The following is a 71602-nucleotide window of genomic DNA, read 5'->3' on the forward strand; positions in this document are numbered from 1 at the left end:
TCTATCACGCTTGCTTCTATTCTAAGATATTCATTCGCACTTCAACCTGATGAATGTGATGATCCGTGACAATCATCATCATTCTCACCTATGAACGCGTGCCTGACAACCACCTCCGTTCTACATGCAATCAAGCTTGAATGTGTATCTCCTGGGTTTCTAATCTAAGATTGGAACCTTCGTGGTATAGGCTAGAATTACTGGTGGCCATTCCTAAGATCCGAAAAGTCTAAACCTTGTCTGTGGCATTCTGAGTAGGATCTGGGAAGGGATGACCGTGACGAGCTTCAAACTCGCGAGTGTTGGGCGTGTGATAGACGCAAAAGGATCAATGGATCCTATTCCAACATGATCGAGAACCAACAGCTAATTAGCCGTGCGGTGACAGCGCATTTGGAACATTTTCACTGAGAGGACGGGAAGTAGCCATTGACAACGGTGATGCCCAACATAAAGCTTGCCATGGAAGGAGACTTGCGTGCATGAAGAAGAAGACAGTAGGAAAGCAGAGATTCAGAAGACAAAGCATCTCCAAAACCTCAACATATTCTAATTACTGCATAACAAGTATTTATTTCATGTTCTTTTACTTTTTACCATTAAAACTAAGAATCATTACTGATATCCTGACTAAGAATTACAAGATAACCATAGCTTGCTTCAAGCCGACAATCTCCGTAGGATCGACCCTTACTCACGTAAGGTATTACTTGGACGACCCAGTGCACTTGCTGGTTAGTTGTGCGGAGTTGCAAAAGTGTGATTGTAATTTCGTGCACCAAGTTTTTGGCGCCATTGCTGGGGATTGTTCGAGTTTGGACAACTGACGGTTTATTTTGTTGCTTAGATTAGGAATAATTTATTTTTATTGGTTTAGAGTCACTAAATTTGAGTCTTTTATTTGAGTTAGTTTCATATTTTAAGTTTGGTTTCAATTGCATGCTTTTATTTTCTTTTAATTTTTCGAATTTGCATGTTCTTAGTTTTTTCTTGATCTTTAAAAATTCTAAGTTTGGTGTCTTCTTTGTGTTTTCCCTTTAAATTTTTGAAAATTTGTGTTTGATTTTTTAAAAATTTTAAGTTTGGTGTTTTTGTGCTTTTATTTACTTAAAAATTTTTCAAAAATTTGTTCTTGGTGTTCATCTTGATCTTCAAAGTGTTCTTGGTGTTCATCTTGACATTCAAAGTTTTCTTGTTTGTTCTCTTTGTTTTGATCTAAAATTTCTAAGTTTGGTGTCATTTTGTTGTTTTTCTCTTTCCTCATTAAAATTCAAAAATCAAAAAAAAATATCTTTTCCTTATTTTACTCATAAATTTCAAAATTTTGCATTAAATTAGTCAAAGATTTTCAAAATCATATCTTTTTTTTAGTCAAGTCAAAATTCTAATTTCAAAAATTGATCTTTTCAAATCTTTTTCAAAAATCAAATCTTTTTAATTTCTTCAATCATATCTTCTCAATCATATCTTTTTCAAAATAATTTTCAATCATATCTTTTTTTTAATAAATTACAATCATATCTTCTAAATCATATCTTTTTCAAAATAATTTTCAATCATATCTTTCTGATTGCTAATTCCAAAATCTTTTTAATTAATTAATTAATTTAGTTTTCAATTTGCTTTTATTTTATTTTCTTCTAATTTTCGAAAGTTTTATTTTATCTCCCATTTATTTTGTTTTATTTTCGGTTACTTTTAATTAAATAGAATAAAAAAATATTTAAAAATATAATTTATTTGCAATTCATATCAATTCCCTTTTCTCCATCATGGACATAAGCGGAAATGAACAGTCTAGAAGGACTCTGGGGTCATATGCTAACCCCATTACAGCTGCATATGGGAGTAGCATCTGTATACCTCCCATTAAAGCAAGCAGTTTTGAGCTAAACCCTCAGCTCATTATCATGGTGCAGCAAAATTGTCAGAATTCCGGTCTTCCACAAGAAGAACCTACTAAGTTTCTAGCACAGTTCTTACAAATTGCTGACACAGTACGTGATAAAGAAGTGGATCAGGATGTCTACAGATTATTACTATTTCCATTTGCTGTAAAAGATCAAGCTAAGAGGTGGTTAAATAACCAACCCGCAGCAAGCATAAAAACATGGAGACAGTTATCAGACAAATTCCTGAATCAATTTTACCCTCCAAAAAGGATGACACAGCTAAGGCTGGACATCCATGGCTTTAGACAAGAGGATAATGAATCCCTTTATAATGCCTGGGAGAGGTACAGAGGGATGCTGAGAAAATGCCCCTCTGAAATGTTTTCAGAGTGGGTACAGTTAGACATCTTCTACTATGGGCTTACAGAAAAAGCTCAGATGTCTCTAGACCACTCAGCTGGTGGATCTATACACCTGAGAAAGACGATTGAAGAAGCTCAAGAACTTATAGATACGGTTGCTAGAAATCAACACTTGTACTCTAGCAGTGAGTCCTCCATAAAGGAAGAAGCTAGGGCAGTAACAACTGACCCTAATCCTCAAGAACAGATTATTGAGCTTAATCAACAATTGCTCTTTATGACAAACTAATTAGCAGAATTTAAAGAGATGCTCCAAGACACTAAAAATGCTAACAAGAATATGGAAGCACAATTGAATCAGACAAGACAGCAGCTATCTAAACAGATAACAGAAGAATGCCAAGCTATCCAATTAAGGAGCGGGAAGACATTGAATAAATTAGCTCAAAGTAACAGAAAGCCAAGAAAGGAATAACTGACAGAGGATGACCAAACCACTGCCCAAAATCCCTCTGAGGACAGCAAGAGCCCAGAGAGGAATAATTCTGGCATTCAAATGCCAGAAAAAGGTGAAAGATTGGCGTTAAACGCCCAGTGGATGCCCACTTCTGGCGTTCAAACGCCAGAAAAGGGTGGGAAGCTAGCGTTAAACGCCCATCCAGCATCCTATCCTAGCGTTCAAACGCCAATGAGGGATCAGACACCTGCAAGTGCTGATCATAACCCCTCTAAAAAGGCTTCTCCAACCACCTCTGTAGGGAATAAACCTACAGCAACTAAGGTTGAAGAATATAAAACCAAGATGCCTGATCCTCAGAAACTCCGCCAAGCGAAGCAGGATAAACAATTTTCCCGCTTTGCAGACTATCTCAGGACTCGTGAGATAAAGATCCCATTTGCAGAGGCACTTGAGCAAATACCCTCTTATGCTAAGTTCATGAAAGAGATCTTAAGGCATAAGAAGGATTGGAGAGAAACTGAAAAAGTGTTTCTCACTGAAGAATGCAGTGCAGTCAATCTGAAAAGCTTACCAGAGAAGCTTCAAGATCCAAGAAGCTTTATAATACCATGCGCATTAGAGGGTGCTTGTACCAAGACAGCTCTATGTGACCTTGGAGCAAGTATCAACCTAATACCTGCATCCACTATTAGAAAGCTTGGCTTGACTGAAGAAGTCAAACTAACCCAGATATGTCTTCAACTTGCTGATGGCTCCATTAAATATCCATCAGGTATAATTGAGGACATGATTGTCAAGGTTGGGCCATTTGCCTTTCCCACTGACTTTGTAGTGCTGGAAATAGAGGAGCACAAGAGTGCAACTCTCATTCTAGGAGACCTTTTCTAGCAACTGGACGAACTCTTATTGATGTACAAAAAGGGGAAGTGACCCTGAGAGTCAATGAGGATGAGTTCAAGTTAAATGCTGTCAAAGCTATGCAGCATCCAGACACATCAAATGACTGCATGAGCGCTGATATCATTGACTCTTTGGTGGAAGAGATCAATATGACTGAAAGTCTCGAATCAGAGCTAGAGGACATCTTTAAAGATGTTCAGCCTGATCTGGAGGAATCAGAGGAAATAAAAGAACCTCTGAAAATCCCTCAGGAAGAGAAGAAACCTCCTAAACCCGAGCTCAAACCACTACCACCATCCCTGAAATATGCATTTCTGGGAGAAGGTGACACTTTTCCAGTGATCATAAGCTCTGCTTTAAATCCACAAGAAGAGAAAGCACTAATTCAAGTGCTAAGGACACACAAGACAGCTCTTGGGTGGTCCATAAGTGATCTTAAGGGCATTAGCCCAGTAAGATGCATGCACAAGATCCTATTGGAGGATGATGCTAAGCCAGTGGTTCAACCACAAAGGCGGCTAAATCCAGCCATGAAGGAGGTGGTGCAAAAAGAGGTCACTAAGTTACTAGAGGCTGGGATTATTTATCCTATTTCTTATAGCCCCTGGGTGAGTCATGTCCACGTTGTCCCCAATAAGGGAGGCATGACAGTGGTTCATAATGAAAAGAATGAACTGGTTCCTACAAGAACAGTTACAGGGTGGCGTATGTGTATTGACTACAGAAGGCTCAATACAGCCACCAGAAATGATCATTTTCCTTTACCATTCATAGACCAGATGCTAGAGAGACTAGCAGGCCATGAATACTACTGCTTTTTGGATGGCTATTCACGCTACAACCAAATTACAGTGGATCCTCAAGACCAAGAGAAAACAGCATTCACATGTCCATCTAGAGTATTTGCTTACAGAAGAATGCCTTTTGGTCTGTGCAATGCACCTGCAACCTTTCAGAGGTGCATGCTCTCTATCTTCTCTGATATGGTAGAGAAGTTCCTGGAAGTCTTCATGGATGACTTCTCAGTATTTGGAGACTCATTCAGCTCCTGTCTTGATCATCTATCACTTGTCCTGAAAAGGTGCTAAGAGACTAACCTGGTCTTAAACTAGGAAAAATGTCACTTTATGGTGACTGAAGGAATTGTCCTTGGGCACAAAATTTCAAGCAAGGGAATAGAGATGGATCAAGCCAAGGTAGAGGTGATTGAAAAATTACCACCACCTGCCAATGTTAAGGCAATCAGAAGCTTTTTGGGGCATGCAGGATTCTATAGGAGGTTCATAAAGGATTTTTCAAAAATTGCAAAACCTCTAAGCAACCTGCTAGCTGCTGACACAATATTTGTGTTTGACACAGAGTGTTTGCAAGCGTTTGAAACCCTGAAAGCTAAGCTGGTCACAATACCAGTCATCTCTGCTCCAGACTGGACATTACCATTCGAACTAATGTGTGATGCCAGTGACCATGCCATTGGTGCAGTGTTGGGACAGAGGCATAACAAGCTTCTGCACGTCATTTACTATGCCATTCATGTTCTAAATGACACACGGAAGAATTACACAACCACAGAAAAAGAGCTGCTAGCAGTGGTTTATGCCATTGACAAGTTTAGATCCTATTTAGTAGGATCAAAAGTAATTGTGTACACTGACCATGCTGCTCTTAAATATTTACTCATAAAGTAGGATTCAAAACCCAGGCTCATAAGATGGGTGTTGCTTCTGCAAGAGTTTGATATAGAAATAAGAGACAGAAAAGGGACAAAGAACCAGGTAGCTGATCACCTGTCCCGGATAGAACCAGTAGTTGGGGCGTCCCTCCCTTCTACTGAGATCTCTGAGACCTTTCCAGATGAGCAACTCTTTGCCATTCAGGAAGCACCATAGTTTGCAGATATTGCAAATTATAAAGTTGTGAGGTTCATACCCCAGGAGTACAGCAGGGTGCAAAAGAAAAAACTAATTTCTGATGCAAAGTACTACTTGTGGGATGAACCATATCTCTTTAAGAGATGTGCAGACGGAATGATCCGTAGATGCATCCCTAGAGAAGAGGCACAGAAGATCCTGTGGCATTGCCATGGATCACAGTATGGAGGACATTTCGGAAGTGAGCGCACAGCCACTAAAGTTCTCCAATGTGGCTTCTACTGGCCTACTCTCTATAGAGATGTCCGAGAGTTTGTGCGTAACTGTGACAGTTGCCAAAGAGCTGGCAACTTACCTCATGGTTACGCCATGCCTCAACAAGGGCTCTTAGAGATTGAGTTGTTTGATGTATGGGGTATTGACTTCATGGGTCCTTTCCCACCATCATACTCAAACACTTACATTCTAGTGGCAGTAGACTACGTATCTAAATGGGTGGAGTTAATTGCCACACCCACTAATAATACCAAGACTGTGATGAAGTTCCTTCAAAAACATATTTTCAGCAGATTTGGTGTTCCCAGAGTACTAATTAGTGATGGGGGCACCCATTTCTGCAATAAACAGCTTTACTCTGCTATGGTCCGATATGGAATTAGTCACAAAGTAGCAACTCCGTAGCATCCACGGACAAATGGGCAGGCTGAAGTCTCTAATAGAGAGCAATAAAGAATCCTGGAACGGACTATAATTATCCGTAGAAAGGATTGGGCAAAGAGCTTGGATGATGCTCTGTGAGCATACAGAACAGCATTCAAGACTCCTATAGGAACCTCTCCATACCAGCTTGTGTATGGCAAGGCCTGTCATCTGCCCGTGGAACTGGAACATAAAGCCTACTGGGCAACTAGATTCCTAAACCTGGATGCTAAGTTAGCTGGTGAGAAAAGATTGCTCCAGCTAAATGAGCTAGAGGAGTTCAGACTCAATGCTTTTGAAAATGCAAAAATTTATAAGGAAAAAGAAAAAAAGTGGCATGACAAGAAACTGTCATCTAGAGTCTTTGAACCAAGACAGAAGGTTCTGCTATTTAACTCTAGGCTCAGACTATTTTCCGGGAAATTGAAATCCCGGTGGAGGGGACCATATGTGATTACAAGTGTATCACCATATGGATATGTTGAGCTTCAGGATATTGACTCTGACAAAAAGTTCATTGTTAATGGACAGAGAATCAAACATTATCTTGAAAGCAATTTTGAGCAAGAATGCTCAAAACTGAGACTAGAATAAAGCTCAGTCAAGGTCCAGCTAAAGACAATAAAGAAGCGGTTATTGGGAGGCAACCCAATGTTCTTTAATCATATATATTTATTTTCCATTGTTATTTTATATTTTTCTTTAGCTTGGTGATCATGTGGAGTCACAAAAATAAATGAAAAAGCAAAAACAGAATGAAAAACAGCATTAAAAATAACACACCCTGGAGGAGGAGCTTACTGGCGTTCAAACGCCAGTAAGGGCAGCAGAATGGGCGTTAAACGCCCAGTCTGGCACCATTTTGGGCGTTTAACGCCAGAAATGGGCACCAGACTGGCGTTAAACGCCAGGATTGGCAGCAAAGGGCGTTTTGCAAGCCTAATTGGTGCAGGGATGAGAAATCCTTGACACCTCAGGATCTGTTGACCCCACAGGATCCCCACCAATCTCAACTCACTCTCTCTCTTCTTCACACCTTTTCATAATACTCTTCCCCAAATACCCTTCACCAATCCATATCCATCCATCATAAACCCCACCTACCTCACCATTCAAATTTAAACCAATTTCCCTCCCAAACTTCTCCCCCTTGGCCGAAACACTAACCCCCCTCCATCTCCTCTATTTTTTCTTCCTCTATCCTCTTCCTTCTTCTTTTGCTCGAGGACGAGCAAACCTTCTAAGTTTGGTGTGGTAAAAGTGTTGCTTTTTATTTTTCTATAACCATTTATGGCACCTAAGGCCGGAGAAACCTCTAGAAAGAGGAAAGGGAAGGCAAAAGCTTCCACCTCCGAGTCATGGGAGATGGAGAGATTCATCTCAAGGGATGCATTTTCCTCCACAAAATTATTGGGAGCAAATTAACACCTCTCTAGGAGAATTAAGTTCCAATATGGGATAACTAAGGGTGAAACACCAAGAGCATTTTATCCTCCTCCATGAAATTAGAGAAGATCAAAGAATCATGAGAGAGGAGCAACAAAGGCAAGGAAGAGACATTGAGGAGCTCAAGCACTCCATAAGATCTTCAAGAGGAAGAACTAGCCGCCATCACTAAGGTGGACCCGTTCTTTAATTTCCTTGTTCTTTATTTTCTGTTTTCAAATTTTTATGCTTTATGTTTATCTATGTTTGTGTCTTTATTACATGATCATTAGTGTCTTAGTGTCTATGCCTTAAAGCTATGAATGTCCTATGAATCCATCATCTTTCTTAAATAAAAAGTGTTTTAATTGCAGAAAGAAAAAGAAGTACATGAATTTCGAATTTTAAAACAGATTAATTATTTTGATGTGGTGGCAGTATTATTTGTTTTCTGAATGAATGCTTGAACAGTGCATATTTTTTGAATTTGTTGTTCATGAATGTTAAAATTGTTGGCTCTTGAAAGAATAATGGAAAAGGAGAAATGTTTTTGATAATCTAAAAAATCATAAAAATGATTCTTGAAGCAAGAAAAAGCAGTGAATAGCTTGCAGAAAAAAAATGGCAAAAAAAAAAGAAGAAAAAAAAAAGAAAAAGAAAAAAAAAGAAAAAGCAACCAGAAAAAGCCAATAGCCCTTTAAACCAAAAGGCAAGGGTAAAATAAAAAAGGATCCAAGGCTTTGAGCATCAGTGGATAGGAGGGCCCACAGGAATAAAATCCTAGCCTAAGCGGCTAAACCAAGCTGTCCCTAACCATGTGCTTGTGGCGTGAAGGTGTCAAGTGAAAACTTGAGACTGAGCGGTTAAAGTCGTGGTCCAAAAGTAAAAAGAGTGTGCTTAAGAGCTCTGGACACCTCTAATTGGGGACTCTAACAAAGCTGAGTCACAATCTGAAAAGGTTCACCCAGTTATGTGTCTGTGGCATTTATGTATCCGGTGGTAATACCGGAAAACAAAATGCTTAGGGTCACGGCCAAGACTCAAAAAGCAGCTGTGTTCAAGAATCAACATACTGAACTAGGAGAATCAATAACACTATCTGAATTCTGAGTTCCTATAGATGCCAATCATTCTGAACTTCAAAGGATAAAGTGAGATGCCAAAACTGTTCAGAAGCAAAAAGCTAAAAGCCCCGCTCATCTAATTAATACTGATCTTCATAGATGTTTTTGGAATTCATTGTATATTCTCTTCTTTTTATCCTATTTGACTTTTAGTTGCTTGGGGACAAGCAACAATTTAAGTTTGGTGTTGTGATGAGCGGATAATTTATACGCTTTTTGGCATTGTTTTTAGTATGTTTTTAGTATATTTTAGTTAGTTTTTATTATGTTTTTATTAGTTTTTATTCAAAAATCATATTTCTAGACTTTACTATGAGTTTGTGTATTTTTCTGTGATTTCAGGTATTTTCTGGCTGAAATTGAGGGACCTGAGCAAAAATTTGATTCAGAGGCTGAAAAAGGGCTGCAGATGTTGTTGGATTCTGACCTCCCTGCATTCGAAGTAGATTTTCTGGAGCTACAGATACTCAATTTGCGCGCTCTCAATTGCGTTGGAAAGTAGACATCCTGGGCTTTCCAGCAATATATAATAGTCTATACTTTTTCTGAGATTTGATGGCCCAAACTGGCGTTCCAAGTCAGCATAGAAATTCTGGCTTCAAAACGCCAGAACTGGCATAAAAGCTGGCGTTTAACTCCAAGAAAAGTCTCTACACATGAAAGCTTCAATGCTCATCCCAAGCACACACCAAGTGGGCCCCGAGAGTGGATTTTTACACTAAACACCCGAGCTTACTCATTTTCTATAACCCTAGGTCACTAGTTGATTATAAAAACCACTTTTAGTGATTCATTTTGTACTTCATGACATTCTACACGTTTCATATTGTATTTTCTACGGCATGAGTATCTAAACCCCATTGTTGGGGGTGAGGAGCTCTGCTGTTCTTCATGAATTAATGCAATTACTACTGTTTTCCATTCTATCATGCTTGCTTCTATTCTAAGATATTCATTCGCACTTCAACCTGATGAATGTGATGATCCATGACAATCATCATCATTCTCACCTATGAACGCGTGCCTGACAACCACCTCTGTTCTACATGCAATCAAGCTTGAATGTGTATCTCTTGGGTTTCTAATCTAAGATTGGAACCTTCGTGGTATAGGCTAGAATTACTGGTGGCCATTCCTAAGATCCAGAAAGTCTAAACCTTGTCTGTGGCATTCTGAGTAGGATCTGGGAAGGGATGACCATGACGAGCTTCAAACTCGCGAGTGTTGGGCGTGTGACAGACGCAAAAGGATCAATGGATCCTATTCCAACATGATCAAGAACCAACAGCTGATTAGCCGTGCGGTGACAGCGCATTTGGAACATTTTCACTAAGAGGACGGGAAGTAGCCATTGACAACGGTGATGCCCAACATAAAGCTTGCCATGGAAGGAGCCTTATGTGCATGAAGAAGAAGACAGTAGGAAAGCAGAGATTCAGAAGATAAAGCATCTCCAAAACCACAACATGTTCTTCATTACTGCATAACAAGTATTTATTTCATGTTCTTTTACTTTTTACCATTAAAACTAAGAATCATTACTGATATCCTGACTAAGAATTACAATATAACCATAGCTTGCTTCAAGCCGACAATCTCCGTGGGATCGACCCTTACTCACGTAAGGTATTACTTGGACGACCCAGTGCACTTGCTAGTTAGTTGTGCGGAGTTGCAAAAGTGTGATTGTAATTTCATGCACCAATTAGCCAAAAAGTTTTTTTACTTTTCTAAGCATTCAAATATGTATATATTGAAAGCTGATTTTGCAGGTTTTGTTTATACATATAATCAGTCTTTCGTGTCTTTAGTCAACTCAAAGCACATTGCACAAAAGTGTGCAAGGAGGAGCATAGTTACTAACCACTATATGTAGTTTTTTGGAGACTACTGATAAACCTCAATTTTATGGTTTATCTTATGCTTAATTTAGGGGATTTTATCAACTTTTCTCACATTTATTTAATGAAATAGCATGGTTTTGTAATTCTCCCTAAATTTGTGCTTGAGTGTGAAAACATGCTTTTTAGGCCTTAAAATCACTAAATTTAATTCACTTTAATTCCATTTGATGCATTGATATATTTTTTAAGTGATTTCAGGTTTAGAAGGCAAAGATTGGAAGTGAGGAGAAAAGCATGCAAAGTGGGAGAACTCATGAAGAAATGAAGGAACCGCAAAGCTGTCAAGCATGACCTCTTCGCACTCAATTGACCATAACTTGAGCTACAGAGATCCAAATGAGGCGGTTCTAGTTGTGTTGGAAAGCTAACATTCAGGGCTTCAAAATGATATAAAATTTGTTATAGTTGCCTGACGTATAGGGATGCATACATGCACTGTACCCGTACACGCTGATGGATCAGCATGATTCACTAAAGTGAAATTGTGGCCAGCGATTTGTAGCTCATTTTGGGCCCAATCCAACTCATTTCTGATGCTATTGAACCCAAGGACTATGGGGGAATAAACCAAGTAGTCATAGTAGAGTTTTCATCATGTTTTAAGTTAGAATTCTAGAGAGAGAAGCTCTTCCTTCTCTCTAGAATTTAGGGTAGTTTAGGTTTAATTTTCTCAAATCTAATTTTCAATTCTTGTCTTGATTTAGTTTTCCTTCTTAATTTCTTGTATTACATCTTTGCTCTTCTAGTTTTACTTGTTCATTTCCCTTATTTGTTACTTTTATGTTGATGAACCATTGTTGGATCTAATTTCCTTTTAATGTAATTTCATGTTTCTATGTTTCTTTTATGTTGATCTTGATTGTTATTGTTAAATTCTTGCTTATATTAGTCATGGATTTCTTTAATTCTTGCATTTTGTGATGTTTACTTTTCTTGCACACTAGGTGTTTGATAAAATGCTTTCATTAGTTTTTGAGTAGTTTTCTTTACTCTTGGCTTAGGCTAAGGGAATTGAGTGACCTTGAGTCATTGGGTCTCATTGAATTGGTGATTTGAGAACCCTTGGTGATCAATTTAATACCCATTGTCACTAACCCACTACTAATCTAATTAGTAGATAGGTTGGGACTTATGGGTTGATGTGATCAAAGCCATTTGACGTACTTCAAGTCTAGGAGTAGATATTACGTACTTAAGGCTTTTGGAAGTAGACTTAATGAGCTTGGTTCCTCATAATTATCAATATTTGGTTTGTAGACAAGGATGGTGATCTCAATTACCTATGTCTAGCCAAGAGTTCTTTTCCCTTATTTTATTAGTTCTTGTTATTTTACTTTCTTATCATTTAATTTTTTTTCAAAAATATAAAAATCAAACCCCTTTGTTCCTTCATAGCCAATAATCATTCATTTCATTGCAATTCCTTGTGAGACGACCTGGAGTTTAAATACTTCGGTTAATTCTTATTTGGGGTTTGTTATTTGTGACAATCAAATTTTTTATTGGGAGGATTGTTTGTTGGTGTAAAACTATACTTACAATGAAGTTCTTATTTCTATAAGAGAAATTCTATACCATCAAAGAATTCGCTCATCAACTACACATATGGTCTATTAAACAATTATTTTTATAGCTTTATAGGTTAAAAGTGACAATTAATAATTAAGAAAAAAAGTCACAGCTATATAGGGAGAATTAGCAAATGGCAATGTGTATATGGTCTTGGTTAAATGTGCAAACCAGGTGTTATATCACATCACTTAACCTATTTCATGTTTTAGGTTAACAAACATATAAACAAAGCTGCGAAAGATTATAACAAAAGCAAAGCCATGGGTATTTGAAAATCACCGTATAGATGTGATGCAAGTATCGATGCATGTAAATGCTCATTGTTATTATAGACCAATCAACTACAATGTAAATAAAAAAAGGAATATATGTATTATGAAGTAGTATAAACCCTTCAAATTAGATCTAGGATTGCATGAAATACACCTCCTATCATTCTATATATAAACGGCATTCAATCTAATGGACACAAGCACAAAACATAAACACTCCTCTCTACTTAGAAACTTCACTAAGAAATTTACAAGCTGCATTTCACAAATGAGTGACATTTCTCCAAAAAAAATCGTTATCATATCTTGGTGATGACTTAGTGTGGAAGATCTTAACTAAGGCTGATCTTAAAACGGTTGGCAGATGCAGGACACTCAACAAGTCTTGAAATTTCAGGCTTAACACACCATACTTTGTGAAGTAGAACTAGACTGAACAAAGGGGCCAAAATATCAATGTCATTGTTGGTGTTGGGAACCCTCCAGTAGACGAAAATTCTCAATGGTTCATTCGTGCTGATGTAAATGATGGAGTGCACTTGCAGCTCAACCTCCCAATTGTGATCAACCAACTTGGTTTTTACTCACTTATTGGCTCAGACCATGGAGTTTTTTGTATAAAATTATCTCAAGGAGGACTTAAGGCTTCTCATATGGAATTCACTCACTGGAAAGATGAAATATGTATTTGATGAGTCCAAAAAACACTACCGTCATGCTGTTTCAATTTATGCATTTGGGTATTTGTATAATTCCATGGAGTATCGAATTGTGCATGTCTTTAAGCGCCATTACATACATAGGACCTTGGATTACAAAATATGTGTTTTTAAGCGCCATTACATACTTTAAATGGTCCCATTACAAAATATATTTTTTAAGTTTTTTAATAACTGCTAAATAGTCCATATGTAATTTTAATTACAAATTAATCTTTTATATATTATTTAATTATAAAATCTATTTTTTATTTCATAAATTATTATTTTATCATTTATCTATCATGTTCATTAATAATCAAAAACAAAAACAATAATAAATTAGATCTTTCATTAATCGTAATAATCTTTTTGGCGATCCTAATTGATTAAAATTTTATCTTTGATTTGTTACATCCGTATACGGTTGTGAAATCGTGTTTCTTAGAAAATCAATCGATTGGATTCACAAAATAATCGATTGAATTTCAGGTTTCCCATAATTCAATCGATTGGAATTGATACACAATCGATTGATTTTTGCAAGACATGTGTGCTTTTTCTTATTCAATCAATTGAAGTCTTCAAAGCAACGTGAGGTCTCACAATTCAATCGATTGGTTGTGTTACCCAATCGATTGACTTACGCTATTAGAATGATATATCAAAATTTAATTGATTGGTATGATAATATAATCGACCGAAGTTTTTACGTGATTAATGGTGTTTTCAAATTCAATCGATTGGTCTGATAATACAATCGATTAAAATGTGTCGGTTTTCTTCTGCATTCAATCGATTGGTATCCCTCCTTTTTTAAATATAACTCCATTTCTGCATAACCTCTCTTCTCTCTCTAAATTTAGAAAATTTCTCTCTTTATCTTCTCCAATCTCATCAACACCCACTCCAAACTACATATATATTAATCCTTATCCAAATCTCTACAAAACCCACCAAACTAATATCCCAAAATAGCCAGAACTAAAAACGCAAAGAGAGCTAGAGTTGAAGGTGAAAGTTCTGCATCCACCAGACTAGTTTCTTCATCCCATTACATGGCAAGGTGGATGTTGTCTCCAAAGGCATTGAACAACCATGTGGAGAAGTTCAAGTCAAGGGCGATTGTTCTTCCCAGGTATATAACAGCCAATTTCATTCATGGTAGACATTATAATTTGTTCTGGAATGCTTTGTAAACACAACACTTGACTTATTTTGTACAAACTAAGGATGAATATTATCCTCACTTGGTTAGGGCTGTTTATAGTACTTTAAATTATGTTGTTCCTGAAAGTGATGAAGAGAATGAGGAAGTAATAATGTCGCTGATTGAGTTTGATTTAGGGTCACGACATTATAGAGTTACTTTGGAACAATTAGCTGAACAATGGAATTTAGTTTATCACAGGGAAAATTTTACTGGAGGTATTCCGACAGATGAGGAATGGGGTGAATATGAAAGATTGATTAGTTTGCAGAGTCCGCAGTATGAGGATCCACACATGGATGCTAGAGGTAATATAAGTTGTAGTGGTTTGGGTAATAAGCATCGTATATTGATGTATTTGTTTTTATACGTGTTGATTCCAAGAAAACATAATCATGGAATCTTGTTTAACGAAGATATTCTAGTGCTTTGGGCTATGATGACCGGAAAGGAGATAAAATGGCCTTATTTTATGGTTCATCATATGTTTGAAATAAAGAGAGAAAAATCAAGTGTTGGTTTATATGCTTGCCAATGGACCAAGATTTTCAAATGGCTTGGAATTGACTTGAGTGAAGAGAAAAGTATCGTCTTGAGTAATGTAGCCAAGATTGATGACAGCACTCTAAGACAGATGGGAAGAGATCCGACTGCCCAAGAACCTTAGGTACAAGGACAAGCACAAGACCCTGAGGTGCAAGCACAATCCCAAGAATCCCCACCACCACCGCCTCCTTTGCCAACAATGCGAGATTTGATGGATGAATTGCGAAGCATAAAATTATACATTGAGGGATAATTTGCTGAGATAAGACAGCGTCAAGACAGACAAATTTTGGTAATGAAATAGATAGATATGACTTTTAAGTTTAAACCAAAGGGTAATAATAAGGTGAGCAGCTAAAATAAATCTCTAATATTTATACTCCATTTTGTGGTACTAATTTGTAATAATTAAATTGCAGCTTGAGGATCATGATATTCGCATGATAACCGCTGTGCATTTATTCAAGAGTTAGATCAACTAGAAGAAGTCACAAATTATAGCGGCAGCCAATGAATTTTAGAATATGTACACAAATCATGAGATGTAAAGATAATATTAGTAATATAGATATATTATAATACTTTAGTTATTGAGTATTTATTTGTTAGGTTTGATGGATGTACTTCTTTAGTTATTTTTCAATGACTTCTTAAATAGATATTTTCTACTTTGTGGCTTTACAATTTTTCTCTAATTCTATGCACTATATAAATATCTTAGTTTAAAAGAACTCATATTTTTATGATAAAGTAATGTCATTTTCATTTATTATTTCAACAACAATGTCATACAAATATTATGTCTTATAAATTATATTTTATTTTATACAATTAATGTTTTAGAAAAAAGATTTTTTTTTATTTTTTTATTTGTTTGCATTCTATTTATATATTTCCATGTATTTAAGATTTAAACTAGTTTGATAAAGGATCTTTCAGAGAAATAATTTTTTTTTCTTAAATCCTCTTATTTATATTTGTAAGACGTATTTTAAACTTATTAAGGTCCAAAATCAGAAGAGATTTCAACTAATAGTGATTAAACGAAATCTATTTGCCGTAGCTATAATATTCTTGCTGTAAATATGACTGAAATTGTCAAATGCAAACTAACACTACTAGAAAACTAGTTATTACAGACGGATATTTCCGATGGATTTTATCCCACGGAAATACAGACGGAATTTCAGAGAGATTTTTTGTCGGAAAATAAAAAAAATGAATTAGCATAAATTACAGACGGAAAACAGAATCTGTCGATAATTTTGTCGGTAAAATTAATTTTTTTTTTGTAGAAAATGATTACAGACGGAAAATCTGTCTGTAATTAAATAGACAAAACACTACATTTTATTAAATTATTACAGACAAAAAATCCGTCTGTAATTTAAAATATTCCGTCAGAAATATCAAAATAAAGATTTGATCAAATGAGCTCTTCCTCATTTCCCGTGTCTCTTCCCCGTAGCACCTCCACGCCCATCCCCTCCAAATGCTCTATCGTTAGTGCGTCTCAGCCTTGCACCGCCGTCTTACCTTGTGCCGCCATCGCACCGAACCTCCATTGCACTGAACTTCCATCGCCGCGAAACTCTGTCACACCCCTTCCCGGCTCTTCTCTGTGTGTTGCTGATTCCCCTTCGAACCCTAATATGCATTTCTCCGCCACCGTCTTTGTCGCCTCCGTCCTCGTCCTCTTCACCTTCTCCTGCGTTCACTCTTTCTACCTTCCCGGTGTCGCCCCTTGAGATTTTCAAACCGTACGTCTTCCATTTTTCTATCTCTTTCTGAGATTCGCATTCTCCTTTCTCTTATTCGAATTTATGCGCTACTTGTTTCATTAATTTCTTGATCAAAGCTATTCTCACAGAAATCACAAGTGCATTTCTCGCTCGTGTGTTGCTCAGTTGATGTGTTTTTCTCTTCGATCTCGCCTCAGCCGTGCAGGTAACCCTAATCAGAAGGAGGTGCTGTGAGGTTTTTGTTGTATTTTGTTGATGTATTTTGTTGTTGTTATGAGGTTTTTTCTAATTTTCATACAATATGGATAACATTGTAGTAAAGAGTACTACTACTTTGGGTTTTATATATAATAATGCTTTTCCTGTCATTGAAACATGAAATAGTAGCAGCAGGAGATAACAATTACAATTATCCATACTTTTGTTTGAATTTTGAAGAAATTTGATGGTGCATGCAGTAGCTGGGATTGATAAACCCTAGGATTGTGATTTAATTGGAGGTCAGTTTTTTCTTCTTCAAGCTCTTAATGATTTACAATCATAGTTATTATTTGTTTATTTATTTATTGTTTGATTATTTCTGGATTTTTTTTTTAGAATTTTAAGATTTAGTAATTAATTCTTTTACTTCTTGTTCATTGTGGGTATGGGTGCAGTAGAGATGAGATGTTGCTTTCGCGGGCTATGAGGTCGCAATATAAAAGGATGTTTCTGCTGAAAAGATGATATTTGGTGTGGCTGGGATTGATCCTGAAAGAAGAGCAGAGCTAATCAAGGTTGGATGAATATTTTTTATGTCACTTAAGCCTAACCTAACACTTTCACATGCTCTTAATTTATGTCTGAACATGCTTTTCATGAATATTTTTGTTGATGGTAGATGAGTTCATTGATAATAAGGTACTTATGTCTTTAACATACAGAATGAGTTATTTTCCTATGAAGACTTTGAAAATATAGATCAATTTGATACATTGAGTTAAGATTTTTTATGTCAACCTTGGGGTTAAGGACATTTTCTTTTCTGGCATGCTAGTTATAAACTTATAATTAATAATAAATAAAATATTCTTTGAATGCTTTTCTGTTTTATATAGCTTTTTTCTTGCAGATGTTGTAAGGGACTAAATTAGATGGTAAATACTCAATGTTGCTAATTAATAATGCAAGTTGAATGTTTACATTTATTTCCCATTTATTATCTGCAGCTTGCATCATCTCTTGGTCCGCGCTTCTATTCTAACATTTTCAAATGCAAGCAAATATCAGAAACGGGCGCTCAACAAGCACTGGCCGCTTTTTTTAATTGGTTTTTATTTCCTTTTGGTTACATCAAGAGTAAAGTTAAAGCATATTTTTGATAGGTTTGTAAATGTAAGATGGCTTTTATTCTCAACAATTTTGAACATTTTTATCTAGAGTACAGGATACATAAAGGAGTTTGAAACTTTTTTTTTCTGTGGAACACTTGAAACCTTATAAAAACGAGCTAACAAAGTGATACTTTTGCAGATGCTACTGGATACACAAGTTGTTAAGACAATCCTTCTTGAAATTCCTTCCCTTGGTAGACAGGTGATCTAACTTCTGCAAATACTTTTTAGTCATCTTTCCTTCCCTTGGAGCTTAAATCTAGGGAATCTGACCTCCACATTTTAAGAGTTGGTGAATTTACTACGCTGCTGTTCCTTTTACCAATAGCATTTAATTTTCTTTTCAGCTATAGTTTTATATAGAAGATATTGATAATGAAATTTTCAAGTGAAAATTTTCACCATTTTTCATCCTTAAACATAATTAGAATGTTGCATCAATATTGATCTTCAGCCAGTCGTTTGGTGGCACTCTCCATCTCACTGATAAGCTATTTTTCCTTTTAGGTTCTATTAACTGGTGGTTCTTTTTCTCATATATGTTGTTATAGTCAGATTCTAATTGTCAGTTAGTGGAGTTAGTAAGTCAGTAAGTATAGAAACTTCAGTTATAGTATGGGTGCTTCCAATCTCCAGCTCAAGCTTATCAGTTATTACTTCACTTGAGTTCTTACTTCTCAGATTGGGAGATAAAAGGAGAAAAATTGAAGAAGATGGGGTTGGGAGTTCCTGCTCTTCCATTTACCTTTGTGGCTCACCTTCTAGCGGTGGCTGCTATTGTCATGGTCTTGCTTTGGAACATACACTTCAGAGGTGGCTTAGCTTGGGAAGCTACCAACAAAAATCTCATATTCAATGTATGTTTCTTGTTTCATCTTGCTCTTTACTCTCTATTTGCTATTATTTTTGGGACTATGATGCATTGATATATGGCTCTTCTTGATTCTTACTCTATTTCATTTGGTCCTCTGTTGAATGAACCTTAACCATGGAACTGATATATCTTGGTTGATAAACATAGTTGTGTTGTTGCTGCTTTATTTTATTTTCTTTTTTTATTAAAAATGCGTTAAAGTAAGTTGTTATTTGTTAGTTCCAAGGGTGCATTCTAAGCACTACGGAAATGTAGATATTGTTTTAGAGTGAAAATAAGTAATTTGGGTATGTACATGCCTAGAATACTTATTAATATGTAATTTGGCCATATATACATATGCAAGTGCGATATATATATAAAAAAAAAAGTGTATATAAGAAGTGATATAAATAAAACAAGAGGCTCTTATAGGAAGGACAATAATTCTAAATTTGGAAATGAAGAAATGATCAAAAGCAGAGGAGATATAAGATAGCGTTGCCATTTGGAAGGAGGCAAGCTCAAATTGATATGTGTATGCTATGTTATTTTTTTAGCATGTTTATGTTGTTTATAATTTTTTTTCATATAGCAATGTTTGCAAATTCCTATTTTTTATATGAAAACTTGTCAATATCAGCCTCATGGCATTCAAGTTGAACGAAATAAATTAAATAAGTATGATCATTCTCTATTGGGATGTATTATATATTAAACCAAAATTAAGTTATCCACAAAAAATTACGGTAGAGCATAGCAGTTTAAAAATATCTTTGAGGTGGACTTAATTTTACTGAAAATGAGGTGTACATCATATATATATCAGTTCCATGGTTAAGGTTCATATATCTTGCCTTTAGTTTGAGTTCCATGGTTTCAGTGATTGATTGATTACCTTAAAGTTATTAGAGACTAATATTGTATATTTTGTGGACAGTTTACAATTTACACTTTACATATTTACCACCATATTGGTTTCTCAGTTTCTTGCTTAGTATTTCATACTAGTATTTACTTCAATCTTGTAAAGTTTCACATATTTTTTTTGTTTACTTTAACTATTTTAAAAAAGCTCTTTAAGTTTTATTTTTTTCTTTCTATATTTTCTATTTATTATCGGGCCCCAACCCTCATAAACAAGGGGTCCCAACAATTCATTGCTTGCAGGCTCCACATGCTTATCCTTCGATTCTTCGGTGTGAATTTCATATACTAATACATTCATGTGGTTTCAAATCAAATAATAAATGAGGCAAAGGGTACTCCTTAGTCCTTAAAGGCTTAAACTACTTTATTTAGATGCTTTTGTTATTTTTTTCTCCTACCATTACGTTGATGAATTAGTAACTAAACTGATTTGGGACTGGGTTTAGTTTTTAATACGATATATAATATTACAGAAGTTGAAGTTACTAATCTATATTAAGCCCTTATATATTGACTATTATTATATATAAATGTCAATATATAACTGAATTTTCTATACTTACTGATAAGTTTCTATACTTGCGGTTTTTCTCTTTTAGTTAGTGGAGTTCCACCCAATGCATTCTGTGAAACTGGTCAGCTGTGAAGCAGATTTGATCTTAATCCCAGGATAAATATTTTGCCATAAATTTACTAGTTGAACTTTTTGTTGTTGTTGAAGTTATGTGGCAATTTTAACAACCATTCCCCATGACTATGTTATTTTTGTTCCTCTTCTCTTTCCATAACTCTTTAACCACCTATGACAATATCCTGATTGATTCTTTTTATAAACCTTTTTAAGAAAATTTCCCCATCTTCTCCATCGTAATATTGTAATAATTGCTAACATGTCATAGTACATTGTAAGGCCTCCTTTCTCATTTGGGTCTCTGATTTCTTATTTTTTAAAATTTTCATATTTTAATGAGAAGTCCTTTGTATGATTGGAATGCCATGGAAAAAGAAGGATACTCGTGGTGGATACGCCGCATACGCCATGCACAGAATTTATATGATGAATTTAGAATCGATCACTTATAAACCTTGTTCGCCTAGATTTTCACATTTTAAACTTTGGAGCTATTGAAATAAACTGGGAATTTCAACCAGTAACTCTGAAGTTGGAAATCAGGGACAAGAATGGCCATCCTGTGTTATTGATCTAATCTGATTTCGTTTGGTTATATTTGCAGCTCTGATTCCTTTGACGGAGTTTAGAGAGCAAGTGATTATGAAAAGGTTAATATAATGGAAGAGTGTAAAAACAATTATTTGTTCTTATTGAAGATTTTTTTGAGTCTACCAAAAAAAATTTTCCTTCTTTAACGGCACCATTGAAGTTGCCGAGGCCGGTGGCTTTCTTAGCATGGAATCTGTCTTCCTTGTTACTCTTGGAATTGCCCTCTTCGTCCTCCTGGGGCTATGGATCCATGGTCAAATACAACACCTATCTAAGGTATTAACAATCTCTCTATTTTTTCAAAAGTAATCCAATATTAAATGGATTGGTAACTTTAAGTTGATGATATGATAATAAGTTATCCTCCTTCACTTTTTCTTAATCCTATAAAACATTGCTAGGCTTCTAAAATCTGTCCATGTCCTGTTTTTTGACACCAGGAACTGCACATGCTCAGTCCAATGCAAACAAATCAAAGAAGAAGAAGTAGATGAACAAATACTCTCAAGTTTCAGCCACACAAGAGTCTACCATGGAGTGAAGAATCATGTAACTCAGATTAGATTGGAGAGTTTAAACTTTAAAGAGAGCATGAGGAAATAGTTTTAAAATTTAGGCTGAAAGTCCTGCTCTTCTCTGTTGTAGTTTAAAAGAAATTTTGGGGTATCTTTTTATTGAGAAAGTGAGATATTGGATAATGGTGTTGAAAAATAACATCCAATTTTATAGGTATCATGTAATGAATATTATGTTTATCTATGTGATTTTTGGCTTTCTTTTTTTCAATTTTCAGTGTGTTTTATGGAGTAAATTTAGAAAACAAATCTAAAATATTTATTTTGTAATTAGAAAAATAAAAAAAATCTATTTTACTTTACTGACTACAGATGGATTTTCTGTCTGTAATTAGAGTGTGAGATGATTTTCCAAAGTTTAAATTACAGACAGAAAATCCGTCGAAAAATCCGTCTATAATTACAGACGGAAAATCCATCTGAAAATCCGTCTGTAATTACAGACGGAAAATCCGTCTAAAAATCTGTTTGTAATTACAGACGGAAAATCTGTCGGAAAGTTCGTCACTTTCGGGATATGGATGGAGAATTTACAGAGGGAAAATCCATCGGTAACTAGTAAAAATCCGTCGGTAATTTTCCGACGGAAAAAAATCCGTCGGTAAATAATTTCCGACGAGGCTTTTATAGAGGGACAAAATCCGTCGGTAATTTCGTCGGTAACCAAAAATCCGTCTGTAATAAAGACTAAATATGTCTGTACTAATCCATTTTCTAGTTGTGTAGCAAATTAAAATCTAGAATTTATTACAATGGTTTATGTTAAATGTTCAAACATCAAAAATAGTTGCAGATTTTAAGTTTATTAAGACAAATAAATTTAATCATCACATTCAAACAATTTTTCTCCTCAAATCCTAACATTATTAGTACGTATTCCTTGATATTTTAATTATCCGTTATAATAAAAATCAGAAGTGAAAATAGGAGAACAATCAGAAAATTGAATGAGAGAAAAATGAGAAATATTTTATTTAACATAACAAACTTTGTATTTCTTTCATTTCCATCTATGAACTCCATCGATCTCCTCTTTTGTATTTTTGTAGCTTCATCATCAGCTTCTTCAAGTTGAGCAGTCCTCTTCATTAATAAATAATAAAAAAAATTAAAATAAATATTATAAATTAAATGGCTAGACATACAAAATTATTATTTTTAATGAACTCGTAAAATCACTTTCAAATACTAAATAAAACTTCGTATAATTAGTGTTTTTCCTTTGTTCTCATCATTGACACTAATCTACACTACATAACCATCTTGCTGCATTTGGTGACACTAATTAAGATTTAACCATTAAGTTCCACAAAATTCAAAAGTTGAGAGAAAGCCCAAAACAGTCATTTAATAACAATATACATACTAGTACATTTTTTTATTCTAAAAGAAAATTAAAAAAATAAAAAATGTTGAAAATTTGCTGCTATTTTTTATTTTTTATTTTTAAGAAGCACAAATAAACGTATCTAATGAAAGTTTTTGAATTGCTAGAGTTGATAGTTAAATATTTAATATTTAAAATATTATTATTTTGAGTAATATTTAATAATTTTTTTCTCAAAGGTGAGTACCCGTTATATAATTCGTATCTAGTTGCTTCGATTTAGATATTTAATAAAATGCTAATTGATTCGATTTGCTATGACGCTCAACCTATTCCATAAATTGAATTCATCTAATTCAATTTACCATGGAATATAAATTTCATTATAGTGGGACTCAATGAAAAAACAAAAATATAAGTTATATAAACTCTTTTAGTATAATTATCTAATAATACATTTTAAGTCCATACTTTTAAATATTGCAAGCTAATTAATAATAAAAAAATAAAATTTATTTACTTTTTAGTATTTCTCAAAGTCCGTGAATTACTAAAAGATAAAAAAATATTTTTTCATTACACAATCAATTTTACGAATAAAGAATCGAAACAAAAAATTGCAAAATTAGAGATTCTATTCACTGACCTCGATTTTGTAATCAAAACAGTGGATTATTTTCTAAACACTACAATGAAAAAATGGGTTGGATCTTTGCTGATTGCTGCAACTGTGATTATCAATTAATGATGAATAAATATTGGATATTAAAGAGATGGATGAAAAATGAAGAAAAATTGGATATTAAGTAGATAGATAACTGGAACAAAAACAATGAAAATTTTGATAATCAAGGAGATTGATAAACGATTCTAATTATAGGATTGAGTAATTGATAATAGATTATTCACAAATTTATAATCTTAATATTAAAGAAAAGATAAGATTAGAGTATCTAAATCAAAATAAAAACTTAAAAATTGAAGATAGAATTTTAAAGATAAGATAAATGAATAATAAAATAATAATTTATAAACACGAGTAAAAAAATTGAGAACGGCGTAACATATAACGTAGATTGGATAACAAAACTAATCGATTGAATTGTGAAAATCCATATTGCTTTGAAGACTTAAATCGATTAGTTAACACAGCCAATCAATTAAATTGTGGGATCTCATATTACTTTGAAGCCTTCAATCAATTGGGTAACATGAACAATCGATTGAAATAGAAAAAACCCACATTCTAAGCATCGTTCAATGGATTGTGTAAAAGTTACAATCGATTGATATTTAGAAAAACCACACTATCGTCCAACATTCAATCGATTGTTTTATGGAAACCTGAATTCCAATCGATTGAATTATGGAAAACCTAAAATTTAATCGATTGTTTTGTGAATCCAATCGATTCTAATTTGTTATTATTTATCCAAATCTCTACAACACCCACCGAACCAATATTCCAAAATGGCCAGAACTAAAAACGCAAAGAGAGCTAGAGTTGAAGGTCAAAGTTCTTCATCCGCCAGACTAGTTGCTTCATCCCATTACATGGCAAGGTGGATGTTGTCTCCAAAGGCATTGAACAACCATGTGGAGAAGTTCAAGTCAAGGGCGATTGTTCTTCCCATGTATATAACAGCCAATTTCATTCATGGTAGACATTATAATTTGTTCTGGAATACTTTGCAAACATAACACTTGACTGATTTTGTACAAACTAAGGATGAATATTATCCTCACTTGGTTAGGGCTGTTTATAGTACTTTAAATTATGTTGTTCCTGAAAGTGATGAAGAGAATGAGGAAGTAATAATGTCGCTGATTGAGTTTGATTTAGGGTCATGGCATTATAAAGTTACTTTAGAACAATTAGCTGAACAATGGAATTTAGTTTATCACGGGGGGAAATTTACTGGAGGTATTCCAACAGATGAAGAATGGGGTGAATATGAAAGATTGATTAGTTTGCAAAGTCTGCAGTATGAGGATCCACACATGGATGCTAGAGGTAATATAAGTTGTAGTGGTTTGGGTAATAAGCAGCGTATATTGATGTATTTGCTTTCATACGTATTGATTCCAAGAAAACATAATCATGGAATCTTGTTTAACGAATATTCTAGTGCTTTTGGCTATGGTGACTGGAAAGGAGATAAACTGGCCTTATTTTATGGTTCATCATATGTTTGAAATAAAGAGAGAAAAAACAAGTGTTGGTTTAGGATATGCTTGCTAATGGACCAAGATTTTCAAATGGCTTGGAATTGACTTGAGTGAAGAGAAAAGTATCGTCTTGAGTAATGTAGCCAAGATTGATGACAGTACTCTAAGACAGATAGAAAAAGATCTGAATGCCCAAGAACCTCAGGTACAAGGACAAGCACAAGACCCTGAGGTGCAAGCACAATCCCAGGAATCCCCACCACCACCGCCTCCTTCGCCAACAATGCGAGATTTGATGGATGAATTGCGAAACATAAGATTATACATTGAGGGACAATTTGCTGAGATAAGACAGCATCAAGACAGACAAATTTTGGTTATGAAGTAGTTAGATATGACTTTTAATTTTAAACCAAAGGGTAATAATAAGGTGAGCAGCTAAAATAAATCTCTAATATTTATACTCCATTTTGTGGTACTAATTTGTAATAATTAAATTGCAGCTTGAGGATCATGATATTCGCATGATAACCGCTGTGCATTTATTCAAGAGTTAGATCAACTAGAAGAAATCACAAATTATAGCGTCAGCCAATGAATTTTGGAATATGCATACAAATCATAAGATGCAAAGATAATATTAGTAATCTAGATAAATATAATACTTTAGTTATTGAGTATTTATTTGTTAGGTTTGACGGATGTACTTCTTTAATTATTTTTGAATGACTTCTTAAATAGATATTTTCTACTTTGTGGCTTTACAATTTTTCTCTAATTCTATGCACTATATAAATATCTTAGTTTAAAAGAACTCATATTTTTATGATAAAGTAATGTCATTTTCATTTATTATTTCAACAATAATGTCATACAAATATTATGTCTTGTAAATTATATTTTATTTTATACAATTAATGTTTTAGAAAAAAGATTTTTTTCATTTTTTTTATTTGTTTGCATTCTATTTATATGTTTCCATGTATTTAAGATTTGAACTAGTTTGATAAAGGATCTTTCGAGCAATAAATTTTTTTCTTAAATCCTCTTATTTATATTTGTAAGGCGTATTTTAAACTTATTAAGGTCCAAAATCAGAAGAGATTTCAACTAATAGAGATTAAACGAAATCTTTTTACCGTAACTATAATATTCTTGCTGCAAATATGACTGAAATTGTCAAATGCAAACTAGCAAATTAAAATATAGTATTTATTACAGTGGTTTATGTTAAATGTTCAAACATAAAAAATAGTTGCAGATTTCAAGTTTACTAAGACAAATGAATTTAATCATCACATTCAAACAATTTTTCTCCTCAAATCCTAACATTATTAGTATGTATTCCTTGATTTTTTTATTATCTGTTATAATAAAAATCAGAAGTGAAAATAGGAGAAGAATAAGAAAATTGAATGAGAGAAAAATGAGAAATATTTTATTTAACATAACAAACTTTGTATTTCTTTCATTTCCATCTAAGAACTCCACCGATCTCCTCTTTTGCATTTTTGTAGCTTCATCCTCAACTTCTTCAAGTTGAGCAGTCCTCTTCATTAATAAATAATAAAAAATTAAACTAAATATTATAAATTAAATGGCTAGACATACAAAATTATTATTTTTAATGAACTCGCAAAATCACTTTCAAATACTAAATAAAACTTTGTATAATTAGTGTTTTTTCCTTTGTTCTCATCATTGACACTAATCTACACTACATAATCATCTTGCTGCATTTGGTGACACTAATTAAGATTTAAACATTAAGTTCTACAATCTTCAAAAATTGAGAAAAAGTACAAAACAGTCATTTAATAACAATCTACATACTAGTATATTTTTTTATTCTAAAAGAAAATTAAAAATATAAAAAAACGTTAAAAAATTGCTGCTATTTTTTTTTTCTAAAAAGCACAAAAAAACGTATCCAACGAAAGTGTTTGAATTGCTAGACTTGGTAGTTAAATATTTAATGTTTAAAATATTATTATTTTGAGTAATATTTAATATTTTTTTTCTCAAAGCTGAGTACCTGTTATATAATTCGTAGCTAGTTGCTTCGATTTAGATATTTAATAAAGTGCTAATTGAGTCGATTTGTTATGACGCTCAACCTATTCCATAAATTAAATTCATCTAATTCGATTTACCATGGAATATAAGTTTTATTATAGTGGGACTCACAATGAAAAAACAAAAATATAAGTTATATAAATTCTTTTAGTATAATTATCCAATAATACATTTTAAGTTCATGCTTTTAAATATTGCTAGCTAATTAATAATAAAAAAATAAAATTTAATTACTTTTTAGTATTCCTCAATATCCGTGAATTACTAAAAGATAAAAAAAATTATTTTTTCATTACACAATCAATTTTACGAATAAAGAATCGAAATGGAAAATTGCAAAATTAGAGATTCTGACCTCGATTTTGTAATCAAAACAGTGGATTGTTTTTCTGAACACTATAATGAAAAAATTGGTTGGATCTTTGTTGATTGCTGCAACTGTGATTATCAATTAATGATGAACAAATATTGGATATACAGATGGATAAAAAATAAAGAAAAATTGGATATTAAGTAGATGGATAACTGGAACAAAAACAATGAAAATTTTGATAATTAAGAAGATTGATAAGCGATTCCAATTATAGGATTGAGTAATTGATGATAGATTATTCACCAATTTATAATCTTAATATTAAAGAAAAGATAAGATTAGAGTATCTAAATCAAAATAAAAACTTAAAAATTGAAGATAGAATTTTAAAGATAAGATAAATGAATAATAAAATAATAATTTATAAATACCAGTAAAAAATTGAGAACGGCGTAACATATAACGTAGTGCACAATATAATCGATTGGATAACAAAACTAATCGATTGAATTGTGAAAATCCATATTGTTTTGAAGACTTAAATCGATTGGTTAACACAACCAATCAATTAAATTGTGGGGTCTCATATTACTTTGAAGCATTCAATCAATTGGGTAACATGAACAATCGATTGAAATAGAAAAAACCCACATTCTAAGCATTGTTCAATGGATTGTGTAAAAGTTACAATCGATTGATATTTGGAAAAACCATACTATCGTCCAACATTCAATCGATTGTTTTGTGGAAACATGAATTCCAATAGATTGAATTATGGAAAACCTAAAATTTAATCGATTGTTTTGTGAATCCAATCGATTCTAATTTGTTATTGTTTTTGTTTTTATTTTTTATTATTAATAAACATGATAGATGAATAATAAAATAATAATTTATAAAATAAAAAATAAATTTTATAATTAAATAATATATAAAGGATTAATTTGTAATTAAAATTAGATAAAGACTATTTAACAATTATTAAAAAACTTAAAAAACATGTTTTGTAATAGAACCATTTAGTGGTCCAAACTTTACGGGACCATCAAATCCGGTACCAATAAAAAGCATAAGCTTTTAAAAAATACAAACACCTCTTTCAAAAACTTTACCAAACAAAATCTATATTAAATATTAATATATTATCTCATCATTTCACATTCATGTAAATCGGCTCCTTTTGAGCCATTTTTAATATTCTCTAAAGCTATTTTTTTATGTTAAACTTAAACCAACCATTCCTTGCTATATTTGAAGACAAGTGTCACTATATATATGGTTAAAATGATAGATGTGTACATTTATCTTTGTGTTTAACTGCCTTAACATTTATCTTATTTAAAACATTTTTTGAAAAGTAATATTTCTAGTAATTATATTTCAATATAATAGTATAAAAAATTTATTTATTTATTATGTTAAAATATATTTTGTAAAATTTTTTGCAAAAAAGATAAATATAATTCTTTTAAAAAATTAACAATATTAAAGAATTAAAAAATATTTTTTCGTAGTATTTCATAGAATCCAAATATATACTTAACTAAAATGATTTTACTAAAATACCCTAAACAGTAAATAGTTGAAGATTATTGGTGGGGAAGCAAAATGACCCGTGTGAGAAATAGGAGGGGAGGGAATTGGAGAACGGAAAGGGGGAAGAAATTCCAGAGAAGTCTAGACCTCACTCGCTCTCCCTTTCTTCACTCTTCTATTCTTTCTGTATATTAAACTCTGCAAACGCATTCCCCTATCTGCGCATCATCGTAATCGTAATCCTAATCCGAAACCTAATCATCTTCTTCATCCATGGCGGGATACAAACTGTTGAAGCGGAAAGGCATCGATCATGTTCCCGACGATTTCTACGATTTCCCTCTTTCTTCTCCCGCCACCAAGATTCGCCGTCTGGTTCGTCTTCTCTCTTTCTTTCGTTCTCATTGTTCATTCCAAGTTCCTCATCGGTTTATTAATGAATTAAATCGTGTTTTGTTAATTATGGTTGTGATCAGGATGGTGAGTTGCCGCCAATTGCAGAGGTGGAACTCGAACATGAACAACCCTTACCCATTCCAGCGGAAGCAGAAGCAGATGCTTCTCCACCTCCCAACGCAGAGAGAGCTCTCGTTCTCTTCAAGCCGCTAATGCATTCGTCATCTCCTTTCTCTCTCACCCTCGACTCTGATCTCCTCTCTCGATTCAAGAGTACGTCTCTCTCTTTCGCAAATTAATTAGTAGGCGACTTCATCCAATTCAATTCGAGATTCAAAATTCAGTTGACTTTACTCTTTAATTTGCTGCAGGGGAAGCGCATTGGTCAAAAGGTGATTCTGATTGCGAGCGCCTCATAAAATCAGCGGTGGAGAAGGAAGAACAAGACAAGAGGAACCGTGGAATGGCTATTGTGCCTTGGGCACCCTCATCCAATTTCGCGCAAGGTTCCAACATTGCAAATACAGAGATGATGGAAGCTGATCACATGGGTCCAGAACCAGAAGAAGAACCATCCGTGATGATGGATGTAGAAAACCAACAAGAAGAAAATAATAGTTATTTTAAGTCTTCAAGTTCAACGCTAAATCTAAGTAATGGTGGTGGTGTTCTTGTTGGTGGAGTGGCAGCAACACCAGAAGGGTTCAACCAGTGGCAGCAACAGCAACAGCAGCATCATTGCTTGTGGCCACATCTTCCTCAAAACATGTCAACTCCAATCACATGGACACGTTGAGACGCAAATCACCTATTAGTTTCTACACGCCCTTCCTTTCATTGTAGTGCTACTAGATTGGAATAGAATGGGATTGCAATTTTTTTTTAGTTTTGCAGAGAATTGCACCTTTTTCAATATCAAGGAATGGAATGTGGATAGGATTAGGCATGCCATGGGACTTGAGAGGATAGGACGGTAATCCTTTGTACTTATGTGGAAGGACCATCCACTTTTAACCAAGAATTTCATGTTCTTATGTCGTCTTTGCCCCTCATGCTTCATCATTTAAACTTGTCATTGGCTAATGCTTAGCAGTACTAGATATGAATTTTGCATTGGTATTTGTATTCGTGCCAACTCGATAAGGCTTTTCATAGATATGAATTACAGATTATTATTAAAAAAAAAAAAAGATTGCGTACATGTGCAAAGAAGGAGGAGGTCCTTTCAATTTTTATTACAAAAAGAAAATCCTTCTAAGAATGAATTAAATGGTTTTCCACAAATCCAAATCAAACAATCCAAAGGGCTTGGTTGGAGTTTTTTCTTTTAGGTTTGGAGCTTATAATTCAATTTTACAGGTACATCTCTGGTAAAACCAGAATCACAGCAAAATTAAATGCCAAAAAACTGGCAGGTCAATCATAAGGGAGCCTTTCAGACGACAATATAAATGGAAAGGTCATGATGTAATTCCTAAGTTACGGCCGAAAATATTGTTCTTCTATGTCATACTCTGTACTCTTCTTCCTTAAGAAAGTATATGTAGATATTCTTCTCTATCCAGCATCTCTATGATTCTATATATATATGCTAATCTCCAGTCACATAAGTCTTTTCTTCATAGTATCTCTTTTCGCTCTGAGCCTTTTTAGCATTGCGTTTCTGCATCAGATAAAACAAATGGAAGCAGAGAACTTTCTATCAGAAATTTGTACAGGAAAAGCAAATAGGATAGGAGTAAAGCGTTCTATCAGAATTCAGCCGTTACCACATAGGCTTCATGGTTAGCCAAAATACGCTGGGCTACTGAGGTAGTAGTGATATCTTTAGGGCTTTCAAGCAAGTGGAATATTCCCATGCTCTTTGGGACCTCATATGGATCTCTTTCACTCTGTACAATGACAACTTGCTCACTCGTATGGAAGAAAAATAATAAAATAAGGAAATGACATTGTATATCATGTGAAATTGCAAAAGGCCAACTTACATATAATGATTTCTCAGCAACAGTCCCGTGCACAACCGCCGAGATATTGAAAGTTGTTATCTGTTTGATTCCAAATAAATAAATAGAACTCATCATCATGAAATATTGGAAATGCATATGAACACTTAGCTCAAACTATGCTCAATAAGGGTGAGACAAATGGAGAGGATAAGCATGTTCAGATGATTCTTAAGTATGCAATTTATGTGTAAAAGCAGTTAAATCCTTAATCACTTAAAAAAGAACGCAAGGGAAAAGGCAGATATCATGAAACTAGCATGCCCTATTAAAAGACAGTAATTCGAATCAATACAACAAGAACAACTTCATATAAATGGTGGCAGCTACTTAAACGATGTTCAGACTTGAGCATATACCATGTCCTTTGTAATTTCCCATGGTGCGCCAATAATGACTTCATCAACATAACCGCAAGCCAGCACACTAAGGCTACGCTCGTGTAGGTGCATAATTGGATAGTGATTCCCTCGTTGTGAGCTGCAAGGAAGTTGCTAGTCACATGAATACTTGGATCATAGCTGTAACTTCAATTTTACATGATAAAAAACTGCATACCTCACAGTCTCGTCTGAGTGGATACCAACAAGAAGAAAATCTCCGAGCTGCCTAGCCTTCTTAAGTATCTGAGAGAACAGGAAATACTGAATTAAGACAGCCATATCAAATAGTGCTATTTGACTGTTGCACACCTATAGAAAACTCATGTATACCTCAACGTGCCCAGCATGGAAGAGATCAAATGCCCCATCAATGTATACAATACGAGCATCAGGTCCAGGCCCCTAAAAGAGGATGAAGCCACAATGAATTATCATGCAAAATATTTTCATCTTGAAACCAATGATTGTGGCATAAATTTCAAATCAGTGTCTGTTGCAGCAAGTCAAGATATACAAGCATTGATCATCAAAATACCTTGCCATTTGAAAACTGTACAATACGTCGGGAAGTTGGTAGGAATTGGGACAAGTGGGAAACCTTTGGCTTGCTTTCTTCTTGAGGTTTTGCATCAGTACCATTAAGATCTTCGCGAGCTTTTTGATCTTTTAACGAAGACATAATTCTTCCTGTATAGAAACAGAGATCATACACATAATTAGCTTTTACCTACCACCCAATTTTTATCAATATAACACTTGGAACAAGAAAATTAACTTTATCCATCAACAACACAAGATTTCTGCTATCTTCGAACATAAGAAGAGACAAATCTTACCAACAATATCTGTACTGGAAACTCCTTCAGTACGTTTAATTTGCTTGTATCGGCCAGCTTTCTTTGCTGCAGCATAAGCATCTGTTCCATCTGGAAGCAGGCAAGGGTCATCGCCATGTATGACATAGTCAATGTTGTATTCATAGAAAAGACGATTCAAGAATTCCTCAGTAATTGCATAAGGAGCATCGGTTATGACTTCGTCCACCCATTTCAATCCACTAACAAGGGTCAGCCTGGAAGACAAAATACATTCTCAACATTAATTCTTTTACAATGTCGGCAAACTTGAGTTATTCAAACAAACAAGTTTATTCCCTTGCTGCAAAGTCTCTAGTCTTATGTTTAAGCTGAATTAGATTTTGTCTAAGAGAAAATCAATAGGAGCAAAACAGAAAAGGACCAAATATTTGTACCTCTCCTCCATAGACAAAACAGGCGGGCCTTTATTGGCGAGGATCTCCTCATCACTCACCAGACCCACAACCAATTCATCTCCTAGAGCTTTTGCCTGTCTGAGTGCATTGGCATGGCCATAGTGCATCAGATCAAAACAACCATCCATGTAAACCCGAACACGCCTCTTACCGGATCTCTTCTTAGGGAAAATCCCCAAATTAGACCAGGAGTGGGTCATCCCCCCAAAGTAGCTCGTCGACAGTCCCAGCAAGGCTGCTGTAACCATTAGACCACCCAACACATGTGGGTGGTTGTATACCCCCTCCCAAATCCAACTATTACTGTCATAATCCATATGGTCTTCTTTCTTTCTTTTTTGGTTTTGTTTTGTTTTGTTTTCTTATCAGAAACAAGATGTTTCTGTGATGTAAGAGGAGGCACAGACCTGCAACAAAGCAACCATCACGGCAAAATGTGAATCACATGAATGGTATGCCATCGAAAATCCTAAATTTCACACACAAAAACCTTTTTTATAGCTCAAATGCAAACAAGTGAAACTAGGAAGGAATTATTGCTTCACATAATCACATATCCTGATTCATCCCAAAAAAATAAAAGAAGAATTAAAAATGCTTCATATATTTAAGCAAAAAGTTGGCAAGCCACCACAACGAAATCAAATAACCGTTACACGTAAAATCCACAACAACAAAAATTGGAGGCGTTCTCATCTTCCTGATCTAGTCAAACCAACAAATAAAAAATGCAGCTATATTGTGAAATTCTTAGAACAAGTATCTTCCATTGTATGAATGAATATGTAAAAAGATTTAAAAAATTCCAACGAGAAAACCGACCTGAGATCCCGAAGTAAAAAACGAGAATTTTCACGGAAGGATGTGCAGCAATAAATGAAGATGGCAGAATGAGAAAATTGAACGCGTTTGATGGCATGCAAATTGCAAAAAGGAACTAGAAAAGAAGAAAAAAAAGGAAGAAGGAAGAGATCGAATCTTAACCTGTTGTGTTTGTTTGTTCCTTTTTGCGTTACCTTTGTGTCTGTGTCTCCTCTTTCCTTGTTTTTTCTCTTTTCCTTTTTTCTTTTTTTTTTTCTTCTCTCTGTTCTCTCCCTTTGGATTCGTATGGAAGAAACCTCCTCTAAGTTTTGGCAACAACGAAGCTTTGTCTGAGCTTAATATTATTAATATTAATATATATATACGTCACTTTTGAAAAGGGAAAATTTTTAAAGTAACCAAAAATAAACAAAGGCAGAAGTTATCACTTATTAGTTATGGACAATGTAAATATTAAATAATGTAAATAATAGATATATCGGAAATTATTAGGTGTGTAGATAATTATTTTAATATTAAGATTTAGGTAAATAATTTAAAAATATTGAAATATTTTTATTTTATTAGATTAATTTTAAAATTTATTGTTCACATTGTTCACAAAAATTATTCTCTACCTAATAAAATCCATTAGTTATTACTAGTCCAAAATATCTCTCCTTTTTAACTGTTAACGATTTATATTATTTTATTAATTTTTTTATTGAATTTCATTTTCTACCGTTGTTCTTATAAGGTATCTGTAAATTTTATCTTATTTTAATATTAAAAATTATTATTATTTTAAAATTCGATTCTGTTGTCCACCATATGGCTACTGGTAGTTTTTCTATGTTTATATATAACTTTGAGTAAATAGTTAAAATCGTTCCTAAAAGATACTTCGATCTTCATTTTGGTTTTCGAAAGATAAAGTTAATCGAAATTATCCCAAGAGATACACATTGGTCATGTTAGTCTTTCCATCAGTTGGATAATGACGTGTCACATTAAGTACCACGTGGCATATGATGACGTGGGAGGCTAATACCACGTGTCATAAGATGATTGGTTGACGTGTCAGCTTAATGACAGTTAACATACATAAATTTTGATTTTGAGCATATAACTTTGTTTAGGTTAACAAATACATACATTTCAATTTTGAGTATATATATATATATATATATATATATATATAGCAAAATGTAATAATGTAAGAAAAATATTTTAGAATAGAAAAAAATAAGAGAGATTTTGACAAGATTTAAAAGAGAGAGATAATTTTATTGAAAAATTTTTTAGGAAGAAAAGATATAATTACTAATTTTTTTATTGTCAATTACATTTCTATTAAAATTAGTAGTATCAAAAAATATTTTAAATTTAATATTATCAAAAAAAAATAAAAAAAATTATATAAGGACTAATTTGATTAATTTTTAAAATTTCAGGGATGAAAATGACTTACGTCTGAACTTTTAAGGACTATTTTGATTATAAATAACTTTTTTACATGTCAAGTGCCACGTGGCATACCACGTGTCACTGAGCTGACACGTCAACCAATCATCTTGTGACATGTGGCATTAGCCCCCACGTTATCATATGCCATGTGGCACTTAACGTGACACGTCATCATCCAACTGACGAAAGGACTAACATGACCAATCGTATATCTTTCGAGGACGATTTCGATTAACTTTATCTTTCGAGAACCAAAATGAAGATTGGGGTTTGGCTATTTACTCATATAACTTTTTAGGATTCTATATATATAAATATACACCCCCTTTTGTATTCAAGTTTTGATATATTTCTCCTATAATATTTGTGATCAAATTATAAAGTTTAAATATAATTAAAAATCTAGATAATAAAATATGTAATTAACTTTAGTCACAATTAGTTAATAGGTACCGTCTTATTGACCTCAGTTAATTTTGTTAAAAAATTACAAAAATTCCCATATTTTTCATAGTAATAGTACTCCTATTCAATAATTGTAACTTGGAAGGAACTCTCATAAAAAAATAAAATAAAAAACATTGTCCTAGACAAAGAATAGACTTATTAGTTGTCAGTAGGGTGTTCATGTCCCAAATTGAAACCAGTTGATTTGATATAGACTCAAAAGTCAGTTGGATCTTTTATAAAATTTGAAGTTGATGCAATAACAATTTGAAATACGGAATATTATTATTAAGGTTGTGTTTTTAATACTAATAAAAAGATCCAGGACCTACTAACATTCTAGAACACAATATTATCTCTGGAGACGTGACTAGAACGTTACTTCCTATGAACAGATTCTATTCCATGACTGCTTGTTTGAAAAAAAAAATATGGTAGAAATGGTAAATGGTCAAGGGAAACCACCGAATCGGGGAAAATAAGAAAGCAACTAAATAAGGAGGATGTTTTTTTTTTTTAATTACAAGCGAGTTTAAAGTCTAAAAAAAAAGAGAAAAAAACTACGAATCACAAGCTAACGAGTTAAAGAAATCGTTTTGCCATCAATAAAATGTATTAGAGGCTCTTTGAGAATCAGAAAATAGAGTAGAAATCAAAGAATGAGAAAGAGAGAGTGAGAGAGAAAGTGTGGGAGAGATTAATGATTTCATTATGAAGATCAGTAAAAATAATCACATCTGACATTTATTACACTGCAGCTTAGTATTTACACTAGCTTAACGTTTTGGAAACATTTCAAGTGTACTGGAAGTATCAGTGCTCCAATTATTTTAACCGTTGATCTAAATTATAAAAAATATATATAATATATATTAATTAAAATCAACGGTTAAAACAACTGGTGCATCAGTACTCTTCGGTGTACTTAAAATGTTTCCTAAGGTTTTAGTCATAACAATCACATGCTCTACTCTTGTAACTATTTCTCAATAGAATTACCCGCTCAATTAAATCATTAGCTGTTATTAACTGTCATGAACTAACACCTCTTTTAGCTTTTACTTTTTTTCTTTACTGTTATGCCTAACATCTCCCCTCCTCCCTCAAACTGAGGGATGGTTGCTCAACCAACCTTAAATTGGGCTGAAAATGAAGGAAGGCATTTTGGGACACCGACTTTGTAAGTAAATCGACAATCTGATCATATGATGGTATATAAATTACATGTGCTTGCTGCTGGACTACTCGGTTGTGTACAAAGTGCAGGTCAATCTCAAAATATTTCGATTGGTTATGCAGAATTGGATTTCTACTCATGAAGACAGTGCTTTGATTATCACAATTAAAATGTAGGAGAAGGGCCTAGAGGTAGATGCATCTCATACAAGAGCTTTTGTATCCAAATAATATCAGTCATGACATCAACTAAGGCATGGAACTCTGCCTCTATGCTAGACTTGGACACTGAGACTTGTTTGCGGCTGGACTAGCAAATGAGATTGGAACCCAGAAAGACACAGAACTCAATGGTGGACTTCCTAACAACTGGATCAGCTACCCAGTCGGAGTAACAAAACCATCAGGCTTTCGTTTCACCCGAAACACCCACCTACAACCAATGGGTTCAATGCCTGAGGATGCATCCATCAATTTTCACGTTTTACATTTCAATAGGGTCGCATACTCTTCGTCCATCGCTGCCTTTCAATGGGAAGAGTGTAGAGCTTGAGCTACTAATGTTGGTTCAGTTTGTGTAAGATCTAGGTTCAAGTGAGGAAGCTGCAAGTTGTACATCTTTGGTTTGAAAATACCAACTCTTCCTTTTGTGATCATAAGGTGTACTTTGCCTACATTGGGGACTAATGCAACAGCAATTTCCTCAGGCAGTTCTTCAGTTAACCCTGCACTTCTCAAGAGAAACACAGAAGTAGAAGTAAAGTCACAAGAATTAACAACTAAATTGACATGTATCAATACAAATAGCATTAGTAACAAAGTCGGGCTGAGGTGTGAGAGGTGGTTGTGGAGGAAAAGGTTGGGAGGGTGAGGCTGGTGTAGGTTGAATGACTTGGTGTAAGGGTGTTGTGACTGAAGGGTCTGTACCAGACACTTGGTTAACTGCATTGTTAGACTGTTGTGGTGAGTGAGGAGTAAGATTTGCTAGTTATGTTGATGTGGTATGGGTAATTTCTATAAGAATTGAGGTTGGTTTTGATAGATGTAGAACTGAATCTTTGAGGGTTGGTTGTTTGTTAAAGAAGATGCTTTGATAAGGGAATTCTTCTTCATTAAACAAAACATGCCTGGAGATGTAAAGCTTCTTAAATGGTGAGAGACTTTGTAGCCCTTGTGTTATGAGGAGTACCCAAGAAATAGACACTTGTGAGTGTTATAATGTCTAAGTTGCGGGTAATAGGAGCAGCAAAAAATTCTTAGAAATTTATAATCTGGTGCTTTGTTGTGTAACAATTCAAAAGGAGACTTCTGGTTAGTGATAGGCGAGGGAAGCATATTGATGAGGTGTGTAGTAGTGAGGCATGCCTCATCCCAAAACTTTAGAGGCATGGATGCTTGAGATAGATGTGTAAGGGCAGTCTCTATTATGTGTCTATGTTTTCTTTTGGCACGTCTATTCTGTTGATGTGTGTAGGGGCAACTAAGTCAGTAAGCAATACCATTCTCTATGAAGAACTGTGTCAAGGTGCAAAGTGTATTCTTTTCCATTATTAGTTTGAATAGTCTTTATTTTGTGGCCAATTTTATTTTCCATGAGAAGCTTAAACTGTTTGAAAGCTTGAAGTGATTGTGCTTTGTTGTGCAGAAGGTATATGCACATGTACCTAGTCTTAGCATCTATGAAAATAATGTAAAATCTGGATCCAGAAATGCTGGTAATAGGGGCTGGACCCCAGAGATCGGAATAAACCAGTTCCAATGGAGTATTATAAGCTGTTGTGGAGTCAAAAAAAGGAAAATTGTGATGTTTACACTCACAACATGCATTACACAAAGTATCATTTGAGCTTCTATTCAATTCATTAGTGTCAACATTACATTGTTTTAACACTCTTTCAATCACAGCAACAGCTGGATGACCTAATCTTTGGTGCCATACATTTAATTGAAAGACTGACTTATTGGAGCTAGCACCATTGGCTGCTGCCCCTGAACCTTCTAAATTTAAGGGAATACAATCAGAGATAGTGACATTACAGACTCTATCTAAGGTTGTGGTTTGGTTTGATGGACAATGAGGTGTATGTGTGTTACTTAATAGTTTATTTTGGTTGTGCCTTACCATTCTGCCAGGTTGTGCTGCCCTTGCAAGCACTCCAATATTATCAAACTTGTAGAGACCACCTCTAAGGGATTTTCTTAGCAACACTTTCCTGGTCTCCTGAGATTTCACAAAGCAGTCAAATCGGTAAAATTTAAAGAACACTTGGTTATCCAATGCAAACTGGCCACACTTATAAGGTTCTTGGTGATGGTTGGGACATGTAAGAGGTTAAGCAGTTTAAATTACTGAGGGCTTGATTCATGGAATAGGACAATTTTGCTAATGCTATTTATATTCATACCTTGGCCATTAGCTGTAAAGACTTGCTCCATTCCTTCATACTCTGAGCTTGCAACCAAGTTATTCTCCTCAAAGGTCAAGTGATGGAAAGTGCTAGTATCCAAATACCATGCTTTGTCTGTGAGTGAGGTTGGAGGTGGTGCTGCTGCCAGTAATGCTTAAGCTTGTGAAGTTGGTTGTGGCCTATGAAATAAAGAGGAAGGAGGAGGTGGCATGGTAATGGTATTTTCATGAGGTTTTTGAAAATCTTGATTAAACTTGTGGTAGCACTCACACACATGGTGTGCAAATTAGGATTTCGCACAGCTTAACCGGCAAGTACACCAGGTCATCCAAGTAATACCTTAGGTGAGTGAGGGTCGATCCCAAGATGATTGTCGGACTGAGCAAACAATGGTCGTTAGGTTGGACTTAGTCAAGTGAATTAGAAAAAGGGTTGGTGAGTCAATTCGCATAAAAACAGTAAATAAGCAAGTAAAGAGAATAATAAAGGGTTTGGTGTGAAAACAGAATGAGAAAACAGTTAAGCCTTTGAAGATGTTTATCTTTCCGAATTAAAAGTTCTTACCAACTATTTTAACAATGCATGATTTATTTCATGGTAAATTGTAAGTGTCTAAACCCTAATCTCTTAGTGATTTAGCCTCCTCTAACCTTCATTAACCGCCACTCTCGTGGTCACTTAATTCTGATTAGAGGGTTAAGTTCAAAAACTAGTTTATGGCCACAAAAATCCTAATTACCCAAAGCTAACAGGATTATATGTCACATATCCCAATTAGTTCATGTAATTAGCAATTTAGGAGAAATTTGTTTTCAAGCTGTAGTTCAAGTGAGATAACTCTCTCGAGAATCACAAGAACTCATGTAGAATAAGGGTCATACCTTCGTTCCACCCAAATTCATAAGATTAAGAACGAAAACAATCATTAGAATTGAATCAAAACATTAATTAAAATAGAAGAATAATAGTTTTAATCTATAGAAATAAACAGAGCTCCTAACCTTGTCCAAGAGGTTTAGTTGCTCATACTTACAGAGAAAACAGGGTTCTGAAAAGTGCGAAAGGAAGAAGATCCGAATCACAAGTGATCTTTTCCCTAATATACTAACCTAATTTGATACGGAAATAAAATAGAATAATAAATCCTAAGACTAAAAGATATTGCTTGTAAATAAAAATTACAAAAGAAAAATAAAATAAAACTAATAAATGTTAAATCCACTTGGAAGCCCAAAGAGGGGATGAATCCAGCCTGCTGCTGGCGTTAAATGCCAAGTTGGGCGTTTAACGCCCCAACGGGAGCATACGCTTCTGGTTCTAGGTCCCCTGCTGGCGCTAAATGCCAGGTGGCCGTTTAGCGCCCAAGGAGGGTGCTGCCAACATTTTTCTTTTTAGCTCCAAACTCTGCCAATTGCTCCAAATTTCACCTAAAATCATAAAAAATACCAAAACAACTCAAAGTAGCATCTAAAAGGGATTTTTTGCACTAAAATCAAGTAAAACTAAATAAAATCTAACTAAAAACAATTGGAAAATGCTAAGAAAAAAGGGTATAAGATGCCACGCATTACAATACCAAACTTAAACTGTTACTTGTCCTCAAGCAACCAAAATAATATAGGACCAAGAAGAGAAAATGTCTGCGACTTGAGTTGTCATTTAAGCTTAGGTCTAGTTATTGAATAGGGCTTATGACACTCTAATTCTAAATAGTTTCAGCATCTCACTTCACTATCCTTTGAAGCTTAGAAATATCAATATCTTTTGGAGCTAGACTTCGGTTAGGAATTTTCTCCTTAATAAGAGAATCACTTCGTTGCAAGTATAGTTCCAAACTAACAATCGACCAGCATAAGAGTTTAATTTTGGTTATCACAAGTTCAACCTAATAAAAATTAACCGAGAGTATTGCTCCCGGGTTATTCTCCCTAGGAATTGCAATCGAATACTTAATTATTAGTTATGAGATTCACGAGGGTGGGTTGATAAAAAGGCAAGAATTTAAATGACAATAAAATAAAGAAAACAACTAAAAATGACAAATGCTAAAGAGGCATTCATGGCAGGACTTGAGAATCAAAGTCTTCTATCTTAGCCATTAGTTATAATGCAATAATTACCAAGAGCTAAGCCTATTACGTTATCTTCACATCGGAAGAAGATCAATTAGGTCTAGTTAACCCCAATCCAGAAGTAGTGTCAATAGAAACAATATTAACTAACAACTCTAGATCACTAATCCAAGTTGGGTATTAATGACTCACACTACAAGAAAAAAGGCCTGTCGGCATCCTTTTTTTTTGCCACGCTTTTAAAGCGTGCCCAAAAGTGGTCTATGGAACGCTTTTGCGAGGGTGGCCACTGATTTGTGATTTGGCCACGCTTTCTTTTGTCACGTTTAAAAAGCGTGGCCATAGAAGGAAATCGGCACCCTTTTATTGGGTGGCCACTTATTTGAAATTTGGCCATGCTTTCTTATTGCCACGCTTGAAAAGCGTACCCATAGAGAGAAATCGGCATGCTTTTACAAGAGTGGCAACTGATTTGATATTTGGCCACGTTTTTTTTTGCCACACTTAAAAAGCGTGGCTACAAAAAAAAACCGGCACGCTTAAAAAAACCGACACACTTAAAAAACGTGGCTATCCTAGGTATAATCTGGCACCATACAAAAACGTGCCAATAGAGTCCCTTCCCTAAAATTTAGTTCCCACTTAATTTTTTCCACACTTAACTTTTCTTTTTCCAAGTTTTCAAATTTTAACCCTAAAATTAATAGTAACAATACACTAGTTTCCGAAATCCCTTTAGCCCTAAAATTACTTTCAAACCCTAAGCATACTGCAGCACCGTCACTTCATCTTCACTCTCGAACCCAGCAGCTTCTTTCGTCGTTCATCGTTCAGCTTCATCGCACCCAGCAGCCTTCATCACTACCCTTCATCTCACCCAGCCTTCATCGCCTTCGTTGCACCAGTCATCTTCGTCGAGCAGTCGTTGTCTTGAGCTTGCCGTCGCCACCACCGTGGTCTTCCTCGAGCTTGCCGTCGCCATCATCTTCGTCGAGCAGTGGTTGTCTTCCTCGACGCTGCTTTGAATGGCTTTTCCTTGAAAATTTCAGAAAACCCTAACCTCCATCACGCCGCCATCTATCTCACCGTCGCCTCCCTTAGCGCTGAAGATCGCAACCAGGTTCGTCCTTGAATGCCATTCCTCTTGCTGTTTTGCTTGTCGTCCCTCTCACCGTTCTGCTCGGAAAGCTGCTCGCCTCTGTCTCGTGGTTCTGCTCGCCGCTGTCTCGCGGTTCTGCTCGGCAGGTCTCGCGGTTCTGCTCGGCAGGTCTCGCGGTTCTGCTCGCTGTGCTGCTCGAAGGTTAGTGCTCAGTTGTGCTCCATCTTCATTTTTTTAAAATGCTCCATTTAGAATCAATCAAGAAAATAGCTCTTGCTGTGCTGCTGTTTTAATTTGTAATCAAGAAAATAGCTCTTTGACCCATGAATTTGTACCTTTTGCAGATTATACTTTGCTCATCCATGAAACATTTCCGTGGATCTAAGAAAGATACAATCCTTGGAGAGGTGCTCTTTACAGCTTTTGAATTTGCAAAAATGATTCCTCTTTTTTTAAAAATATATATTGATTCTTATGGTTCTAATAATCTTGCAGCTATATAAATCTTACTCTGAGTTATGCAAATCATCACTGATTCCCCCAGCAGGAATCTTGGAATTCTCAAACATGTGCAGAGTGCTTAATGACCAGGTATCTGAAACAAAGCAGTACAGAAGTTGATTATGGATTTCTAGATGTAGCTTTCTGCCATTGATTATGAATATTCCGATGAAGCAAAGTGGCAATAAGTAAAATGATGAAACATATTATTACTGCAGGGCCTCATTAAACTAGTTGATTATGGATTTCTAGATGTAGCTTTCTGCCGTTGAGTATGAATAGAAGAAGCAAAGTGGCAATAAGTAATATAGGACAGCTTTATAATTAAACAAGTTAGCAGTTTCCTCCATTTTTTTTCTTTCTTTCTTTCTTGATAATAATATAATTATCACTCACTTTATCTTATCTTTTCAGGCATTTATCTGTGGAGAGGAACAGAGTTTCTTGTGTTAAGTTGTTTCCAGAAGCAAGAAACAATCTTCTTCCAGTTTCATCTTTCGTCATTCGCCTGCTTAGCTCTGCCAAAGATCGCAAGGCCTTGGCTCAATCAGGTTTTCTTAATTCTATTTTGAAATACAACAAGATATAGCTTAGCCTTTGTTCTTGCTTTAACATTTCAATGGTTTCTTATTTTGATGCAGAGGTAAGAGACAAATTGCTGAGCAGTAGAGAAGGATTTGTGTGGGGAATTGAGGTTCCACTTCCAGGGAGATTCATTTTTCATGTTGAGTTCCTCAATTTGAAAACTTCATCTTCAAATGTATGTTACTCTTAGAATCCCTTCTACTATTATACTGTTCCTCCTTATTGTTTTATCAAATTTGTAATTAAATTCCAATAATTTAGGGTGGTAATTCAATTTGAAGATAAATGTTCTGTTCAAAACAGTAGGGACCAGATTAAAAGCTTTTAAATTATAAGCATTTAATTATAAATTTAAATTGATTGATAAGGGATTAACTAGAATTGAACTTGAGAGTTGTTGAGGGATTAAAATTTAAATGCCAAATCCTTTTCTTGAAAATCTGATTTTCTAAAATGATGCAGTAATTTTATAACTGAATAAATAATTCTACAGTCAACGAAATTGTAATGAGTTAAATGCTGGGTAAACTAGAGTAAGTCTAGTTGCTAGAATTTAATTTTAAAAGGATTCTATAATTTGTGAAATTAGTTGTAAATTTTTTAAGTTGGACTACTAAATCTGTTTTTCTGCATCACTTTAAAAGAGGGCAGAAACTTTGAAGGGTTATAACAAATTTCACACTGATCGGAATCGCATGGGATAAAGTTTGGGGTGAACATAGAAATGTTTAGACTAGGCTGGAAAGTTGGAAGGCGATTCGTTAAGTATATGATTTATGGTGGATTTTTGAAATTTGGTGGTCGAAAATCTGTTTGCTGCAGAAAAATCCAAGTGAGGCAACAACTCAAATTTATCATCAAAGAATTTCTTTCTGTAAGAATCACTCATATTTGTTATGGGAATAGGTAGTGGAGGCACTGTCTCTGGTGTTGGACAATATCTCAAATAAAAAAATCCTAATGTTAAGCTGATGTTCTCTGTTCACAGTTCTCACTACAAACTGAACATTGTTCTGTTTGTTAGATAAGCTCATTAAATTCTGGAAATGTTTTCCGCTGCATAGATATATGGAGTGGAGCCAGCTGAAAGCAATATCCTAAATGGTGGTAAACCTGGTAAAGATCATGCTCTTTTTTCATTAATATTCTTTTTCTTAGTGACGATTTCCTACCTATTTTTTTCGTGGTGATTGCTTACATGAAGATGTTTTCATGTGACGATGATAGCTAAGATTTTCACAGATACTATATTAAGCAGTTTAGGCAAACATATCAAACCATTTGTGTGAGTAGTCATCTTTCCTCATAAGGACTTGAGTTCAATGTCAATACTCAATACTTAATTGTGATTTCTAGCATTGTTGTAGTGATGAACTAATGTAAATGTAAAAAGTAATCAAAATTAGGATCTAAAAAGATTATGATATTTACTGAATTAGGTTGGGAAATCTTTATCTATTGTTTCTTTTTTCAAATATATGGAATTACAAACTTTGATATTGTTCTTCTATATAGATCCACATCATATTACCGGCAATGGGGTTGGATTCAAACCAGACATATTGGACATGGATGTAATGGAGAAAGTTCTTGAGGTAAATGGAAAACACTACTTTAATTTGCTCACCTAACTTGAAAATATTATGCTTCTCCTAACTGTCATTTCAAACATGTGTGGTAGGTTAGCAGTGAAGATGCAGTCAACATGGCCAGGGTGCTGGCCTTGAAGGAAGGACTCATGGTAACTTTTTCAAATGATCATTGTTGCATACATCATGTTTAGAATCAATGACAAGTTTCAAACTTTATTCATTCAACCATTTTGTTCAGTCTAAGACATGCATCTTTTCTTTAAATAACTGTAACTGATTTTCCAACTTTTTTTTATTGTTCCTAATTATTATTTGTAGGTTGGTATTTCATCCGGAGCTAATACAGTTGCAGCTCTAAGATTGGCTAGTATTCCTGAGAACAAAGGCAAACTTATTGTGGTAATGAAATTTTCCTTTAAAACTATAGTAACATTAAGAGAGTTTGATTAATGTGCCATCACAAGAGACATTAATATAGTGGTTAAAAATGCTTAGCACCACGATTTTAGGTAGCGAACTTGTATGTATTGGTTGCTGACTATGAAGCGAGAGTTGCTCATGGGAATATATGAGAAGGATTTTACTATGTTTGGTTTTGAAAAAATCCCAAAAAAAGAGTTATAAAATTTCCTAGTGGATCTTGAGCTCAGATATTTGGTCAAAATTTGCAACTGCTTCACTTAAGTTTTTTTTTTTTCCAATTTGAGCTAGATAGTTTGATTTTCTTTTGTTGCCCTTCTTTGTTTTTTGTTATTTTATTGTGCAATTTCTGATTTATAACTTGGTTATTATATTTTATTTGCTCTTTCTACAGTCGTTTGAGAAAAATTAAAAGTGAGTTTTGTTTGTAGTGAAAGAATTTTTTTTCTTTTATCAAAGTGTTTGGAAAATATAAGGAATTATCATTAACTTTATCATCCTCACTTGATAAGAATCCACTTGTTTTCTTGTATGTTAATTAAGTATGAATTTGGTGACTATTTGATTAAGGAATACGCATGTTTGCCAGTATTTGGAGGTAACAAACTTTTTCTTACTAATTAATAACAGAGTAACGCTAAGAAACCAATTTTTTTCGGCTAATATTAAATAATTTTTTTAATTATTTTATTTATCTTAAATTTTAGATTATAAATCCTAAATTTTAAATTATACACAAATTCTATAATTAACTAATATTTACTAATTAAAAGTTTATTCTCTATACTTTCTCATTTCTATTTTAAAAACAATAATCAAATTTTAAATTATACACAAATTCTATACTTTCTCAAATTTTGCTTTAAAGATTTTATGATTCCATGTTCCAAATTTTGTTTACCAATTATGTCAAATGCCTTATATGCAGGATGGGAACCGGAACAGGACCTTGGCGTTTTCTGAGAGGCAATTACTAATAACTTGTCTAGGTAACATAGGAAATAAATTCCAAGCTGTGTTATTCAGCTCAGGTTTTGTATCATCGTATGTTCATCCTTTAGGATTGAGTGTCTCCTTTTTTTTCTATTTTTAGAACATGAATCCTTCTCATTTTTCAATTCTCTTAAGATGATAATCTTATCTTGTAGTGCCCTGTTTACATATTTTTGTTAATGTTTTTTTTTTTGGAGTGTATTAGAGTGCATGTAAAAAAGCATATGCTAATTTTTTTAATTTTTTTAAAACGTGGCAATAGTTTTTCTTTTAAATTGATAATGATACAACCACGCGTTTAAAACGTGGCAATAGTTTTTCTTTTAAAATGATAATGTTACAGCCACGCTTTTAAAGTGTGGCAATAGGTTCATTTCTAGGTACGTTTAAAAAAGCCTAGCCTTATTGTTCCTTATTGGCACGCTTTTGAAATGTACCAAAACCAACCTGCTGGGCATGCTTTAAAAGCGTGGCGATATGTACACTTTTTGGTACGCTTTTTAAGCGTATCCATAGGTTAAAAAGCGTGGCAAGAAATGAAAGCGTGCCAACAAGAAAAGCGTGCTGATAGATCTACAAAAGCATGGCGATAGAGAAACGGGCACGCTGGCAGATGTGACCCTTTCAAAAGTGTGTCAATAGCTCAAAAAGCGTGGCGAAAAACTATCGGTACTTTTTTTGCACTTTTCGGCACGCTTTTAAAGTGTGGCAGAAGGCTTATTTTCTTGTAGTGTCAAGAGTACCTAATTTCTCTTTCCAAGCCAAGAATGCTAAAAAATCTACTCTAAAACTAAGCCAAGCATTTTATCAAACACTTGGTGTGCATGAAAAGAAAAGCATATTGAATTGCAATAATAATAAAATCTACTACTACCAAATGTAAGAAAGTAACAATAATTCAGTTAAACAATAAGAAACATAAAAAGACATCAATTGTATTAAAGAAAATGAAAATCAGTGAGAGTTCAATAAAAGCTGTTAGAAAAAAACATGAAAGGTGATTTGATTAATTCATTGATTCAAGAAGCCGTTAGAAAAGGGGGCCCTAAAGAATGTTCCATAACACTCTAATGGTGAAAAGGAAGAGAAGCTAGCAGATGCTTGTTCAAAGGAGAGGACACTCTCAAATGACACCAAGGAGAAAGAGAAACCGCAAGGCTAGAATTAAAATCTCTACCAACCACCATCAAATATGCATTCCTTGATGATAAGGAGACCTACCCAATGATTATAAATGCTTAATAAAGAAGAAGAAAAAGAAGAAGGACTGTTACAAGTATTAAGAGAACATAAGACTGCTATTGGATGGACAATTAGCTATCTGAAGGGAATAAATTCCACCATGTGCATGCACAAGATTTTACTTGAAGAGGACTCAAAACCTGTGGTGCAAGCGCAAAGAAAGCTTAATCCAACAATGAAAGAGGTTGTTCACAAAAAGGTAATGAAGTTGTGGGATGCGGGAATCATATACTCCATCTCTGACAGCCTATGGGTAAGTCCGGTACAAGTGGTGCCAAAAAGGGAAGGATCACAATAATCTTTAATAAAAAAATGAATTGATCACTACAAGAACGGTCACCAGCTGGAGAATGTACATTGACTACCGAATTCCCTCTCCCATTCATTAATCAAATATTGGAGAGGTTTGCTGGCCATGCATTCTATTATTTTCTTGATAGGTACTCGGGGTACAACCAAATTGCGGTTGATCCCTTGATCAAGGAAAGACCGCATTCATATGTCCTTATGGAGTTTTTGCCTATCGAAGAATGCCCTTTGTGTTATGCAAGCACCCGCCACTTTTCAAAAGTGCATGCTTTCTATTTTTTCTAATATAGTAGAAAAATTTATAGAAGTGTTTATGGATGATTTTTCTGTATTTGGTGACATATTTAACGCTTGCTTGCACCACTTGTCATTAGTTTTATAAAGGTGCCAAGAAACAAACCTAGTTTTAAACTAGGAAAAGTGCCATTTATGGTCATGAAAGGAATTATTCTTGGGAACCGAATCTCAATTAAGGGCATAGAGATTGATAAAGTTAAGGTAGAAGTGATTGAAAAATTACTACCACAAGTGAGTGTAAAGGCGGTCTAAAGTTTCTTGGGACATACAGGCTTTTATAGAAGATTTATAAAATATTTTTCAAAAATTGAAAAACCATTGAGTAGTTTATTAATTAAAGGAGTTCTATTTGTTTTCAATGGAGAATGCCTACATGCCTTTGAAACTTTGAAAGCTAAGCTTGTGTGTGCACCAATAATTGCCCCACCTAATTGGTCTTTACCATTTGAGTTAATGTGTGATGCTAGTGATTATGTTGTAGGCGCAGTCCTGGGGCAAAAAAAAAAGACAAGTTGTTACATGTAATTTATTATGCAAGTCATGTCTTGAACGATGCGCAAAAAAATTACACAACATCTGAAAAAGAGTTATTAGCCATAGTATTTACTATTGATAAATTTAGATCTTATTTATTTGGTTTAAAAGTAATCATCTACACTGATCAAGCTGCTCCTAAGTATCTTTTGTCTAAACAGAATGCCAAACAAAGATTGATAAGATGAGTATTGTTGCTTCAAGAGTTTGATGTTAACATCCGGGATAGGAAGGGCACAGAGAATCTTGTGGCGGATCACCTATCTGGGATTTATTTTGAAGAAACTCAAGCACCACAAATACCCCTCAAAGAAGAATTCCCAAATGAACAACTCTTAGCCATTAGAGTTATGCCATGGTTTGCTGACATGGCTAACTACAAAGCTGGGAGAATCATTCCTAAGGAATTTAATTGGAATCAAAGAAAAAAAGTAAATTCATGACTCCCACTACTTTATATGGGATGACCTATATCTCTTCAAAAAATATTCTAACAACATCATACGAAGGTGCATTCTCGAAGAAGAGATTCAAGGTGTATTATGGCACTGCCACGGTTTAGACTATGGCGGCCACTTTAGTGGAGAGAGGACAGAGGCTAAAGTGCTTCAAAGTGGCCTCTATTGACCGACTCTTTTTAAGGACACCTAATGCTTTATTGAAAATGTGATAGATGCCAGAGATCTGAACTTTATCCCGGAGACATGAGATGCTACAAAATTACATATTTGAAGTATAATTGTTTGATGTATGGAGAGTTGATTTTATGGGGCCTTTTCCCTCCTCACACTCAAACCTCTATATACTAGTGGCCATTGATTATGTATTTAAGTGGGTGGAAGCCATGCTATCACCCACTAATGATGCGAAGGTTGTGATTGGCTTTTTGAAGAAGACAATCTTCAACAGATTTGGAATTCCAAAAACACCAATTAGTGATGGAGAAATTCATTTCTATAATAAATAACTCAAAGCTCTTCTTTAGAAATATGGGGTGAGACACAAAGTGGCAACTCTATATCATCTGCAAACCAGAGGACAAGTGGAGGTATCCAACAGAGAGATGAAAAAATTATGGAAAAGACGGTCAATGTAACACCTAACTTTCAGCACATCATATATCAAAGATCTACAAGCAATACTAGTCACATAGTTAGTAAGAATAATAAATATCTTACAAAAGAATTCAAATGAAACTCAGATATAACTCCTATCCCTCTGTATAAAATAAAATCTTAACTAACAAAGGCGAGGAAATTTTAGGAAAGTGACTCAACACATAAACTTAACTCAAATAAGACTAATAATTGCCCACAGCTTCAAACTGAGTCTTCGAACATGTGTCACTGAAAGGGTGGAAGATTTTGGGGTGAGAACAAACCACGCGTTCTCAGTAGGGAAAGGAAATGCCGTAAGAGTAATGAAATAAATTTCAAATAATTAACTTTACTCAATAAAACTATATTTTTATTAAACCTTTTGAAAATACTTTTTACTATTACTTTATATAATTAATTACCTTCTTTAAATTCCGAACTTAAGACAAATCTCAATCACAACCTTAGTTCTCAGTCACCTCAACACACAAACTAATAGCACAGGAAACAGATCAACACACAAACAAATAGCAATAAGACAAACAACACAATCACAGAGAGACAAGATAAGCAAACACAATCAAATGCAAATGTGCAAACAATGATGATGTATATCTAGTCCTATCGCGGGTAATGAGCTCATTTGTCGGTTTCGACCCACACCCGACGCAATCCGATTTGCAAGTCAGATAAGGCATTCCAGCGGCATAACCTCTGCAAGTTTCTACTTCTTGCAGGCGCTGATTCTCCAGCTGAAGTATGCTGAACATGACCTCTACAAGTACTTGCAGGCACTGATTCTTCATCTGAAGCATGTGCCACTTTCTCCTGGAAGCCATTCCATACACACGGGCATCCCCACACAATCATTCACACATAAAGTCCACGGCTTAACATTCTCACGTCGGCACCCTAACTAGTTACTTTCCGTCACCCTCTCGTGACCTTTTATTCATTTCATCATCACACATGCCGTGTTCTCTTTCCTCTTTCCTTCTTTCTCTTAACAAACCGAACTCAAATAATAACTTGAAACAAAATCTATTCTAAAAAAACTGAATGTAAAACCTTATACTTTCTTAATAAATCAAGCTAAAAATAAGACTTTCTGTAATAAATCGAAATCAAATAGTTTTCAGTATTAGAACGTTTTCTTTGAAGGTAAGCCACTTTCTATTTTAATAAAATTCAGACCTTTCAAAATCTTATGTTATTGAGTCAAACCAATAATTATTAATAAATCAAATAAATAATTTCTCAAAATAAGTTTATAAATCATATTTTAAAAATGAAATCACTTTTCCTATATTTTTACAAAAATTGGACAACATCTCCCTTTTAAAATTGGACTTCACCACCCTTTACGGGTCCCAACCGAACCATTCTCAACTTTTTTTTCAATCGTTTCCAATAACTCAAACTAATTCCAATATCATAAATCATTTTCAAATCTCAATTCAATACTAACAAATCAAACCAAGATCAATCTCACTAGTTAATCATTCACAACAATGAAACCAGTCATAATCACAGCTATAACCCAAACTCAATTCATCAATTACTCATACAACAGGTTTTCAATAATCAACTCAGCATATTCAAATTAATAAATAACCCCAGATTAATCACCATTCACAGCCACAATTTAACCAATTTCATCACATTCAATTATATTCAAAATCACTAACAATCTCAATTTCATCAATTTTCATCAGTTAATCAAACGAGACATTTATGAATTATTCATTCGTAAATTAAAACAGTTAATTTTAAAATAAATCCCCTACCTCCGTACGAAATCAAAGTCAATGAAATTTCTGGAGAAGCTTTTTGACCGAGCTGCTGAAAAAGAAAACGTCAGAAATCGTCTGTGCCTCCTAAAACTCCAATTGATCAAACTCAAGGGGTAGAAAAACTACGTCACCGTCAATTTCCACCGATCAAAAATAGCGTCACACGGCCTTCTCTCTTTTTCCTTTCTTTTGGTTCTGTTGAGAATAAGAGATGATGATGGTGTTTAAGAAATAAGGGATATGTGTCATTAGTGCTTTGTATATATAAAGGAAACTTGGCATTGGTTTATATATATATATATATATATATATATATATATATATATAAAAGTTTCATTTTCTTTTCTTTTGTTCCTTCAGAAGGCTTATAATAATAATAATAATAATAATCAATTTAATTTTTATTTTATTAAATTATTTTTTGATAAATAATTTTAAATTTAATAGAATAAATAATAATTAAATTAAACTTCAATAATTATAAAATTTTATGTAATTATTTTTATTAAAAATAATTTTCTTAAAAACTACATCTTAATATAATATATTAGTTCACAAATAGTTAATTATTTAATTTTTAAAAATCTAGGTGTTACAGTCAACGCTTCTAAAAAGGACTGGTCTAAAAAAATGGAATGTCAAAACTCCAATTGGAATGTCACCTTACCAAATAGTTTACAGCAAGGCATGACATTTACCAGTTGAATTAGAGCATAGAGAGTTTTAGGTAATTAAGTTCTTGAACTTTGATGCCAAGATAATGGGTGAGAAGAGACTTCTTCAACTCAACAAGCTTGATGAATTTGTAAATCAAGCTTATGACAATACTTAGCTATACAAACAAAGAATAAAAATATGGCATGACAAGAAATCATTCTCAAAAGACTTCGAACTGGGGCAGAAGGTCTTGTTATTTAACTCACGGTTGAAGTTATTTTCCGAAAAATTAGAAATAAGGTGGTCTGGACCATTTACAGTATACAAAATGTCTCCTATGGACATATTGAAGTAATAGAGAAAAATATTGGAAAAAAGTTCGTAATGGACAAAGTTTAAAGCCTTATCTTGGAGAAAAAGTGGATCGACGAAAATTAACCCAACTCCTATCTTAGAAAGCACTAATCATCAAGGTAGTGATGTTAAAAGAGCGCTTGTTGGTAGACAACCCAATCCATTAGTATCCTTTATCTATTTCTTAATTTTTGTTTTTCTTTAGTTAATCATAAAATCTATGAAGAAAACAAAGAGAATCAGCTCCCCAGGAGAATTGGCACCGAGCGCCATGCTTTGGCGCCCAACGTCAGCAAGCAAATTTACTCCCAGGGGAGCTGGGAATCTAGCACCCAGGCAAGGGGAACTCCCAGGAAGAGCAGGTGCCCAACACCATCTTATGAAGCCTAGCGCCTTCGTGGCACAAAAGGTTGGCGCCAAGCTCCCAGTGCCCATATGGTGCAAGCCAGCGCCTTCGTGGCATTCTTCCTCACTTACAATCTCCAAGTATCTCCATTCATAGTTTTAGATTCAAAAATTGGTTTTCAAAATTTTGCATGCGTGACTTTCTATGTTTTAACCACCATGCTTAAATTGCCCTTTTTTTTCAATGTTCTGCTCATCATAACCCCTCTACATATACACATACCTTCTCATTTAAACTTAAAGTTTTGACGAATCTCTAAGTTTGGTGTTATTAGAAAAACAAAGGAGCTCCCAGAGGAAGATGAAAAGGAAGGTGACAATAATGATTAATAAACTTAGTAACTTTATTTTGTTTCTGGTGGTTAGTTTTTTTTTTTTCCTTTTTCTTTGTTTTGTTTTTATTTTCTTTGTCGTTATTTTTTTTCTTTTAGTGTTTACAACTTGTACTTGTTCTCTACCTCTCTATTAATGTAGAGAGAGTAGTTTTTAATAGAAAGAGTTTGCATAATAACAAGGGAGTTCAATTAAAATGTGGTGGTCATTAGAAGTATTGTTATATTTTATGGACCCAAAGTATTTGAATGGATCTCGAGGAAAGGGAGATAGAATCTCCATAAACAAAGTTTTAGAGACATATTATAAGAATCCGACGTCCAAAGCAGTTCCAAAAAAAAGTATGGAAAGATAAAAAAATCCAAAGCAATAAGGTTCTGAGCACCAATGACTATAGCCCAGTTATGTGCCTATGATGCTTGTGTTTCAAGGAGAGACTTGGAAAAGTAAATCCGAGGGGTATCTCATTACTCGATAACTTGGGCTAACTGGCTCGAGATTGTCGATTAAAAGCCCACATTAAAGAGTTTTCTTGAAACAAAGCATTTAGAGTCCAAAGAGGCTCTGGGCATTTATGTCTCGATAAAAAAAAATTCCTAGTTATGTGCTTATGGTGTGATTGTATCAAGGAGATGTTTGAGTAATTAGATTTGAGGGATGCTTTATCACCCAATAACTTGGGCCAACTGGCCCGAGATTATTAATTGAAAACTCATTAAGAGTTGCCTTGAGACAAAACACTTAGAGTCAAGGACTTCAAACATCTTTTTCCTATTAAATTTACTAAGTAAACTGCTTCAAGGATCATACAATTCGAAAAGGATTCTCATAATACAATCCGAAATTAAGTTTTTGAAAGATTCTTGATTCCTAAGTATGCAAGATTCAGCAAAATCTGAGAAGTCCATATATAATCATAGAGATTATTGTAAACTCCACTTTTACTTGGACTTTGAATTTATAAACTCTTTAATTCTTTTCATTAAGATAAACTCTATTTACTTTTCTTTTTGCTTAAGGATAAGTAAAGTTTTAAATTTGATATTGTGATAAATGACCCCCTAACCCTCTCTAGCAAAGTTTTGTAATTTTCTTTTACCTTCCTTTTGTTTGAAACGCTGGACTCCAAATATCTACCAAGATTTTGTACTTCTTGAAAATTGTAGACATCTTTGATCTGGTATCTGCTATCTTGATCTAGATTCTTTGAGAAAAGGATGGATGTTTTTGAAACATTGATTTTTATACTTAAAAGCCATAGAAAAATCATTAAGAGTCTTAGTTATTATCTCAATTTGTGCTCTAGAGATCTCAGCGAACAACAACAGATCATCTGTGAAAAGAAGGTGGGATATTGGGGGACTATCACGCTTAGCTCTAATCGGTTTCCACTCTCCTTCTTGTATACGATCCTCGATGACATAAGTAAGTCTTTCCATGGCAATAACGAACAGACATGGGGATATTGGGTCCCCCTGTCTTACCCCTCGAATTGGAATAAACGTGCTAGATTTGCACCTTTCCAAAGTAGCTTGAAAGTGGAAGATGAAATGCATGAAATGATAATTCTGTTTACTTTCTCTGGGATGCCGTACTCCTCCAATGTGTGATGCATGAATCCTCTATTTAGATGATCATACGCTTTCTCAAAATCTATTTTTATCGCCATAAATCTCTGTGTTTCCTTCATGCGCCACATGTCCCTTGTAACTTCTTTAGCGATAATGATGTTATCATGTATGATTCTACCTAGTACAAAGCTGGACTGGCAAGGAGAAATCCTTGTGGAAAGAGTGGGTTTGATCTTTTCAACTAAGATTTTTGTAGAAACTTTGTATGTTACATTACATAAAGCAATTGGCCTAAATTGAGACATGTACTCTGGTTGTTGTATCTTTGGAATGATGGCAAGTAAGGTTAGATTGACTTCAGCAATGCCATCAGAATTATTCCACAGATAGGTGATAAAAGCAACAAGAGAATCACCTATAATGTTCCAATTATTTTGGAATAAGAACGTTGGATATTCATCCTCACCTGGCGCTTTAAGAGCTCCAATCTTGAAGGTAGTTGTTTGCACTTTAGTTCTAGTTGGGATTCTCTGTATTGAGGCTTTGCTGCCATTATCCAATCTAGAAAGGTGTTTCTGGTATGCCAAATGAGTCTGTCTAAAACTTTTTTAGTGTACAAGTTTTTGTAGAAGTTCATGGCTATATCTTTCAACTCATCCACTTCTTCGCACCAGCTTTCATATTCTTTTCTTAGTTTTATAATTTGATTCTTCCTCCTTTTGATAATTATTTTGGTGTGACAGAATTTGGTGTTTTTATCACCCTCTACGATCCGTTGTTGTGGAAATTTTTGGAGCCAGAGAATTTTCTCCTGTTCCAAAATTTTCTCCAATTCTTGTTGCAGCTCCTTCTCTAACCTAGCAAGAAAGGAATTGTGTCTAATCTGTTTAGCAATCTCCTATTTTTTCTAAAAATATGCTCAAACACCTCAATATTTCATTTGTTCAAGCAATCGGTCAGTCTAACAAGGGCATAAGAAAGTACAGTTTCTTTTATCTAATTATCCTCAATAAGCTTGTCAAAATCAGGATGAGTCTTCCAGATTTCTTGAAAGCGAAAAAGCTTCTTCCTCCTATCAAGACGGTTAGGCTCCAAAGAGGTGAGAAGAGGGTGATAATCAGAGTTCACCCTGGGAAGGACCCTAACAACAGCATCCGGGAAGGTGATTCTCCAATCCAAATTGAAAAGTGCCGTGTCCAAGCGCTTGATTACTCTATCTATTTTGTCTCTCACCCCTCCTATCTACGTAAATTTAGATCCCGCATATCCAAAATTAATAAGAGCATTCTCATCAATCTATCTTTGGAAACTGCGGCAAGCCTGATTGTCAATAAAAGCACCCCCTTTCTTGTCACTTTCATTTGCAATGTCATTAAAGTCATCCACAAGGAGCCACGTATCTCCCATATCTCTAGCAATATCTTTGATATTCTCCCACAACTCCCTCCTTAGAGGTGCTTGAGGACTAGCTTAAATCGCTGTGAGGCACCATCTTCTCTTCTCCAGATCAACAACTTCTATATGAATGAATTGCTTGTGAGAGCTAATTGGCATGATAATCAGATTTGGATTATTCCACAATACTCAAATTCCTTACATTCTTCAATGAGGGAATAGCGAAATCCCATCTCCTTAATAATATTCCTTGCTCTTTCTCTACTAACTTTAGTTTCAAAAGAGTAAAGTGATGTCAGTATAATACTATTTATTTATTTCTCTAAGAGTGTGCATGGAAGACTTATTTGCACACCCCCTTATATTCCAAGCAAGCATATTCATGAAAACGAGAAACCAACATTTGTTTTTGGACGAGATATCAAACCAACATTGAATGAATAACGACGACTAAAGTACAAACTACAAAGTAAAAGACGTGTCGTAATAGACTTTTTCTTTTTTTTGGTCGGAGTTAGGGGTGTGCATGGCCCGGCCCGGCCCGAAAACTCGGCCTGGTCCCGAACACTTTAGGGGCTAATTTGATGATTTCATCGGGTCTAGGGCCGGGTATGGGTCTCAAAAGTAGACCCGGTCATTATTCCGGGTCGGGTCTGGGCCATAGCTCGGGTCACCCGAAATCGGCCCAGTGGCCTGATCATCATACATAATTAATATTTTGTGTTATTAGTGATGGATGATGGCTATTATTATGTGAAATTTAAGTATTGTAAATCTTAATATTTTGTGTTATTAGTCATTATATATAAGACTATAAGTTAATATTTTATGTTTAAAATGCATAAGACTTTAGACTAATGCATAATCTTGTGTTATTTGTATTGATTTAAATATTTGGTGTTATTAGGCAATATTAGTATTGATTATGGTTATACTTTAATTTTAGAGAAGAGTTAGTTCTTATTATATTTTTCTAAGTGAATTTTACCATGTCAAATAATGGTTGGAGTCTTGGAAATTTGGATATTTTTACATGCTAACTTACAAGAATGTATCAAGGTAATATAATGTTAACGGCCCGGTTTTCACCCGGTTTTTACCCGGTATAATCGTGGCCCGAAAGTGTATAGGTTTCATCGGGTCTAGGGTCGGATTCGAGTCTAACAAATAGACCCGGTATATATTTCGGGTCGGATCTGGGTCACATCAAATCCGGTTTCACCCGACCCATGCACACCCCTAGTCGGAGTAATAGATCTCAAAAGAACCGGCACGACGAATGAATTGTTTGGGCTTAGGCTTGGCCCTTGTGTCCTTTCTGGGCTTCGGACGCTCATATCCTCGTGTCCACAAAAAAGAAAATGATGATGAAGGAAAGAGTCTACCAAAAAAAAAGGAAGAAGGAAAGAAAACGGAAGGAGAGAGATTGGATTAGTAGGGGGAAATAATAACAAAGTAAACGGCCTCGATCATCATCTTAATCTTTATCGTAAGTTCTAAGAAGAGGATTAAGGATTCTCATCTTCCGAATAAGTCAACAAAAAACAAGAGATTTTTTGTTTCAGTATTTGCTTTTGGTTTTGCAGACTGAGAGTGAGATGGGACTCTTATCACTTACATTCCATCCTTCTCCCGCTTTCAATCCCTCGATTTTTACGCTTCCTCCCCACCGCTACCACCGCCCTTCTTCACTCGCCGTCAGAGCCACTTCCGCCGCCGGCACCCCGCAGCCTCTTCTCCAAGTCAATGACCTGAGGGCGAAGATCCTGGAATCCGGCGTCGAGATTCTCCACGGCGTCAACCTCACGGTCAACGAGGGAGAGGTTCACGCCATCATGGGAAAGAACGGTTCCGGGAAAAGCACTTTTGCTAAGGTACCTTCATTTCCTAAATTCTTTCATTTTTAGCTGAATTTTTAGTCTTCTGCTCAAGATGGTTGATCAATTGAAGTCTACGCTATTCTGTGTATCGATGAAGAATTTTGATTACTGTAAAGCTAAGGAATTTATGATGCTATGATATGCCATACATGGAATGAAAGTGAATAGGGGAAAAAAAAAGAGTTGATTCGATTATTATGGATTTTCCTTTCGCAGGTTCTTGTGGGTCACCCTGATTATGAGGTTACTGGAGGCAGTGTTGTGTTCAAAGGGGAGAATTTGCTTGAAATGGAACCCGAGGAGCGGTCACTAGCTGGTCTTTTTATGAGTTTCCAGTCCCCTGTTGAGATTCCTGGTGTTTCTAATGATGAGTTTTTGGTCATGGCATATAATGCACGGAGGAGAAAGCTTGGCCTCCCTGAGCTTGGACCACTCGAGGTGGGTCGTCTTTTGTCTTATCGGGCTGTGCATGGTTCCAGTTGTTTCTGATATTGTTTGTTGAGCTGAATATGTGGTTCTGTCTTGCAGTGCTTCTCTTACCTGATGGAGAAACTCCAGCTTGTTAACATGAAGCCGGACTTCCTCAATAGGAATGTCAATGAAGGATTCAGTGGTGGAGAACGCAAACGCAATGAAATTTTGCAGCTTGCGGTACTGTTTAAGTCCTAGTTTCTTTATTGTAAGTTGTGATTGAATCATTAGTGTTTGTTCTGTCCTAACTTCTTTACTTTTACCTCCATCCATGGTGCAGGTTTTGGGGGCAGACTTGGCTATTCTGGACGAAATTGATTCTGGATTGGATGTTGATGCACTCAGAGATGTTGCAAGTGCGGTCAATCGTATACGTGCCCCAAAGAATTCTTTGATGATGATAACACACTATCGAAGAATACTGGATCTTTTAAATCCCACACATGTCCATGTTATGGTAAGTTGCAACTGATCTTCCACTATATAAGTTTTGAACTTAAAGAGAATGGATAAGATTCAGAGTGAAGTTAGACAAGATTCCTTCTCCCTATTTTCTCATGAAGTTTAGAGAAAAATGTATCTTAGGTGTTGACACTTAGTATGAATGCACTCGTGCTGCAAAATAACACGAATGAACCTTTCCTATTATGAAATTTCAGGACAAAGGGAAAATTGCGAGGACAGGCGACATATCCATTGTAGAAACTATTGAGACTGAGGGATATGAAACAGTTGCAGCTTTGACCTAATAAATCTTGTAAGGGTATTATCTGGGTGTAAATTTGTTGTGCTTGTTCAATTTAAATTCACTTCTTATTCACCTTGTATTATAGATGTTCGCCTTTCTCTTTTAGGAGCATTCTTGGAAATAGACAATATATAATTAGGAGCAACAATTAACCATAATATATTAAGAGTAAAATATATAGGCCTCACAAAAAGTAGTCATCTAGAGCTTTCATTTCAATCTGATATCTATATTCATTCTGACATGATATTGGTATATGACTGTATGTTAAGTACCTGAGGAAAGTGTGAAACCACACATTATTTAATGTTCGTAAGTCATGCTTGATGCCCAACTAATATATTGGCATAAAGATTGCAATGTTAAAGAATTAGTATGTGTGTGTGTGTATATATATATATAGGGATTGGGCTATATTTTATACATTGAAATGAGTTTCTTAGTGTTGCTTTTCTCTGTTCCTATATGCTCTAAGATAAGAAAACTTAAACCTTGAAGGTTGAATAACATTCCATCAGACATTAGTCTCTATTAGGACCCTTTTCTAGTTTTCTTTATTTGTTAATATTTTATATATTGAAAAATCAGTTGCTTTCAGAATCCTTTCTCTGCTCCAGTTTGCTAGAAGATGAGCAAACCTTTTGAAGGTTGAATCTCATTGCATCGACATTAATCTCAATACCATCATCGCAGATTATGAGCAGAATAATATTTTCTTTCAGGCACACTACTGGGTAAGTTCATCCATGTTGTCTTGAAAGATGTTCTTTTCCAGGTTCAGCCTTTCTTGGCATTGCATTCTTAGCCATCTAAGTTTTTAAGCTGTTCTCAAACATATTTGACCGAGTTACCTGATGTTGCCTGTTATATCTTGATTTTTCGTATACATTTATTGATTATTATTTCTTAAGTAAGGATGGTGAGAGGAAGTAGTTATATTTATTGTAGTTTCCCCAGTTCTGTTCTTAAGTTGCCAATCTTTGTTGTAGGTATGTAAGCAATGTTAACTGAAGCGATTGCACTTATACTCTGCTTTCTCCTTTGATTCTGTGTAAAGCTCGTGTTGGCTGATGTGATGTGTTCACCACTTAGGATATTAATCTTCTGGGCATTACCATAGGCATTGATACAGAAATACAATAATACTGTTAAACTATGATATGAATCTACTTAATTCTCAACAGAGCTATTAGCGTGGATATTTTGAAGTTTTGTTTGCCTCTACTTTATAGTTAGACAGGCTTTTATTTATTCATTTCATGTTATTAATTGCAAATTTGGCTCTGTCATGCTACGTTTGCTGCGAGTGCAGTTTAAATTTATATTTTGTAATATCTCAATCTCTTGTTAGTGTTCGCATTAGCCACATACTATTTTGATCCAGAAATGTTAAGAGACTATCAGAATTTATTGATTCTGGCCATCACTTAGCAATCAATTCAATTACTTTAGTCTAATTCCTTTAACTTAGTAATCCAACAACATACTTTATTCCATACTTTTAAACATTAATGACTAACCGATGGTTAAAAGCAATAAATTCTGATAGCACTCTAGCCTTCTTCATTTTGATTAACCTCGTATGTTTAATGTCATTCAATCTCTTTTTTTTTTTTTTTTTTTTTTACCCTTTTTGATGAGAATTTAAATAGGAATTATATTTGCCAAGGAAAGTTAGCACATGCAAACCAATTTGGATTGATCTAGTAATTAGTTTACTAGTCCGCTTAAATAAGTATAAGTGTCTGAATCTTATTTTGTGCAAGTAGTAATTCATTGGTCAATATTAAACTCTTAAGTGAGGTTTAAATAAGCATAAGGTTAGTCCTTAACATGTTAAACTAAAAAATACTATGAAAATCCGAAAAAAAAAAAAAAAGAAAAAGAAAGTTAGCACAAGCAGCAATGGCTCAACATTTACAAATTATTCTTTGATACTTGATCAAGAAATGCGTGTTGAAATAACTTTAAAATTTTAATTTTAATTAATTTCTAATTATTTAACAAAAATAAACATAAAATTCTGAATTCTATACTTTTCAAATAAGGCTCTAAACAAAATTGGAATTTTTTTTCTTTTTAATCAGTTTGTCGATTCCATTATCATCAATATTGGAAATTTTCGATAGAATTAGAGTTAGCTTAATGCAACTGACAGAAAAAATAAACGAAATATGTCAACACTCCATGAATAGTAGGTTGATCCCCAATCCGGTTTTTGGGTCAATTTAAACAAGTCTAATTGCAAATTATACACGCTACTTTAATTTTCTTGTATAAATGGGCTCAAACCTCAACCTTATAATTCTCGTCATACAAATTATTTTCGTTCAGTACCAACATTATTGAGGAAGTTGACAAAATTGATTTCTCAAATGAGAAGACTACAAACATCGTAAAGCAAGGAGAGAAGTGAGATTGGAGTAACAAAATGAGTGGGAGTTAACCAAAAATCCTCTAGGTACCCATAATTGATCTAAACTAAAGCTGTACATCTGATCAATAGGATTGCCTGTAATATATATCAACGAGAAAATAGATGCAAAAAGAAAAGGATTTCGACATACACAGTACTGTCTTTGCCATATTGCTGTCGGATTGAAATTTAGGAACCAAGTTGAGCCAGCAATGTATCTCTGATCAAATAAAAGAACACCACTGGCGCATCCGGGTGCAGAACAAGGAGTTCCAGTATTTCATTTCAATTGCAATAATATAAATGCCTTTATCTCAATATATGGAAGCACGTCAGCAATGACCATGATTGCCTGAAAGAGAAAAACCACATATGGCTATCAAACACCGAAAATCTCAGCAACAATCAATCGCATATGGTTCCCCTATTTAAGCTACAAACGAAACCTATAACAATTTAGCAACTCAGGATGTCACGTGGTGTATTATGTGACAATGTTGAAAGTATCTAAACACTTACCGATTCCCTGCTTCTTCTGAGGACGACCTCTGTCAAGGTAGGGAGCAATTATGGCATCTAACTTCACCAACCAGAGAGCAAGGGCTGATGATGTATGGGGCATTAATGCAAAATATGCAATGATTTCTTGAACAACTTTATCTGGTAAGTTGCACTCAAACAGCCAGTGCTTGTTTATTGCACCAACGAAATCAGAGAGAACCTATAAGATTAGGAAATTGAAAAGGAAATAATAGGTCAGTTGTGAGAAATATAATTTCAGGCACATAGCGAAATTCCTTAAAGCAGAAGGCTAAAAACAAAACCTGCAAAAGCTCAACTAAAGATGAAGTGCGCCTGAGTCGTTTAACCCATAGCTTATGAGCAGATTTCCTCCAAGCACCTACCAAGGCATCTTCAGGCATAACAGACTGCACAAAGGGCAACAGAGCAATGGGAAACAGAAAAATCAAACTTCAAAATATCAATATGCATAACATATATGCAAATCACTGCAAGTAATTAATATTAAAAATATCAGGAAGCTGGAGAAGCAGTGAAAGGGAGAGGATGACAAGCATTCACAAAGCATTGGTGTGCACACTTTGGATCAGAAGTAACAAGCTATCCCATATACTTCCCTCAAACAGAGATACCATCGAAAGCATATCAGGTGGCACAAAGTAAATATATCCACACAAAAGCACAACACCACTTTCTAATTTTCAAAAATTTTGGTATATTTTCCCTTGTTTTTGCATGAAAACCTTTCATTTGTGCCCATAATCTACTACAACATTATACAATATATCCAATTCCAAGGCAGCATGTAAAACAGATGAATGACAATTTACCTCAATAGCATAAATTGCAGCTTTCAGTGATTGAATCTGTGATGATAGAACTTTATGATTTGGAAATGTATTAACATCCTCTTTCTGACAGCATGTAGCTCTGTGAATGGCGTATCTCTCTTCTAGATCAAAATCAAGCTCAAATGTGGTATGGCAAATCCTGCAGTGTCTCTCGTCTCTCCAATAAAGATCATGACAAGTCAGACATTTCGCTAGAGAATCAAGATAAGACCTTCTACCATATTTTACAACGTTAAGATCTAAATAAAAGGATCCCCAAATCCAAGAATCATATCCTTGAGCACGGAGCCACTTTTGCACTTGTTCCTCACCCTTCTTTCCAGCTTCAATAATCACAGCCCCTGCTGAAGGTAGTGTGTCTTTTGCAGTCTCAATCAGATTCAGATTGTCTACATCAGATACCGGGGAATAACTGTCTTCTGAAACCATATCCAGCTCAGATTGATCAGAATGCAACATAGAACCCATTCCAGTACTGTTAACCTTAATCCTAGACATAAATCTGCATAGAGATGCTTGCCGCTTTTCCAGAGATTCAATGAGATGAGCCTCCCGTTTCCCTCTATCATCTAACACTGATAGCAAGGCACATAAGGCCTGCACACAGGATAACCAATACAAACAATTATCATCACCTGAATAGTAATGCATATAATAGACACACTAGGCTAATAGAATGTTTTAGCTAAAATTCCTAATTGACTAGAAAAAAAAATTCAGTAATCAAGAAGAGCTATGTACAATAATAATCTTATAAGTTCACCTCTTCAGTATCAATCACTTCCCAGTGACCATCTTCAGAAGATTCAAAGTAAACCCTCCTGTGGCCAGGATCATCAGCATTACAAGGGCCGAGGAAAAGCCAGTATCTATTGTAGCGACGATCAGATCCCAAAAATACTGATTGAATGGGATGTGAATCAATGGACCCTTTTTCCTTCTCCCCCTGGTTACTGGAATTTGAGATTAAGGATGTGGAATCTACTGGACATGGTAGAAAAGATGAGTTCAATTCTTTTGCATGTTGCATTTGTCCAATCTGGTACCAAAATGGTCCCGGCTTCTTTATTGACGATGCTCTTTTTATTTTTGCTCCAGAACCATGTTGGATGCTCGAATGGCAGTCAGCTGTGATTTTTGTTGGGTCCTGTAAGAAAGATCATTTAGTATCAGAACTTTATGGGATAAGATGAATACTTCAATTTGAGACTGAGAGCAGGATTACAATCCAAGGCCAAAAAAGTTCAGTAGTTTACCTTCATCCTGATGCTGGAACCAGAGGAAAGAAGATCAGTTAGAGCAGCCAAAGCATTCAATTTTTCTTCAATTTTCAAATCTGAATATTCACTCTCCATCAGTCCTAACAACCATATTTCTCCTGGATGGCTCTCATCAATTTCAGTATATACTTTCAGCATATTATTCTTGGTTTTATGACCGTTAGCACACTTCAGTTTTCTCATGTTGCCGCCTCTTGAATCATTTTCAAAATCATCATCACTGCTAAACGTATCATTGTAATTGATTTCATCATCAACACTCCCAGCATCCTCCATATCTGATTGAGAATCATCTATGTCCTTCGTAACAGTGCTCATACGCACACGATATGCAGATGGTGAAATCTTTTCAAATAAAGTAATATCACTTGAAAGTGTGGAACATATTAAAGATTCCAGGTCCCCAGTTGTGCCATCAAGGTATAATTCTACAATCTGCAAAACATCAAAATACAGTTGAAATTAAACAATAGCATCTTAATATTTCAAAAAATCTAATAACAACAATCATGAAGATATTTTAAGGATTTGGATCCTCTAAAGTTTGAATTTCACTTTAGAGAGTAAAGTGTGATCTTCTACCCTTGAATAGTTTCTCTTTCATATTTATTATTGGTCCCACCTATGAAATCAATGGTGAGGGATCACACTTTACTCTCTAAAGTGAAATTCAAACTTTAGAGAATCCAAATCCATATTTTAAAATAGGCAGTAGTATCTCCCATCAAACTTGTACTTTCCTCTTTCTAAATCACTTTCTTGAAACTGGTTAATTTCTTAATTTCCAAATTAAAATAGGACAAACATCATACAGCACACGCTTGGTTACCTGTTTTAAGTTTGCTAGCTCAGATACCTTGCATCCATTGTTTCCTCGCTCTGACAAGATTTTAAACAACTCTCCCTTCAAGGTGCCAGGGTGTAGGCCATAGTTTACAAAAAGATTCAACTCCTATAGAACATAGCATATGTATGTTGTAGCATTAGCTATGAATAGTAGTAAATATATGTATGGAATATAATATTTGAATATTATTTTATTTCATCTTAGTATATAGTAAAGTAGACAAAGGATAAGTAAACCTGTGTTTTCCAATAATAAGTTAATAACAAAAGTATTTGTAATATAATGGTTCGTTTACATCTAAATTAAACTGATCTTGTCTGAAATACCTTGCTAAGTGCCTCTCTTCGTAAGGCCCCTTGCTTTGAACCAAATCCAGAAGCAACAAGCACTTGACGAAGTATTTCAACCCAAGTAAGAGCATTCAGAGAACTTCTCCAGCAGTCTACAGAATATTCTTGACTTTCAACCTGTCAAATCATTATTAAAACCATGTAAAGGATTCTTATCTTGAGCGATAATTGACTACTGTGAGCTATTCTGCATAATAGACAACAAGGCGTAAGATATCACGACCACACAAATATGAGGTAAAGGTACTCACTGAATGAAGCAATGCAAGAAAATTGCAGGACTTATTTAAATGAGGTGAAAAACCATTGGTAAGCTCCACTTCAATGTCAGATAGAAGAAGTGAGAGAAGGGCTATGTGAGTCTTTCCAATTAAAACTGAGTCCTGGTAGACATATCCACCAATGTAAGCCATTTTTCATAAACTGGAAAATTAAACAAAGAAACTGGAAATGCTTCTGAAATATAATCCTGGGTCAAGAATGACAAATTACCTTATCATGAAATGCTTGAACAAACTCATCCAGAGTGAATGGGCATATATTGACTACTGTAGCATATGTATAAAGGAAATGAAAAACCTGCCAAACAGAAAGTTAGTTCTACAACAGTTTGAGTCAATTGTAATTAAAATAAGTTTCAAAACAATAAGAAATGAAGCAAGATCATATTCTCAATAAAGTAAGCTTAACAGTCTTAAATAATCAAAGAGGGAACGTATTCCAATTCATAGCAAACAGATATTGTAGGGTAACAAATAAGATCCCAATTACTCAAACATTCAAAAGGGGCAAAGAATGAGATAGTAATAGGATAGAAAGTGACAATAGAAACCTTCGCTCAAAATTATTTTAACATCTTTCTGGAATATGAGACAATTGCCAGAGCAGAACAACAATGACATCAGATCTCACCCAGATAAATGACCCCACTAAGTATAAGAACAAAACATATACTAATATGAAGATCTAATATGAGAAACTAGGAAATAAAGGGGCCTACCCACCTATGATTGGTGAATCTTCTAGAGAAAAGAAAAAACGCTCACGATATATAGTTCTTAATATAAACAATTAAATCTTTCATTTACGTCTGTAAATATGTCAATTAGATTTTACACTTTTATCTAACATGGCAGCCTTTATTCAGCACCAACGTAAAAATGTATACTATACAAGGGTAACTCAAAGAAATGTATAGAGAAGTGCATCTGCACATAGGTACAAATATAGCAGAAGAACATATGCATTCACAAAAAAAGGATCTCTCAAGTCAAAAAAGTTGATCATATGCACCTTAAATAATTTCTTCACAATTTCTGGAGAGGAATCCCAAGGTTGCAAACAGATAGGTTTCTTCATTTTGACAGTATCTGGGGGGAACTTAACTAGCACATCTGTAAAGGACCCAGGCAATCAGTGACTGCTAATAATCAGAACATTTCAGATTCATGCAGTCACTAGAACAAAACACATACGTTTGGGGGAAAGTTATTCCTGCAAAAGTTACCTTTGCAGAGTGCGCAACCAAACATTCCACTTGCAGCAAGATGATCAGAACACAACAGCATATTGGTTCCTGCTCGGAACTCTCTCATCTCAAGCTCCTCATCATCGACTAACATTGAAATTTGATCAAATCCCTCCTCAAATATTGCGCTATCCACCTCAAGTTCACATTTTTCCTTCAATGACTGGTTCTGAGTTACATATAGATTAGATTTCCCCTGCCAGATAAAAGCAAGCTGTAATCTTGCGAAGTCCAGCAAAATCAACCAGAATACTGAAAAACTCAACATTTTATTTACCATTTGTCTTTGTATGGAAAGTTTCCTCTTGTCCTGAGACTTATTTATCCTGTGCTGTGTTTTATTTCTTCTGTTCTCACGAACTGGTTTCTGTACCATAGACTTTGAGACTAGATGAGTGCCTTGCTCTCGGCTATCAAAATCAAAGTCATTTGGAAGGTCTTCAGCATAAGGATTGGTTGCCCTCCAGACTGTCATCAAACCTTTGCCCATACCATGTTTCTTCACTGATGTTTTCTTATTAAAGCTTGGGTGACTTCCACATGCACTCTTGGAAACCTGAGGAAAAAGGAACTGAGATAGGGTGTCACAAGAAACTTAAAAATTCATCCTCACGATAATAAAAGTTACCTTTCTCATTTTGGCGGGCCCGTAGTCCTCTACATATGAAGGAGTGTAACTCTCTGACCCTAAGCAATCAATGACAAAGTTATTCAACACAACACAACTTCACTCCCTCAATCTCCACTCTCAAATAAAGAATAACAAATTAATTAATTAGCTATTAATCCGTTGCTGTTCAAACTACTGCAATTAAGTCATTGTTTAAAACAACCCAATATTGCAGTTTTGGCAGTCTCTGCAGCTGAATAGCAACTACTACCATGGCTCTACTTGTACAAATCACAATTTAAAATAATGGCTTATAAAAGAAGAACGAACAAATTAATTAACAAATCAGTAGCATAAACCAGAGAGAGGAAGGGAGAGAGAGACGCACGAGAAGGAAGATAATCAAATTCGAGACCAATAGGAGGACCATCGCTCCTCAAATTATCATAGTCCGTTGTAAAAAATTCCTGAAGACGCTTATGCTTCTTCTTTCTACTAACTCTCCCTGTTACAGCCATATCGTAAGTTGAAGGCGAAGGAGCGTTAGAGTTCTCCTTCTCTCTATGCCGTTGCTGTTGTTGCATCCTTCTAGAAGCTGCGGCGGCGATTCCGAACAGGCTTTTACCAGCACCGGAACGAGGTGGCACGATCACTCCATTTTCTCCCTCCTCCGTCTCCATTCCCGTCCGTGCTGTTAGGTGCTTCTTCTCATCTGCACCGCCACAAACAAGAAATGGAAGGTGTTAATGGAAACTAAAAAATTAGATGAAAATTATCAGCGGGAAATGCGTTTATGCAGTGCTACGAAGATCAATGACTGAACTGAGCTGAAATTAAGTGATTCCGCGAAATTTGGATTAGTGGAGTGAGTGTGAGCTAAGAAGATATAAGGAGAATGAACTTGTGCAAATGTGAGAGCAATTGACCTGAATTGCAGCTTCGACAGTGTGTTTGGGAAATGAAATGAGAGAGGAAAATGAAATGGTGTGTTTATTATAAAAAGTCGAAGAGAAGAGAAGGAATGGAAAGGGGATAATGAAGAAAGTAGTCTCAGATGAAGTAGGGAAGTAGGGTTTTGGGTTTTACGAAACAGAAATGAAATATCTACGTTTATTTTTCCTTTTTACCAATTAGTATCTGTAATCACTAATCGCGCTAATATCTGACCACAATATCAGTACTCAGCAGCACTAGCACCCATTGTCTTTTGTTCTTTATTTTCAGAATCGGGCTTTCTTTTTCCCTCCTTTGTTTGGGCTTTTTTTGGGTTATATATAATCGCATAGCCAATAGGCGATAGCCCTTCTCTTAACATGCTCCTCCAATTTGTTGGGCTCAATTTAAGCCCGTGTACGGTTTGGGAGTTTGTCCTCAACTCAGAACCGGTTTTAATTCACGTCCAACAAAAAAAAAAAAAAAGAACTAGTTCTAAACTTTTAATTGAATGACAAAATATATAGTATTGAGGCAGGGTGTGTGGGAAATCAGTTTGCCACTTTGCCTCATATTAAGCCACAGTTAGAATCGATTCTCACTTCGAGTATCAGTTGGATTTAGTGTGTATGAGCTGGTATGTACAAACAAAAAAAGATAAAATATAGTGTTTTTTATATATTGCTAATGACAGGTCATCTTAAGTAATTTTTAAAATTTTTTTATTTATTTTTTTAGATTTTAATCAAATATTCGAAATTAGAATAGTATTTATGTGTTTTCACGAGTTTTTAGGCTCAAAATCAGCAAAAATCGAAGTTTTTTTACAAAGAAATCACAAGTACAGATAAATCGTGACTTAAGAAACAAAACCATGCCATAAAAGGCTAACTTGGACACCCAAAGGCACCCAAGCAAGCACGCCGAGCAGACAAGGGCCCACGCCTGGCGGCCAAGGGCATACGCCATGCGGCTAGCTCTCCATGCTCAGCGGACAGCACCTATACCCAGTGGACAACACCTACGCCCAGTGCACCCACCTTTCTCCCTTCATCCACCGAGCGTCCTCCAAGCACTCCATACACACGTCCGGCGCGTGTCCTCCCTAGAAGGTGGAATTTTGGGCTTTTGCCCAATTTTCTCTAATGCAAATCCAAATTAAAGACAATTTCAACTTTCAAGAAGTAACAATTAAGACTCAAGCTTAATTATCTACATTATTAGAAGTCTTAATCACATCTAAAATATTGAAGACTCTAGAAGATTACTTATTAATTCTTTCTAGAAACATAAAGGATTTCGTCGTTATAATTTGATTTGAATTATTATTATTTTGATTTTGAAATTGAAGTCAATAATTAGTTATCTTATCTTTTTCTCTAACAGATGAGATTAGGATAGTTTGAATTTGAATCCTAGAATTAGGATATAAATAAGTGAACCTTGTTTAATGAGGGGAATATTCCGCTCCTCAACACAATTTTCTTCTTGTTTTTCTTTCATTCCATGGGTAACTAATTCTTTGTCAAAGGGTTAGAAGCTCTGTTTATATTTTCTATGGATTATGAATCTACGTTTATTTTATTTTGAAGTCTTACATTGATTTCATGATTGAGTTATTCGTTCTTCATTCGGATTAACATCATCGAAAGGTATACAAGTCCCTTTTGAATTCTTTTAATTTAATTACAAAATTTGATAATTGAATTAAAGGTTGAAAACTCTTTCACATGACTCTTTGAATTCAGTTAGGAATAGTGGTTCAATTAGTGTGCGACATATGCATGATTTTCAATCACTCTAATTTTGAATAAGTGACATATAATTTGGATTAGAACAATTTTTGAAAATTGTGTTTTCTTCTAAGGTTACTGAACAGGACTAGCTTGAATACGTGACATATAATTCGATCTAAGGACTACTTTTAAATCCTATTAGAAATTGAATTAGTTTTTGTGCTTAAACTCTTTAATTAATTAACTGACAACTATTTGATTGAAGAGAATCTGAGACACCATGGAATTGGAAATTAGTTACTAAAGATTTGTCATGAAAGATATTTGCATACTTCAAAATAAGCAAACAAGGTTTAGTTTTCCTAAAAGCAAATACATCTCCGAAGCCCTTGACTCTCACCATTATTGTCTTCTCTCGATCAACATCCAAGTTCACTGTCTCTCAAGCACTCAAGATTCCAAGCAAGATACAAGTTTTGCCCTCATCAATCCAGGTTATTTTAATCTAATTAGATATTTAATCTGATATTTACTTGCTCAGTCCTTTAATTCTTGTGGGAATGATATCCACTCACCGAGGTATTATTTGTACGATCCAGTGCACTTGCCGGTATCCGTGAACTTTACTTTTCGCTCATCAAGTCTTTGGCACCGTTGTCAGAGATTAATTGAGATTGACAACATAACGTCTGGTTAAATCCTAACTTAGATCTTGTTTACTTTCTTTTATTTTATTTCACTCTTTGTTTCTTTATTTTCTTTTCTTTTCTTCT

General features: G+C 34.7%; 4 protein-coding genes and 1 long non-coding RNA gene across 10 annotated transcripts; 3 read left to right on the top strand and 2 right to left on the bottom strand.

Moving 5' to 3' along the window:
* The first annotated feature begins 29120 nt into the window (after window positions 1-29120).
* Window positions 29121-30484, top strand: LOC107630648 (DBH-like monooxygenase). Its single transcript, XM_088508053.1, has 3 exons — window positions 29121-29426; window positions 29528-29720; window positions 29819-30484. Exons 1-3 carry the CDS (start codon window positions 29325-29327, stop codon window positions 30241-30243), a joined length of 720 nt encoding a protein of 239 aa, XP_088364179.1. The 5' UTR covers window positions 29121-29324; the 3' UTR covers window positions 30244-30484.
* A 166-nt stretch (window positions 30485-30650) lies between these two features.
* On the bottom strand, window positions 30651-34262 carry LOC107630647 (ethanolamine-phosphate cytidylyltransferase). 3 transcript variants are annotated; one of them, XM_021119037.2, is made up of 10 exons: window positions 34126-34262; window positions 33089-33516; window positions 32673-32908; window positions 32372-32523; window positions 32167-32238; window positions 32012-32079; window positions 31813-31933; window positions 31436-31495; window positions 31217-31339; window positions 30651-31110 (listed from the first exon to the last, which is right to left on the bottom strand). In XM_021119037.2, the coding sequence occupies exons 2-10, from the start codon at window positions 33424-33426 to the stop codon at window positions 31039-31041; spliced, it is 1242 nt and encodes a 413-aa protein (XP_020974696.1). In that variant the 5' UTR covers window positions 33427-33516; window positions 34126-34262; the 3' UTR covers window positions 30651-31038. The 3 variants fall into 3 exon arrangements, with proteins under 3 accessions (XP_020974696.1, XP_016189333.1, XP_016189334.1); XM_016333847.3 differs by having other exon boundaries at window positions 34094-34262; XM_016333848.3 differs by having other exon boundaries at window positions 33932-34258.
* An 8659-nt stretch (window positions 34263-42921) lies between these two features.
* LOC148571619 (uncharacterized) lies at window positions 42922-43361 on the top strand. The gene is made up of 3 exons (XR_015907196.1): window positions 42922-42986; window positions 43075-43170; window positions 43299-43361. It is a non-coding gene; the product is annotated as an uncharacterized LOC148571619 (long non-coding RNA).
* Window positions 43362-57947: 14586 nt separating this feature from the next.
* On the top strand, window positions 57948-61118 carry NAP7 (non-intrinsic ABC protein 7). Of its 3 annotated transcripts, none has more exons than XR_015907002.1 (8): window positions 58015-58146; window positions 58244-58531; window positions 58754-58975; window positions 59066-59188; window positions 59289-59465; window positions 59668-59765; window positions 60345-60490; window positions 60746-61118. XR_015907002.1 is itself a non-coding variant. In XM_016333852.3 (7 exons), exons 1-5 carry the CDS (start codon window positions 58256-58258, stop codon window positions 59755-59757), a joined length of 888 nt encoding a protein of 295 aa, XP_016189338.1. In that variant the 5' UTR covers window positions 57948-58255; the 3' UTR covers window positions 59758-59765; window positions 60450-60490; window positions 60746-61118. The 3 variants fall into 3 exon arrangements, 1 of the variants encoding a protein (XP_016189338.1); XR_002359513.2 differs by having other exon boundaries at window positions 58016-58146; window positions 60355-60490; XM_016333852.3 differs by having other exon boundaries at window positions 57948-58531; window positions 60450-60490.
* A 905-nt stretch (window positions 61119-62023) lies between these two features.
* LOC107630650 (Homeodomain-like transcriptional regulator) lies at window positions 62024-69312 on the bottom strand. Of its 2 annotated transcripts, none has more exons than XM_088506962.1 (16): window positions 69087-69312; window positions 68549-68872; window positions 68179-68237; window positions 67828-68106; window positions 67530-67746; window positions 67316-67416; window positions 66515-66601; window positions 66274-66405; window positions 65999-66139; window positions 65655-65777; window positions 64802-65260; window positions 64309-64692; window positions 63525-64142; window positions 62997-63101; window positions 62692-62893; window positions 62024-62524 (listed from the first exon to the last, which is right to left on the bottom strand). In XM_088506962.1, the coding sequence occupies exons 2-16, from the start codon at window positions 68838-68840 to the stop codon at window positions 62505-62507; spliced, it is 3219 nt and encodes a 1072-aa protein (XP_088363088.1). In that variant the 5' UTR covers window positions 68841-68872; window positions 69087-69312; the 3' UTR covers window positions 62024-62504. The 2 variants fall into 2 exon arrangements, with proteins under 2 accessions (XP_088363088.1, XP_088363089.1); XM_088506963.1 differs by having other exon boundaries at window positions 68984-69266.
* Window positions 69313-71602: the final 2290 nt, after the last annotated feature.

The sequence above is a fragment of the Arachis ipaensis genome, chromosome B3 (assembly GCF_059453495.1).
Source record: "Arachis ipaensis isolate K30076 ecotype BB chromosome B3, ASM5945349v1, whole genome shotgun sequence".
Taxonomy (NCBI): domain Eukaryota; kingdom Viridiplantae; phylum Streptophyta; class Magnoliopsida; order Fabales; family Fabaceae; genus Arachis; species Arachis ipaensis.

Coding starts and splice junctions, on each gene's coding strand:
- LOC107630650 (XM_088506962.1), bottom strand. CDS start 68,840: ATGGAGACGGAGGAGGGAGAAAATGGAGTGATCGTGCCACCTCGTTCC. Junction 66,602..67,315: donor TTGTGAAGAAATTATTTAAG/GTGCATATGATC, acceptor TCTGTTTGGCAG/GTTTTTCATTTCCTTTATAC. Junction 66,140..66,273: donor TTCTTGCATTGCTTCATTCA/GTGAGTACCTTT, acceptor ATGATTTGACAG/GTTGAAAGTCAAGAATATTC.
- LOC107630648 (XM_088508053.1), top strand. CDS start 29,325: ATGGCGGGATACAAACTGTTGAAGCGGAAAGGCATCGATCATGTTCCC. Junction 29,427..29,527: donor CCACCAAGATTCGCCGTCTG/GTTCGTCTTCTC, acceptor GGTTGTGATCAG/GATGGTGAGTTGCCGCCAAT. Junction 29,721..29,818: donor TCTCCTCTCTCGATTCAAGA/GTACGTCTCTCT, acceptor AATTTGCTGCAG/GGGAAGCGCATTGGTCAAAA.
- LOC107630647 (XM_021119037.2), bottom strand. CDS start 33,426: ATGGATTATGACAGTAATAGTTGGATTTGGGAGGGGGTATACAACCAC. Junction 32,239..32,371: donor TACAGTTTTCAAATGGCAAG/GTATTTTGATGA, acceptor ATCCTCTTTTAG/GGGCCTGGACCTGATGCTCG. Junction 31,340..31,435: donor TTGCTGAGAAATCATTATAT/GTAAGTTGGCCT, acceptor GTCATTGTACAG/AGTGAAAGAGATCCATATGA.
- NAP7 (XM_016333852.3), top strand. CDS start 58,256: ATGGGACTCTTATCACTTACATTCCATCCTTCTCCCGCTTTCAATCCC. Junction 58,532..58,753: donor GGAAAAGCACTTTTGCTAAG/GTACCTTCATTT, acceptor TTCCTTTCGCAG/GTTCTTGTGGGTCACCCTGA. Junction 59,466..59,667: donor CCACACATGTCCATGTTATG/GTAAGTTGCAAC, acceptor ATGAAATTTCAG/GACAAAGGGAAAATTGCGAG.